Source organism: Leptodactylus fuscus, chromosome 3, assembly GCF_031893055.1.
Source record: "Leptodactylus fuscus isolate aLepFus1 chromosome 3, aLepFus1.hap2, whole genome shotgun sequence".
Taxonomy (NCBI): Eukaryota; Metazoa; Chordata; class Amphibia; order Anura; family Leptodactylidae; genus Leptodactylus; species Leptodactylus fuscus.
In genome coordinates, this window is record NC_134267.1 from 22067807 (window position 1) to 22139895 (window position 72089).

The following is a 72089-nucleotide window of genomic DNA, read 5'->3' on the forward strand; positions in this document are numbered from 1 at the left end:
GGAATTAGGAAGCAATTTACTGAGAGACACAAGGAAATAGCTGTAGAGAGCGGAGCGAGCGGCGACACCACAGGTCTGTGCTCAACATACAGAGCCGGGATTATTATTATTATCATTATTATGTCCGATCTATTATAGAATTTGTTCTAACATTTATTATTATTATTATTATTATTATTATTATTATTATTATTTCTGGTCTTTTATATAATTTGTTCTATCATTTATTTACTATTATTTTTACAACTTTTTAATTATTATTATTTTTTTAATTATATTATTATTTTTTACTATTATTATGATTATTATTTTATTTATATTTAAATAATATTTTATTTTTTATTTTATTTTTTCACTATTACTTTTATTATTTTATTTTATTTATTTTTCCGTTTTTATTTCTACCTCTCCTTTTATACTTAATGACCTTTTTGATTATTAATTTTTTTTTACGTTTTATATTTTTTTTTTCTTTTTTAATGACATCGGTGTCATGATTTACTTTATGTGACTTTTTTGTGGATTTTTTTTTTTAAATTTGTGCTGTTATACTTTGTGTAACCTAAGAAAAAGAAATAAGTGCTGCTATTTAGAAACCGTCAACAAGCAGGCAGGCAGATTTCCCTACTCTAGTTGTCACGTTTGGTTCATGGATCACATGACTGACATGTGATAGTGAACACTTGTATTTGGTATTGGTGGTTTGGTCTTGGGTCGCATGGTTGATAGAGGTGCAATATTATTTTCGTGAATTTTTTAAAGGGAGTGTATCACTAGCACCAGCATGCTAATCCAGCCCTGCAGATAGATAGGTTAGGCATTTGGTATTGTTGATTTGGTTTTGGCTGATTATTGTCACTTATGGGAGTTAACGTTAGCAGAGAACGCAGAATATGTCAGGACCACCATGTTCTGTAGTCAGAAGCTGCTTAGCGTCCTCACACCATATACTAGGGAGTACTATAAAAGCTATACATAATATAATCAGATCTATCAACAGCAACTTGCTGATGGTTTCCACACACAAATTGGAAATATTTTTATACTGTCCCTCAACCTGCAGCTTTCCAGTGGTTGCAAAACTACAATATAAAACTATTTACTAATGAGAAAAGAAGTTACACGTATCATGAATTTGAGTCAGAAGTTACAAGACGGCGTCCGAATAACGAGACCGCCAACCGCTAATCCATCTATTATTCTGGTTTACGGTTTTCTGTCATTGTTGTGGCTTTCAGGAGATTTAGTCATGTGAGGTCTGGCGGATCCCAGCAAAACAGGATCACAAATGACACAAAAAGTGTGCCCTTCCCCATCTGCTGGCAGTTTTGTGGTACTGCATGAACTCACTCTATTGTATGTAGTCTTTGTGATATAACCTGTAGAACTACAAGTCTCAGAATTGCCTATGGACCTGAAGCAATCCATTGTAGGTTATTGGCGCAGGCCAGGCATCATTGCTAAGATTACTGGGACTTGTAGTTCTTTGGGCAGTATTTACTATCATACGCTCCTGAGTCACCACAATTATCGGATACATTTTCATAATTGAGCCTCACCTGATGTCCTGACACCTATCCACAGGGCAACGGGCCAAGTAGTTCACACACACACACAGAGCGGTACAGGAGGCGGCGTCATTAGGCGTTATCTATTTTTTTAAATGAGCCCCTTTTTCACTTTGGTTCATGGGAATTTTGGTGGCACGGAATTTATTTTTGTTACAATTGGTTTAATTCAGTTTTCTGTGAAGTATCAGATGTGAGACGTATAATACCGCATGACTCAGGAATGTGCATGGTGAAAGGGCACGAAAGTTACTTGGCACGTGCAGGTCATGTGAGTTTGTACAAGATCAGACAAATGTCGCAGTTATGAAATATAGTTATGAATAGATGAGACTTTCTGTATACAGAGTCATGTAAGACCAGATTACTAACACCGCACGTTTTATGCCAAATATGTCTCGTACCAATGAGGAAGAGATCACAGGATGGGCGATGTATCACCTGAATGTTCTGTAAACCATAATATTGCCCCTTACATACAAAAATATTACTACTATAATACTGCTCCTATGTACAAGAATATAACTACTATAATACTGCTCCTATGTACAAGAATATAACTACTATAATACTGCGCCCTATGTACAAGAATATAACTACTATAATACTGCTCCTATGTACAAGAATATAACTACTATAATACTGCTCCTATGTACAAGAATATAACTACTATAATACTGCCACCTATGTACAAGAATATAACTACTATAATACTGCTCCTATGTACAAGAATATAACTACTATAATACTACCTCCTATGTACAAGAATATAACTACTATAATACTACTCCTATGTACAAGAATATAACTACTATAATACTACCTCCTATGTACAAGAATATAACTACTATAATACTGCTCCTATGTACAAGAATATAACTACTATAATACTACCTCCTATGTACAAGAATATAACTACTATAATACTGCTCCTATGTACAAGAATATAACTACTATAATACTGCCCCCTATGTACAAGAATATAACTACTATAATACTACCTCCTATGTACAAGAATATAACTACTATAATACTGCTCCCATGTACAAGAATATAACTACTATAATACTGCTCCCATGTACAAGAATATAACTACTATAATACTGCTCCCATGTACAAGAATATAACTACTATAATACTGCTCCTATGTACAAGAATATAACTACTATAATACTGCCCCCTATGTACAAGAATATAACTACTATAATACTGCCACCTATGTACAAGAATATAACTACTATAATACTGCTCCTATGTACAAGAATATAACTACTATAATACTGCCACCTATGTACAAGAATATAACTACTATAATACTGCTCCTATGTACAAGAATATAACTACTATAATACTGCTCCCATGTACAAGAATATAACTACTATAATACTGCTCCTATGTACAAGAATATAACTACTATAATACTGCTCCTATGTACAAGAATATAACTACTATAATACTACTCCTATGTACAAGAATATAACTACTATAATACTGCTCCCATGTACAAGAATCAAGAATATAACTATTATAATAATACCTCCAATGTACAATGAAATAACTACTATAATGCAGTATATAGGAGGTAGTATTATAGTAGTTATATTCTTGTACATAGGAGTAGTATTATAGTAGTTATATTCTTGTACATAGGAGCAGTATTATAGTAGTTATATTCTTGTACATAGGAGCAGTATTATAGTAGTTATATTCTTGTACATAGGGGCAGTATTATAGTAGTTATATTCCTGTACATAGGAGTAGTATTATAGTAGTTATATTCTTGTACATGGGAGTAGTATTATAGTAGTTATATTCTTGTACATAGGAGCAGTATTATAGTAGTTATATTCTTGTACATAGGAGCCATATTATAGTAGTTATATTCTTGTACATAGGGGCAGTATTATAATAGATATATTTTTTAAGGCACTTGATAGGACATGTTGAGAGTTGTAGATTTGCAGCAGCTCAGGAGTTACTGGTTGCAGATCAATGATATACAGTATCGATGTGATGTAACATCAGTAGGACACGTGAACCTTATACTGTACGGTATTATGTGCACTATATAGGACATTGTGTACAGTATACATTGTATTCCCTCTCAGTCACTGAGCTTAGTAAATACATTGTACAGGTCATACAGTTCCGTACCCAGTATGACATATATAAGTGCCCCCTGTGACCTCAGGTGACATATGGTTACTCATGTATTTTGATACACTTGCTTTCTGCTGGATTATTTGTTGACATCACACAGAGGGGTTTGGTAATCCAGGTAAGACTGTTCTGCCTCCTCATGTGACTCTCTTGGCACTGCTGCTGGTGCCAGGTACACGTGAGAGAACTTTCTGAATTTGTTAAAATTGTGTGTAAGCGGAGTGGAATCCTCTGCTGTGTCGCTGCGTCCTGACTCATCCCACGTTACTCCTGTCCTCAGCAGTCCTGCCTGCACTTCAGTAAAAGCTTCAGATACATGTTTATTCAGTCTTTCCCTCCCACTTTCCCTCGTATTTGGGGGTTCATGTTTTGGCAGTATTCTACTCTGTCATGTATATGGTCTTTCTCCCAGTGGTCTCTCATTGTGTATCCAGACTCTGAAGGAGCTGGTCTCTCTGCCTCTCTCTGAGCAGGAAATCACAGCACAAAGAAAATTCCCACAATCCTTTACTGTTTACAGTCTCATTTTACAAGTCTATTTGTGTAATAGGGAGTAATGACTGAGTGTTATAGGATTTACTAGACTGACTATTCCCGACGTTGACATTCATGGATTTATTTGTGACATACTTTACAATAACCTATAGATTTTATTAATTTTTCGTAGGTATAAATTTTACGGGCCTTGTGTATGTTCATCTCTAGGCTCATGATGATAGAACTGTCCAGTAATGAGTTAAATATTAATAACGAGCACATTGTGTTATGGCTAGTGCTGGATCGGAGTGTCATGCTCCGCCTCCTTGTTATCCCTTTAATTAATGATAGTAATGGCGGCCATCTTTTTTTATTATATTGACGTGTTGTATATGTCTTGCAGAACAAGTCCAGGAATCTACTGACAGCGAAGTCTGAGGATCTGTTGTTATTGATAGACCCTATTCCCATTTGGGTCAGTGAGGCGCAAGACCTCGACCAACCTCAGCACAATGCCTCTGTCCTTTATGAAGGGGGCGAAGAAGGCGAAGAAGGCCAAGCGGCTACTCCGTTCAGGGACCTTAAAGAAGCCTCGAACGCTGCAGAGCCAGGACTACCACACCTTACTGGAGAAGTGTCTGAGGAGCAAGCAGCTGTTTGTGGATGAGGCCTTCCCGGCCGACATCAGCTCCATCGGCTGCAAGGAGCTGTTACGAAAACTACCGCCATGCGTGGAATGGAGGAGGCCGCAGGTGGGTGAAAGTTTCTATCACTTCAGTCTAGACCGTGCTCAGTGAGCTGAACAGCCTGGACTCCAGACTCATGGCTTCTAGCTACAGACATTGATACATTGTAGCCAACAGGATGGAAGGCAAGAAGGCAGCTCACAGAGCATTGTCTAGGCCAGATACAATTGTAACAAACCCTCAGCTGTAAGGCCTGGTTCACATCTGCGTTCGGTATTCCGTTTGGGGAGTCTGCTTGGGGACGAATTAAAAAAGCGGTTACTTTCAGGAAACCCGCACACCCCATAGACTATAATGGGGTCCGTGTGGTTTCCGCTCGGTATCCGCACAAAACATGCAGAGAGAAAAGTGCTGCTTGCAGGACTTTTCTCTCCGCATGTTTCGTGCGGTAACCACATGGACCCCCATTATAGTTTATAGGGTCCATGGGTTTCCTTAGGTAACCTATTTTTAATGTGTATAGGATTCCATTCAGGGGGGTCCCTGCAACAGGAAACCCGAACGGAAACCCGAATGCAGATGTGAATCGGGCCTAAGAAATATTTCGCTGTGCAAAGATTTTCAGCCTCTAAACAGCAAGCAGAGATTTTGCAAATGGCAATGAAATGAAATTCATAATATATTAGGAAAATTGCAAAATTTTGTCAGACTGAAACCTCTCACTTTGTTCTCATCTGCTTTAATTTCTAATTGTAGATTTTTTGTTCCATTTCCTGTCCATGATTATGGGGGCGGCCATCTTGCCTGAGCTTCTTGTCTGCTCTGTTAACAGCATTTAGTGATCTGCTTTACAGCACAGCCATGGCCATCATCAGTAATAGTCTGGAGCCCACTCATTGAGATCTGTGGGAGAGTTTTCTAGACATGGGGAGAGTGAGGAGATAAGACGTGACATCTATTGTCAGTAGTGATGTAATGATGGTGGAGTGGTCTTATCTATAGAGGTGTTATCTTCTACTATAATCCTGTTTGTGATGCAAATGAGGTGACTGCTGCAAGCAAACCCCTATAGAATTGCAAAGTCTCAGTCTATTATTAGGCTTTTTGACCAGAGTGAAAATTGCAGGATAAGATAGATAGTGACATAGAAAATTTTAAAAAGTCATTAGAAAAACATGTTTAACATGTTATATATATATATATATATATATATATATATATATATATATATATATATGTTAAACATGTTTTTCTAATGACTTTTTAAAATTTTCTATGTCACTATCTATCTTATCCTGCAATTTTCACTCTGGTCACTAAGCCTAATAATAGTCTGAGACTTTGCAATTCTCTCTCTCTCTCTCTATATATATATATTAATGAAATCAGTCACTAGCGTAGTTGCAGCCTAAACTGCAGAGACGGATACCTTCTGCTCCACATGCAGAGTGCAGGTTGCCCTATATATATGTATATAATCCCCCTATGAGATATATATTAGGGGATTGTCCCTTCAGCCGTTGACTTTTCTCTTGTACATTGTAAAGTTGCAGCTTTTCCTTGCTCTTATAATTAAATATTCCATATAAATGTTCCGGCTTCTCAGGCCTGCAGGGAATAAGTCAGCGCTGGCGGCGGCCGCGGCATCGCCGCCTGGTATAATATTTACGGCTTTCATATTTTTTTGCTCCCTACACCTCTACACTTAATTAAAGGAAGGGATCGGCTGTAATTATTGCTGCAAGGAGCGTGATCACATTTATTATGTCAGACTGTAAAAGCGCGCGGTATCTACATGAGGCGAAAAGATAATGAGAAAAATGAAAGACTGAGCTGTAATATCCTCATATTCACAGGAGCTGGTGAAGAATCCGCAGTTCTTCGCTGAGAACGCCAGCCGCTTTGATTTGCACCAGGGACTTACAGGTATTGTAATGGTAAACCTATGCGTTATCCATATTTCATGTGTGGTGCTCCAGTTACATCCAAAGCTGCATTCGGAATCCTGCTGTTACTTCATCACCAATGGCTATAACATACGTCACCCTGGTGCATTGACATCTCTGAGTCTGAGAGTAAACAGAGAAGCAGAATTAAAAATGCAGCTTTTGATGTGATTGGAGTATAAGGTATAAAGTAAAACCAAGATATTTACCATAATATTGCTCTGCATGGGCGGGGCTGTGACATCATTTTGTATATGGATAGTTATGTTAATATTTATCAGATCAGAAATTGCTTTGTACTCCAGTTACATCTAGAGCTGCATTCACAGTCCTGCTACCACTTCCACACCAATGGCTATAACATACGTCACCCTGGTGCATTGAAATCTCTGAGTTTCAGAGTAAGCAATGCAGCATACTTGTAAATGCAGCTTTTGATGTGACTGGTGTATAAGAAATAAAGTAAAAACAAGATTTTGACTATAATAGGGTTCCTCGGGGGCGGGGCTCTGCCATCATTCTGCATATGTTTAGTTATTTTATTATTTATTAAATTGGACACTGCTTTATATTGGGATCCGGTTTTATTTTTACTCATAGTTCTTACTCCAAAATTGCCCCATCTCCTCCGGATGAGTATGAGAATATAATTGGGTTTGGTCATGAACGTCCAATCAAAATGTACTATAGCTTCCTAGGGGGCTGGGTTAACTGGTCATTTTCACTCTTTTCTAGAAAATTGTTGGTTCTTGGCCGCTCTTGCCTCCGTCACTTTCCACAAAAACCTACTGACCATCGTGGTCCCCCGTAACCAGAGCTTTGACAAGAACTACGCGGGAATCTTCCACTTCCGAGTGAGTATCACACTTAGGATTGAATAAGTGTAGGGCCGCAGAGGGCAGGCCCAAACTCAGCAATGGGAAGTCCTGTCCCTCCTCTCAGCCCCTGCACTGGCATAACACAGTTATTTCAGTTTCGCCTTGTATGTTCCTTTAACCCCTTTGCTGCCATCCAGGCCTGTCATAGTAATATAACTATTAAGGCTTGTCTATGGCCTCTTCCAGCCTCCTGAATGACGTCAGTGGCCCCCGGAGGCCTGTGATTGGGTCTCAGCTGTCACATGGGGTGCTGACATCATGAAGCTTGCGTTGAAACATCATGACATCAGTGATCCCCAATCACAGGATCCTGGGGGACTCTGACGTCATTCATGAGGCCAGAAGAAGTTTCCAAGAGGATGCCGAGAGACTGCCGGAGCCCAGGAGAGGGGAGTAAGACTATTATGTTTATTCACCTCCCCTTGGCCTCTGGTGAGACCCCAGTGTCTAATGGTGGTATGTTGCTAGAGAACACCCAAAATTTTGGGTTTGGCGACACCAACATTTTTTGGAAATTAAATAACCAAATTGGTACATTACAATTTGGTTCGCTCACCCCTAGTAAGAAGGATCTAGACCAATCTCAGGAGTCTATCATATAGCACAGGGGTAGGGACCCTTCGGCTCTCCAGCTGCTGTGAAACTACAACTCCCATCATGCTCCATTCACTTCCCTGGGAGTTGCAAGAACAGCAGAGCAAGTATGCATGCTGGGAGTTGTAGTTTTACAACAACTGGAGAGCCGTACGTTCCCTACCCCTGATATAGCACATAGTAGATCCAAAGCAGTAGTTACCCTTTACTCTTGTCTTATATGGTTTTTTTTTGCCCGATTTCCAGTCATTGCCCTAAAGGGAGGGGCCTAACACTAGGGGGCAGTCTGCTATAGAGCTGCCTATATCCTGCAGGGATCCCCTCTGTCTATAGGTGGTATATGATGTGTATTGTGTGTTTTATGAGGACTCTGCAGCTTGTCCAGATCCGTCTCATCCCTTGTAAAGCTCATCTTTATGGTCCTGTCCGCTCCCTCTGCTCTGTGCGCCATCCCGTTGCAATCTCTTGGCGTGCAGTAATGTTAATATTTATTTACTGCTCATCATTACTCGCTGTATTACTCAGCACCAGCCGCTACCTGTTAATAGCCACGAGCAGAAGAACTATAAAGCATAATAAGCCTTCATTATCAGGGCTGTGCACGGCACTAATGGCGCTCTGCGGAGGTGCGAGGCTCTCGGCGGCTCCATTGACTCCCAGATCTACTTATACAAGAATCTAATCAAATAAATAACACAATGGAGGATGCTGAGATCAGCAGAAGATATGGCCATTACACTACTGGTGGGAAAGGGGCGCACAGGGATATTGCAGACCCTCTGGGGATAGTCATGGCTAAGTGCGGAATCATACAAATCCATATGTCTATAGGAGACGGAGGTTTCTTGAGTGAGGCACTGCGGGCCTCATACCTCATATCATACCTCCCAACTTTTGAAGAATCGAAAGAGGGACAAAATGTGCGGTACGCGTAGTGCGCCGCGGCAAATTTAGCCCTGCCCACTTTTATGTTGACTCCACCCATTCTCATTAATTTTTCATGTGCCCTCACACAGTATAATCCTCCTACAGTCACCCGTAAATTATATGTCCCCCCTCTATCTCTCCCCCAGATTCATGTCCCTCCATCTCTTTCCACAGATTCATGTCCCCCCATCTTTTCCCACAGATTCATGTCCTCTCCATCTCTGCCACCAGATTCATGTCCCCTTCATCTCTGCCACCAGATTCATGTCCCCCCATCTCTGCCCCCAGATTCATGTCCCCCCCATCTCTGCCCCCAGATTCATGTCCCCACATCTCTGCCCCCAGATTCATGTCCCCCCATCTCTGCCACCAGATTCATGTCCCCTTCATCTCTGCCACCATATTCATGTCCCCCCATCTCTGCCACCAGATTCATGTCCCCTTCATCTCTGCCACCATATTCATGTCCCCCCATCTCTGCCCCCAGATTCATGTCCCCCCCATCTCTGCCCCCAGATTCATGTCCCCCCCATCTCTGCCCCCAGATTCATGTCCTCCCCCATCTCTGCCCCCTGTTCCCCCATCTCTGCCCCCAGATTCATTTCCCCCATCTGTGCCCCCAGTGTCATGCCGTCCTCTCCTTCATCTGCCCCCAGTTTCACGTTCCACCTCAGTGTACACATTACACTTACCTTCTCCTCGCTCCCTCGCCGCTCTGTCCGCGCTTCTCTCTCACATACAGTTGTAGACGCGATGTGACGTCATCACATCGCGCCTACACAGCCAGTAGGCAGCGTGCAGTGGCGAAGCGAGGAGCTGACCTGTGACAGCTCCTTGCTTTAGCCGCGTATGTGTTCAACTCAGATCTGCGTCCTCTGGACGCAGATCTGAGTTGAAATCGGGACATACCTCCCACCAATCGGGACCACGGGACACGTCACCGAAATCGTGAATGTCCCGTGGAAATCGGGACGGTTGGGAGGTATGTGACTCATATACATACTTATGTACCTGGTCTGTCTATAACACACACATATACTGTATATATATAATGTAACCTTATAATAGTTCTGACATTGTACCCGGTTGTCTCTCCAGTTCTGGCGCTTCGGAGAATGGGTGGACGTGGTCGTAGACGATCGCCTGCCTGTGGATAAAAATGGAAACCTCCTGTTTGTCTCATCTGCGAGGAAGAATCTGTTTTGGGGGGCTCTTCTGGAGAAAGCCTATGCCAAGTAAGTATTGTATTACGGTATATAGATGTAGCAGAGATGACTTTGTGATTGCAAACATTCTAATATTCTTTGATCCGAGTGTATTGGTATAGCTAAATTCAGATAGAGGGTGAAGGGAGAGATGGAAAGATGAGCCGTTTTCTCCTATCCGGAGGGTCCCTTTAAATGACATACTCAGCTCTGCTACATTTGTATGTCAACATTAGGCTTATTATAGATTTTCCATTAAATTCTCATTACAGTATGGAATGGAGAAGCCGTCAGGCTAAGTGAGATTTGATAACCCGTCTGACATCATTAGTAATAACATGTAGGTGTACATGAATTCCTGTCGTGCCTCTGAGGCATCATAAAGCCGAGAACAAGTTCTACAAGATGCAATTTTTGATAAAGTGTTTTAAGAAGATGCCTTGTCACCAGATCCTCATCTGCCAGAGCCGAGCGTAGGGAATGGGGACACCTTATTAGTTTATTGCTGTGTCTTCCCACCAATCCTTGCGCTGAATTCTGTTCATCCAAATCCTTCTGGCTCATGAATAGGATTCCAAAATGACAGTGAAGACTGACACATGACCCTTTTTGGGTATTTATAATGGTGACCCTCTAGTGGTTTTGCATTGTAGGGTTAAATAACTGGTTGCAGATATTATGGCATGTAATACAATACAAGGATAAATTTCAAGTCATCTTAAAGAGACAGTGATGTGTTAAGTGCTACTAAGCCGTAAAAGGGGAAATTAAAAAAGTTGATACCAAATTAACAGCAGTGCTAACTCTTGGCCACCAGAGGGCAGTCATGTAATGCTGATCCTATGTCTATTAGTATATCAAGAAAAGCTAAAAATTGAGAGTCTGTGAAGGGTTAATTATATAAATATTTTTTGCACCTCCGAAAGATTTCTGAGTAACTTTAGTTCTGCTGCTCAGTACGGGCCTCTAGACCAATCCTTACCCCTGGCATCAGCAGGCAGATATTGGCATGTTACTATACTGCCCCTTGCACTCTGCTGCCCCTAGTGGTCATATTTACTTTTCTTCTTCTTCTCTGTTAGGCTTTGTGGTTCCTATGAGGATTTACAGATCGGACAAGTGTCTGAAGCTTTGGTAGATTTCACCGGCGGCGTCAACATGACCATCAAATTACAACAGGCGCCTCCTGACCTATGGCAGATCATGGTACGCGCGGCGTACAGCGGATGTCTGATGGGGTGTCAGACCCGCTCTGGGGTAAGTCCGCTCTGTTATATCATATACATTTATAGGAGGTCCATATGTAATGTGCAAAATATCCAAATATGACAAATGGAGTCAGGCCTGAAAAATATTCACCGGGCTGAGAAATATTCATGAAGGCGACTGATATTCATAGGACCGGACTAAGACTAATACTTGTGGGGCTGAGCGTGATATTCATGGCGCCTGGTTAGTATTTGTGTGGCCCGACTGATATTCGTAAGGACAGACTAATATTAATGAAGCCTGACTAAAACTTGGGAGTCCTGACTAATGTTTCATTAGGACTGACTACTATTTATGGGCCCTGGCTAATATATTGGGACATCACTAATATTCATGAGGCCTAACAAATATATGGGGGCCTGACTAAGGGCTCGATCACGCAGGCACAGAGGGGGCAGATTATGGCGCGTAATCCACGTCATAATCCGCCCCCTCACAATGGTGGTCTATAGCATGCTGCCGCTCATGGAAAGGAGAAGCGGGCTGCCCCTTCTTCAGGCAGTTTCCACGGTTCGGCGCCCGCCTGGCGGCAGCACCCTCCGTAATTGGCCCATTCATTTGAGCCGACTCCGGGGGGGGGGGGGAAGCCATGACCGCAACCGCGACAGCCTTGGCAGGCAGGTTTTGTACCTAAGTGTGACGCGGCTCCCCGCGTCATTCTCGGTGCCAAAATTCGCCCCACCGCGCTCTGTATGAACTTAGCTTAATATTAATGAGGCCTGACTAATATTAATGGAGTCAAATATTTATGAGGCCTAACTAATATTTCTGAAGCCTGGCTAATATTTATGGATCCTGACTAATACATATTAGGCCTGACTAATATGTTTAGGCCCTGACTAATATATATTAGGCCTGACTAATACGTTTAGGCCCTGACCAATATACATGAAGCCTGACTAATATGTTTAGGCCCTGACTAATATATATTAAGCCTGACTAATATTTTTTGGGCCTGACTAATATCCCCAAGGTCTGTCTAATATGTCTTACCAATATTCGTGACGCCTTATTAATATTCATAAGCTTGTACGACCCCCCCCCACCACCATTATTTTGGTTGTAGAATTATTTTTCTGTATTTTATAGACATATATTTCTTTTCTGTGATGATCGTCACCTCTGATTTATTTTACCTTTCAGCCTGAACGGGTCCTGGACAACGGACTAGTGGCCGGGCACGCGTACACGGTGACCGGCATCAGATCGGTAAGATTCGCAATTCGCTGCGGCTCCCCTCCCTTCTCCTCTTATAAAGTGACTTTCCCTGTTTGTGTTGCATAGATGAGTAAATTCTTCCATCGCTTCTCTCCAGGTGACCTGTAAATCTGGAACAGAAAATTTAGTCAGGCTGAGAAACCCGTGGGGAAAGATTGAATGGAAAGGAAATTGGAGTGACAGGTAAGACCAAAAAAGGGCCATCTTTATTAAAATAATAAAATCCGTCGTTCATGACTGCCCCCTACTGGACTCAGGGAAAATTACAATTCCAAATTATTATTTTTTTGTATATAATGTGCCACATAATGAGATTTTTTTTAAAGATCATCTTCTGCAGCCAAAAATCCCAAAATTATTTTCTTTTCCATATATTTTTGTGACTCTAAATCGCAGCATGAACCTAATTTGTGTCAAGCGAACTCAGAATCTATTTTTCATGCTTATCTTTCTGCTGTAATCCATTTGACAGATCTGTGTGTCTCTCTTTTTTTTTGTTTATACATTTTATTGACTTTTTTTATTTGTTTTTAACCAGTTCCTCAAAATGGGAGCAACTCAACTTCAAGGAAAGACTGTTACTGCGCAAGACCCGAGAAGACGGAGAATTCTGGTATGGAAAGAGTTAAAAAAGGCATCAGTCAGAGATCAGAATTCCTGATACAGAGCTCCAAATCCCCTGCTTAGGCAGAGAATTACATAGTAAAATTCTGTCTGTCTGTGGTCACCACTAAGGGGTGCTGATGGCTAGAAATAAGTCAACCGCTTCGGATCGAACTGGATTTGACACGTTTAGTAAAAGTTTTGAGCTTAACTGAAACCCCAAAATTTTGAGATTCGTCACCCACGAATCATCATTATACTCTGGGGTCTCATCTGCCCCCATAATATAATATTTGAAGGCCATGGGTAAGTGCACATACCCTCCTTTCCTCACCTCTTCTGAGGTCCTCTTTGGGGCTCTTACAGCTTCTTCCGGCATATTGGGTGTTGTCAAGGGTCAAACTGTGATTGGGCCTCAGAAGTCGCATGGGGTGTGCAACTTGATGCTTGCATTAAAGTGTCATGACGTTGGTGCACCCCATGTACCCCAATCTTGGGCCTCAGGAGGTCCACATGGTGCATGACATCAGCCAGATGGCAGGAAGAGGCCAGAAGGTAACTGCAGAATACACTGCGAGACTCCCCAGTATAACTAAAGCACTTCCAGTTCAGTCTGGAGCGAAAAATTTGATTATTTGCACATATTTAATTAAAAGTATTAATTAAAAAAGATGGCTGCCACTGGGGCTAATTTTATTTTTTTTGGCTCAGGATGTCTATTGAAGACTTTGAGGCTCAATTTGTTGAGTTGGTCATCTGCAAGCTGACCCCTGACCTAATGAGTCATGAGAACGGCAAGGAATGGACTCTATCAATGCAAATAGGGAAATGGGAGGATGGCACCACGGCGGGCGGCAGAATGACCTACACAGGTACGGTGCAGCGCCACCTCCAGGCAGCACTGAGCAGTCACTAGCAATGTCCAGCTGTCACCAGTCACTGATCTATTATATCCATCTATATGTGCAGACACCTACTGGAAGAATCCCCAGTACCGGCTCAAGATCCTGGTGGGAGATGAGATGGAGAAGTACACCAACTCCTGCAACGTCCTGGTGTCACTGCTGCAAAAACAGAACCACAGGCATCGCAACCAGTCACCTCCGCTATACATTGGGATCTCCGTCTTCAAGGTGAGGACGGGATGGGATTATTAAGTCTTTAAGACAGAAAGATATGAGAGATGTGTCTCCAGTCACAACCAGAGCTGCAATCAAAATATTTTTAGCTGCCCCTCAGTATTCCCTTGCAGCAAGGATGAATGGATGGATAGATAGATAGATAGATAGATAGATAGATAGATAGATAGATAGATAGATAGATAGGAGATAGATAGAAAGAAAGATTCATAAATAGATGGATATTTTTCTGTCTTATACTCCAATCACATCCAGAGCTGCATTCTAAATTCTTCTAGCCACCCCTATGTATCCATCCAAGCTCATTTATATCAGCTCATATAACAATATTCACTCTGCTGCATTGCATTCCTGGAGATGTAGTTTGCTACAGCAATTCCTGGTGTAAATATTACACCCTTAGATAAAATATCACCCTAATTTCTTGCTGTTAACATGAGCTGCTATGCATTCATACAGCCTGAGGGGGCAGCGTTGCTATCCATGTGCATCATTGCTGCTCTCATGTGTCACTTGCTGTATTGCATTCTGGGAGATGTAGCTTTCCTGTGTCTCACGACGTTCTTTCTTTCTTTGTCTTCTAGGTGCCACTTGAGGTGAGTTGCAACAATGTTTCCATGGGCAATGATCCTTGATACTAAGTATGACAACTAGACAGTGCCGTATGTTAACAATATGTGGATACACCGCCCCTTTAAGACTACTGTCAGATTTAATATATCAGTAAATTGAAGGCCTTGAGCCGCCGATATAACCTGATCCGCGCTCCGCGGTGGGCGGGAAGGTGCTTAATAGACGGTGATTTTAGCGCCTTGTCATAATTTAATAATAATAATAATTATTATCTGTAATTGTACGCCTGGCTAAAAGAGGAATGATGGGGGAGGGGAGGGGGTGACGAACGGAACAATATAAATAACTAGAAGCCAGGAGGTCAAATGCAGGTTTTATTGAAGGGGAAGATTAATGCTGCAGGTTGTGGAACCGCCGCCGCCGCTTCCAGGGCTGTGAAGGATAATAAATCCTGATATTGACTGAAACCTGCAGCCATGTATTCATTTATTCTACAAGCTGGTGGCAGGGAAATTTCCAGGGAAAACAGAAGAAAGATCAAGAAATTCTGCCATACAGTTAGAATATTGTGAACTGCTGAAAGGATAGATAGATAGATAGATAGATAGATAGATAGATAGATAGATAGATAGATAGATAGAAGATAGATAGATAGATAGATAGATAGATATTAGATAGATAGATAGATATGGAGATAGATAGATAGATAGATAGATAGATGATAGATAGATAGATAGATAGATAGATAGGAGATAGATAGATAGATAGATAGATAGATAGATAGATAGATAGATAGATATGAGATAGATAGATATGAGATAGATAGATAGGAGATAGATAGATAGATAGATAGATAGATAGATAGATAGATAGGAGATAGATAGATAGATAGATAGATAGATAGGAGATAGATAGATAGATAGATAGATAGGAGATAGATAGATAGGAGATAGATAGATAGATAGATAGATAGATAGATAGATAGATAGATAGATAGAAGGAGATAGATAGATAGATAGATAGATAGATATAGATAGATTTAGATAGATAGATAGATAGATATAGAGATAGATAGATAGATAGATAGAAGGAGATAGATAGATAGATAGATAGATAGATAGGAGATAGATAGATAGGAGATAGATAGATAGATAGATAGATAGATAGAGATAGATAGATAGATAGATATAGATAGATAGATTTGTATGCATAGATGTGTTACCTTACCTATATCTCTCCCCTATACAGTATCAGGGTATAAGGAGTCGGCTGCCTCGGGATTTCTTCATGGTCAACCGTCCAGTCAACAATAAGTGTATATTTATCAATGAGCGGGAAGTGACCCAAGACTTCCACCTGTACCCCGGCTCTTATGTCATTGTCCCCTCCACCGCAGAACCCGGACAAGAATGTGAATTCATCCTTCGTGTCTTCTCCAGAAAACATCTCCTAGAGTGAGTGACCTCATCATCTTAATACTGACTACAACTCCCAACGTATCTAATCTAACGCTAATCACCTGATATTTCGCATGTATTCCTGAGAGAACCGACAGCATAATGTATTCATATTATTTATATATTCTCATTGCAGGGTACAGGGAGAGAGTCCAAACATGGTCCTGTGCTGTAAGGTAAGGAAACCAGGAGATATGCTTATTCTAGAACATAGGAGCAGTATTATAGTAGTTATATTCTTGTACATAGGAGCAGTATTATTGTAGTTATATTCTTGTACATAGGAGCAGTATTATAGTAGTTATATTCTTGTACATAGGAGTAGTATTATAGTAGTTATATTCTTGTACATAGGAGCAGTATTATAGTAGTTATATTCTTGTACATAGGAGCAGTATTATAGTAGTTATATTCTTGTACATAGGAGGTAGTATTATAGTAGTTATATTCTTGTACATAGGAGCAGTATTATATTAGTTATATTCTTGTACATAGGAGTAGTATTATAGTAGTTATATTCTTGTACATAGGAGCAGTATTATAGTAGTTATATTCTTGTACATAGGAGTAGTATTATAGTAGTTATATTCTTGTACATAGGAGCAGTATTATAGTAGTTATATTCTTGTACATAGGAGCAGTATTATAGTAGTTATATTCTTGTACATAGGGGGCAGTATTATAGTAGTTATATTCTTGGACATAGGAACAGTATTATAGTAGTTATATTCTTGTACATAGGAGGTAGTATTATAGTAGTTATATTCTTGTACATAGAAGCTGTATTATAGTAGTTATATTCTTGTACATAGGAGCAGTATTATAGTAGTTATATTCTTGTACATAGGAGCAGTATTATAGTAGTTATATTCTTGTACATAGGAGTAGTATTATAGTAGTTATATTCTTGTACATAGGAGCAGTATTATAGTAGTTATATTCTAGTACATAGGAGGTAGTATTATAGTAGTTATAGTCTTGTACATAGGAGTAGTATTATAGTAGTTATATTCTTGTACATAGGAGCAGTATTATAGTAGTTATATTCTTGTACATAGGAGCAGTATTATAGTAGTTATATTCTTGTACATAGGAGCAGTATTATAGTAGTTATATTCTTGTACATAGGAGGTAGTATTATAGTAGTTATATTCTTGTACATAGGAGCAGTATTATAGTAGTTATATTCATTTATATAGGGGGCAATGTTATATGTATATTAATATTACAACATTTATATACTTTATTTCCTCAGAAAGTTGCAGATAAACAGGATGATCTGGAAAATGTTATTGTCAGATATTTCGAGAAGGTAAGCATGCTATCATTACTAGTCCAATATAAATCTTTTATTCTTGTGCACTCGCTGCAGGTTTCATCTCTATTAAGCAGGGTTCACACTAGTGTTGGTGTCCGACACCTAGTGTCCGATGCTAACGTCCGCGGAAGATTTTAGCATCGGACACTATCTGTGTTCACAATTTGCATTGTTTTAAATGGGGCATCATGCAGTGTCCTTCAGTGTCCGTGGGTGTCCTTAAGTGTCCATTTACAAAGATGTTCGATTTTTCAAGCGGACAGCTAAATCCTACATGTAGAATTTAGCTGTCCGCTTGAAAAATCGGACATCTTTTCAAACGGACACTTAAGGACACTGCATGGTAGGGATGAAGGTTTGAGGGTGTACGGCGCAAAATACGGGCTGAAAAGTTTTCAGGGCACGAGAGCTCCCTCTGTTGCTATAAAAATGGAACGCTTGCCTTTTTGGTAGACTCTGTTTTTGCTCTATTTATTCTAATTTCGGTGGATTTCTGATAGCAGGGCATGCACTGACTTTTTGTATTATTTTGCAGCACCCGGAAATTACTGTCTCCCAGCTGCAGATGTTGCTGAATAAAGGATCATGGTCAAGTAAGTCTCATGACCTGACTATGCTCATAGACATAACATGACTTAAAGGGGGGTTCCACATTTACAAAATATACACTTAATTTTCGTAATGAAAAGTTCTGCAACTTTCTAATATTTATGTGTCAATTCTTCACCATTGACAATATTTCTGATTACTTTCAATGAATAATGAGGTTTGTGTGTATCTGGAGAGGTCCAAAACCTGTTGGGATTAATACAGCTGAGGGTTTGTTACAGTTGTATGTAGTCAAGACAATCCTCTGTGAGTAACGCAAATTTATCTTCTGTCCTGATACTTTGTTACAATGTATCAGTGCAGTTCAGGGTCTTTAGATCTCAAAGGATTGTTTAGAATGGATACAATTGTAGCAAAACTTCAGCTTTTCTTAAAGGGAGTGGTAAGAGGTTACCAAGGCCTTAAGACTGGGAACTGAGTCATACTGGAGGTGATGGTGGTCAGGGAAGAACTTATGTTTCCATTTTCTATTGCCCCCCCTTTGAGATGAGCGAACCGGTTTGTAATAAGTTGGGTTTGTTACAAATTTTTTTCAAAGTTTGAGTTTGTAACTCAAAGTTTTTGGAATTCACCAACCTCAACTCATTATAAGGGCTAGTTCACACGTGAACTGCCCGCGCGGGTTTTGACACAGAGAGAGACGCGGCGAGCCGCGTCTCTCTCTTGTCAAAACCCGCCCGCCGCAACCATCGCTGTCGCGGCTTAACCCTCTGCTGTCAGCTCAAATGAATGAGCCGACATAGGAGGGAGCTGCGGGGGGGCGGAAGCCGCGCGACTGAGACAGCGCGGCTTCCGCCTGAAGAAAGGACATGTCCTTTCTTTTCTCCGCTAGCAGCAGCTCGCTGCTAGCGGAGAACAGAAGCCCGGCGGTCTCCATAGACCACCATTATAAGGGGAGGTTTTGGACGCGAAATCCGCTGTCAAAAACCTCCCCTTATACTCACGTGTGAACTAGCCCTTATACTCTGGGATATCAAACCCTCAAATATAATAATTAGGCCTCAGTGGTCATGTGAGGCTTGCAACAAAGTATCATGACATTGCCGCAACCCCAGGAGGGAGGAAGACAAACCAAAGGGGCCCTGATGGGGCATCGGACATTATAATATAACCCCCCTACTTATTAAAGGGGTTGTCCAGAATTAAAACAAACATGGCTGTCTTCTTCCAGAAACAGCGCCACCCTTGTCCACAGGTTGTGTCCAGTATTACAGCTCAGCTTCTTTCTCTCCAATAGAGTGAATACTAAACATAGCCATGTGTTTCTAACCCCTTTAAGTTGAGGTTTTCTGACTTGATCCCAGTCAGTGGCGAATGGCGCCGTCTTTGTACTATCTACGCCCAAACTGCCAATTGTAGAAGCCGCATCCCATAAAACGCATACGGTTTTGCTTTGCAGTAGTTGACACAAAGTCAGCGCCATTCCTAGTCAGTGGTTACAATGTATCGAGAAGTATCGACCCTCAGGAGGAGAGATTGTGATTATCTGTGGACTGGATGGTAACGCCGCTCGTCTCTCCTTCTCTCTCGCAGGTGTCAGACACGCTCCAGTCAAGTTCAGCCTAGAAGACTGTAAAGTCATTATGGCTCAGTTGGACGTATCCTTCCCGTGCTGCAAAAATACTTTGATTTGTGAACTTCTTGTAATTCCCTGGCGGCCCCAGCAGCCATTACCCTGAATCACCGACGCTTTTACTTCCAGCAAATTGCGCGCCGCTTTTCATTAGGGCCGAGTATTTGCAGGTTCTCGTCTCAAGTGCATTAGTGTGAGCTGCAACCTATAAAACCTTCCATGCTTTAACCCATTAGCGGCTGCAGCAGCGTCAAATATTGATTATCTCTTGTTCTATGGCACTGATGTATACCTTGGTGATGTGCATAGAAGTGGGCACAACAGTCACATTACTGGGCCGCCCATCAATGTCCCATAGAACTAGATACTGATATCTCCTATCTATACTGGTACATTGTAAGAAGCCTTCAGCTGTGAGAGCAGGACTAGGTAAAGATTTTCATATCCAAAGCTGTTTTTAAATTAATAATATCTGGAATACAATTTTGAATGCAGCTCTGGGTGTGACTAAAGTATATGGTAAGATATCATTGGAGTGATGTTGCCCTTTGCTATAGAATGTTCTAAGCCTTAACTCAGACTATAGGTAAGTGCGTCAGGAACCCTGAACATGATCGAGTTCTACAATCTGTGGCAGCGACTTATCTCCTACCAGGTAAGGAGATCTATCTATCTATCTATCTATCTATCTATCTATCTATCTATCTATCTATCTATCTATCTATCTATCTAGTGGCGTAACTAGGAATGGTGGGGCCTATGGCGAACTTTTGACATGGGCCCGCTCCCCCTGCACACAGTATAATGTCCTATAGCGGCCCCTGTGCAAACTATTATGCCCCATAGTGGCCCCTAAACACAGTATTATGCCCCATAGTGGCCCCTGCACACAGTATTATGCCCCATAGTGGCCCCTGCACACAGTATTATGCCCCATAGTGGCCCCTGCACACAGTATTATACCCCATAGTGGCCCCTGCACACAGTATTATGCCCCATAGTGGCCCCTGAACACAGTATTATGCCCTATAGTGGCCCCTGCACACAGTATTGTACCCCATAGTGGCCTCTGCACACAGTATTATACCCCATAGTGGCCCCTGCACACAGTATTGTACCCCATAGTGGCCCCTGCACACAGTATTATGCCCCATAGTGTCCCCTGCACACAGTATTATATCCCATAGTGGCCCCTGCACACAGTATTATTCTCCATAGTGGCCCCTGCACACAGTATTATGTCCCATAGTGTCCCCTGCACACAGTATTATGTCCCATAGTGGCCCCTGCACACAGTATTATGTCCCATAGTGGCCCCTGCACACAGTATTATGCCCCATAGTGGCCCCTGCACACAGTATTATGCCCCATAGTGGCCCCTGCACACAGTATTATGCCCCATAGTGGCCCCTGCACACAGTATTATGCCCCATAGTGGCCCCTGCACACAGTATTATGTTCCATAGTGGCCCCTGCACACAGTATTATCCCCCATAGTGGCCCCTGCACACAGTATTATGCCCCATAGTGGCCCCTGCACACAGTATTATACCCCATAGTGGCCCCTGTACACAGTATTATCCCCCATACTGGCCCCTGCACACAGTATTATGCCCCATAGTGGCCCCTGCACACAGTATTATGTCCCATAGTGGCCCCTGCACACAGTATTATGCCCCATAGTGGCCCCTGCACACAGTATTATGCCCCATAGTGGCCCCTGCACACAGTATTATGCCCCATAGTGGCCCCTGCACACAGTATTATGCCCCATAGTGGCCCCTGCACACAGTATTATGTTCCATAGTGGCCCCTGCACACAGTATTATCCCCCATAGTGGCCCCTGCACACAGTATTATGCCCCATAGTGGCCCCTGCACACAGTATTATGCCCCATAGTGGCCCCTGCACACAGTATTATGTTCCATAGTGGCCCCTGCACACAGTATTATGTCCCATAGTGGCCCCTGCACACAGTATTATGCCCCATAGTGGCCCCTGTACACAGTATTATCCCCCATAGTGGCCCCTGCACACAGTATTATGTCCCTCTGTGAACACCCATGAACAATTATTATACTCGGGAGTCTTTTCAGACCAAGTGGGGATGCCAACATAAAAAACCACTGTTACTTACCTATCCCTGGCTCCGCTGCACTCCTCAGTGGTTTCGGCCATCTTCAATGATGTACGGGATGTCACATGACCCAGGTCGCAGGCCCCGGTCATGTGACGTCAGGGACGGAGAGGTAAGTGACACTGTTTATTATGTTCCTTTACCTTTCTGGGGCCTCCAATCATTATACTCAGGGTCTGAAAAGACCCCCCAAGTATAATAGTAGTGTTTGTGGGGCACGCAGTGTCACTTACCGATCACGGCCCCTGCCAGGATCGGTAAGTAAATAGGGCCCGTTACCGGCTGGAGTAACTGAACTAATATAATATTATTACGGTACAGACCGGCCCTGACACATTATAGGGACGAGCGGCGCCCCCTGTGGTCTGTGTATAATAACTCTAGTCCACGCTGCTCTCCACAGGCAGGATTTACCCTTGTACTACACAGAACTGTAGAAAGGTCAATTCCCGCTAATCTTCCCAGACGCATTATATAATGTTCCGTTTGCTCGGACTGAAATTGAGATTTATGCGAGCGCCGCGCCGACGAAAACATTTGTATTTTTTATACCTCAGCGAGAAATCTGAGCGTATAATCTGATTGTTTCCATAGGAGATTTTCCAGAGGAGAGACATTGACAAATCGGGATATCTGAAACTGAATGACCTGCAGGCCGCAGTGCAGGAGAAAGGTAAAAGATGACAAATCTCACCTTCACCAGTCACAAAGTCAGCTCTGCTATATCTGTACCATGTAGTAGTGCTGAGATTGTCATGGACCTCAATGCAATCTATGATGTAGTAGGATGCTACTATGGGCAGGGTTAGGGATTTGCTAGTATTGGGGTCTCTGCTGAACAAAACTTTCATATTTGTTCTACATCTGTAGTGGCGTAGCAGAGCGGAGTTTGTTATGTCACTCTTTAGTAGGCCATTTACTGATAACGTGGGAAATGAAGAGTTAGGAAACTGCTTGTATAGGGGCTCTAGATATCGACATAGAGACAGCGTTATAGATATAGAGACAGTGTTATAGACATAGAGACAGCGTTATAGACATAGAGACAGCGTTATAGACATAGAGACAGCGTTATAGACATAGAGACAGCGTTATAGACATAGAGACAGCGTTATAGACGTAGAGACAGCGTTATAGACATAGAGACAGCGTTATAGACATAGAGACAGCGTTATAGATATAGAGACAGCGTTATAGATATAGAGACAGCGTTATAGATCTAGAGACAGCGTTATACTGTAGACATAGAGACAGCGTTATAGATATAGAGACAGCGTTATAGATATAGAGACAGAGTTATAGACGTAGAGACAGTGTTATAGACGTAGAGACAGTGTTATAGACATAGAGACAGCGTTATAGATATAGAGACAGCGTTATAGAGACAGCGTTATAGACATAGAGACAGCGTTATAGAGACAGCGCTATAGACATAGAGACAGCGTTATAGAGACAGCGTTATAGACATAGAGACAGCGTTATAGACATAGAGACAGTGTTATAGATATAGAGACAGCGTTATAGATATAGACACAGCGTTATAGACATAGAGACAGCGTTATAGACATAGAGACAGAATTATAGACGTAGAGACAGTGTTATAGATATAGAGACACCCTTGATACTCTGTAATATATTTGCTCACTGTGTGATCTCTCTCTCTCTCTCCTCTATCTCTCCTTTCTCTTCTCTCTCTCTTCCCCTCTCTCTCCCTATCTCTCTCTTCTCTCTCTCTCCCTCTCTTCTCTCTCTCTCTTCCTCTCTCTCTATCTCTCCATCTCTCCTTTCTCCTCTCTCTCTCCCCCTCTCTTCTCTCCCTCTCTCTCTCTTCTCTCTCTCTCTTCCCCTCTCTCTCTTCTTCTCTACCTTTTCTCCCGCTATTTGTCCCGCCAGGAATCACATTAAATCGTCACTTCTACAACCTCATGGCGCTGCGATACGGCGACTCATCTCTGAAAATCAATTTTGCGAATTTCGTCTGCCTCATGCTGAGGATGGAGATCAATGGAGGTACGTCACCGCACCAGACATCAATGGCGCAACCGCAGGACTGATGTTGTGTGGGGCCTCTCCCCTGGGATGTCAGTAACTTATATACTGTATATACAGTGCTTAAACCAATCAGCTCCTACATGGTTGTCACCCAGCTTTCCTTGGTTCCTTGGTTGGTATTACCAGAGAACCCTGAAAAGCTGAGTGTCGATAACTGCTGTGTGACCAATAATGGCGACCATACTGATTGTCACCCAGCTTTCCTTGGCTCCTCCATGCCGTATCTATCTGGTTATACAAAGTATTACCAGAGAACCCTGAAAAGCTGAGTGTCCATAACTGCTGTGTGATCAGTAATGGCAGATATACTGATTGCCACCCAGCTTTCTCAGAGAGAGATAAGGCAAAATGAAGAATTTTTTTGTGTTTTTTTTTAAATTATTTTAGTTAAACATGATTTATTAACTCTTTGTGGTTATTATTTTGGCACAGGTACCATTCACGTATCTCATTGACCCTCTTAACCCTTTACATTTTCCTCTTAAAGAGACTTTGGCCTAATAATCTCTCTCCTCAGTGTTCAGCTCTAGGTCTGTGCACTCAGTGTGACTGTATAAATCTGGACTGACAGTCAGGTCATCGCTGAAACAAAGGGTCACCTAATAAAGACGAGTGATGACCTAGTGGGAATTTGGTCCAAGGTCTGCAGCTTTCTGCAGGCCGGCATTGAAGGTCTCATAGAGGGTGGCAAGGAGTCAATTGGGAGTTGAAGTACTTCCTCTTGTTTGCAGTCCTGCATTTTCCACTAATGCACGCTGTGCTCCTCCTCCCTCTAACAGCGCCTCCTAGGCTCCGACGTACATTGTCACTGCCACCGACTCCAGCAACATCATCTGGTCCTCGTTCAACCCGTCCCTTCCCCATATTATACCAACATCACCGCCAGTCAGCGGTACAGGTAGGAAGTGGGGAAGGGACGTCCATGTTACATACGGTATGGGCACTGGGGGGGAGGACTGGCATTTCCAACCTGCTGATGCAGCAGAGCTGAATATGTTGTTTAACTTCGTATATACAGGTGGCATGAATGATAAGTTGGTTAAATGACTATCTCAGCTCTGCTACATCCGACATCTAAACTATTGAAAGCTAGAGATGGACCAAGGCTTGCCAGTCCTCTTCTGTTCATGAGCCACATACAGACACTTGTATATATATATATATATATATATATTATATATATATATATATATATATTATATATATATATATATATATATATATGTATATGATTATATATATATATATATATATATATATATATATATATATATAAATAAATAAATTTTAAATATATATATATATATATATATATATATATAAATTAGTAATATAAGTTGCCTTAAAATATTCACAAATATAGAAGTAAAAGCTCGATCACCATATAACCCATTGAACATGGCTGATAACATAGAACAATAGCTTTCTTATGGCTCTGTAGGAAATTTTATGGTATTGAGGTCTAGCAACTTTTACAAATATATCTGTGAATGTATCAATCGCTTTGCTTCATTCTGCTTCAGTGCCCCTTTAAAGAGGATCTTTCACCACTTCCAGCTCTTTACATCCTTTCATAGCCGCCCCATCCTTTAGAAGGCACCAAAACTAACTGCACCGATTGCTCAGGAAAAGTGTGTGTTTGTTGGGGGGGGGGGGGAGGGGGGCGAGAGGGAAAATTCCAACTGTGCTGGAATCAGTGGAGAGGTGGCTGTAAATGGATGGAAAACGCACAAGTTGGTGGAGGTGGTAAGAGTTCCTCTTTAAATCCTGCAAATTAAATGTCGATGATAGAATCATGGGGGTTTCGTGTTTCCATGTATATTGGTTCTTGTCCCCCATTGTTAATACTCAGTTGCCCCGGGTGCTCTTCAATCTGCATGGTCCATCGATCGTATGGATCATGAATGAATCATTTGCTTTGCAGCTCTGATACCTAATGATACAAATGGAAACATTTGTAGTGTTTGCATTAATCTCCCAGCACACGATATGTCTCAGCTACAATAGTAGGGATAGCTCAGTGTTATAGAGATTTCATAGGCTGTCACAGTGTGGCACTAAGGTTGTCAGACAGCTTTACCTCTAGAACTTTGTAAGTTTCCGCATTGTCTTCAACACGTTCCTCTGTATGTGCGGCTGAGAGAATAATGCAAACCTGAATGCTAACATAGAGGCAGCCGCTACCGGCTATCTTATTCTCATATGGACTCTCTCTCTCAATTCCAGAAGTCTTTCAGAACTTGAGTAAAGATGGAAAAGGAATATATTTAAATGAGGCCGAGGTAAGTCCAGAATCACTATAGGTCCTGTCTTAGGCTAAGTTCACAGATCTTCTGCACACAAGAGTTTTCTCTGTACTGGTTTCAGTATAAAACCAGTGGAAATCTAGCGGACACCCGACAGACCACATTTAGTTCATGGGGTCCACGGGTGTCTTCGGGTATCTGCTATTTTAGCTGACAGACTCTCCCTCATTTGTGTCCCCTGGCAGACTCCAAGAATGGAAACACCAACACTGGTGTGAACCTAGCTTTATAGGGAAGGACCCATTACATACAGTACATAGTTGTCACTTGTCAATTCCTGATAACCCGAAATGAACAAGTTTAATACAACTTCACCAATTACTATAATACTGCCTCATGTACAAGAGTATAACTACTGTAATACTGTCCCCTATGTACAAGAATATAACTACTATAATACTGCTCCTATGTACAAGAATATAACTACTATAATACTGCTCCTATGTACAAGAATATAACTACTATAGTACTGCTCCTATGTACAAGAATATAACTATTATAATACTGATCCTATGTACAAGAATATAACTACTATAATACTATCTTCTATGTACAAGAATATAACTACTATAATACTACTCCTATGTCCAAGAATATAACTACTATAATACTGCTCCTATGTACAAGAATATAACTACTATAATACTGCTCTTATGTACAAGAATATAACTACTATAATACTACCTCCTATGTACAAGAATATAACTACTATAATACTGTTCCTATATACAAGAATATAACTACTATAATACTACTCCTATGTACAAGAATATAACTACTATAATACTGCTCTTATGTACAAGAATATAACTACTATAATACTACTCCTATGTACAAGAATATAACTACTATAATACTACTCCTATGTACAAGAATATAACTACCATAATACTACTCCTATGTACAAGAATATAACTACTATAATACTGCTCCAATGTACAAGAATATAACTACTATAATACTACCTCCTATGTACAAGAATATAACTACTATAATACTACTCCTATGTACAAGAATATAACTACTATAATACTGCCACCTATGTACAAGAATATAACTACTATAATACTACCTCCTATGTACAAGAATATAACTACTATAATACTGCTCCTATGTACAAGAATATAACTACTATAATACTACCTCCTATGTACAAGAATATAACTACTATAATACTACTCCTATGTACAAGAATATAACTACTATAATACTGCTCTTATGTACAAGAATATAACTACTATAATACTACCTCCTATGTACAAGAATATAACTACTATAATACTACTCCTATGTACAAGAATATAACTACTATAATACTACTCCTATGTACAAGAATATAACTACCATAATACTACTCCTATGTACAAGAATATAACTACTATAATACTACCTCCTATGTACAAGAATATAACTACTATAATACTGCTCCAATGTACAAGAATATAACTACTATAATATGGCTCCTATGTACAAGAATATAACTACTATAATACTACCTCCTATGTACAAGTCTATAACTACTATAATACTACTTCTATATACAAGAGTATAACTACTATAATACTGCCCCTATATACACTCACCGGCCACTTTATTAGGTACACCATGCTAGTAACGGGTTGGACCCCCTTTTGCCTTCAGAACTGCCTCAATTCTTCGTGGCATAGATTCAACAAGGTGCTGGAAGCATTCCTCAGAGATTTTGGTCCATATTGACATGATGGCATCACACAGTTGCCGCAGATTTGTCGGCTGCACATCCATGATGCGAATCTCCCGTTCCACCACATCCCAAAGATGCTCCTCTATTGGATTGAGATCTGGTGACTGTGGAGGCCATTGGAGTACAGTGAACTCATTGTCATGTTCAAGAAACCAGTCTGAAATGATTCCAGCTTTATGACATGGCATTGCATTATCCTGCTGAAAGTAGCCATCAGATGTTGGGTACATTGTGGTCATAAAGGGATGGACATGGTCAGCAACAATACTCAGGTAGGCTTTGGCGTTGCAACGATGCTCAATTGGTACCAAGGGGCCCAAAGAGTGCCAAGAAAATATTCCCCACACCATGACACCACCACCACCAGCCTGAACCGTTACCGATACAAGGCAGGATGGATCCATGCTTTCATGTTGTTGACGCCAAATTCTGACCCTACCATCCGAATGTCGCAGCAGAAATCGAGACTCATCAGACCAGGCAACGTTCTTCCAATCTTCAATTGTCCAATTTCGATGAGCTTGTGCAAATTGTAGCCTCAGTTTCCTGTTCTTAGCTGAAAGGAGTGGCACCCGGTGTGGTCTTCTGCTGCTGTAGCCCATCTGCCTCAAAGTTCGACGTACTGTGCGTTCAGAGATGCTCTTCTGGCTACCTTGGTTGTAACGGGTGGCTATTTGAGTCACTGTTGCCTTTCTATCAGCTCGAACCAGTCTGGCCATTCTCCTCTGACCTCTGGCATCAACAACGCATTTCTGCCCACAGAACTGCCGCTCACTGGATGTTTTTTCTTTTTCGGACCATTCTCTGTAAACCCTAGAGATGGTTGTGCGTGAAAATCCCAGTAGATCAGCAGTTTCTGAAATACTCAGACCAGCCCTTCTGGCACCAACAACCATGCCACGTTCAAAGGCACTCAAATCACCTTTCTTCCCCATACTGATGCTCGGTTTGAACTGCAGGAGATTGTCTTGACCATGTCTACATGCCTAAATGCACTGAGTTGCCGCCATGTGATTGGCTGATTAGAAATTAAGTGTTAACGAGCAGTTGGACAGGTGTACCTAATAAAGTGGCCGGTGAGTGTACATGTATATAACTACTATAATACTGCCTCCTATGTACAAGTGCTTACTGCCTGTGTGATTCTTACACCCTGATCTGACTGTTCTTCTCTACAGTGGATGATGCTGACTCTTTACGCCTGAGAACAAATCAATCAAACATTTTCCAGATTTTTGTGATGATTTTTGTATTGCTGGTCAACAATCAAAATGAATTTCTCTTCTAGTCCAGAGACATTTCTGAAACGCGACTTCTATTTTTGAATTTTTTAAAAATATTTTTATTAAAGCATATTTAATGTTACCAATATTTATTATTTTTTATAAATCTGCGACCAAGCGATGCCATCGAATATTAAGGTAAGGATCTTCTTACACCTGCGAATGTTGTTTTTTCTGCTTCTTTTAGCCACCAGGGGTCAGTGTTGTTATTGCACCCCCACCCACTTTTCCAGGCGACTCTTCCCCTTTAAGGCGATCTTATACCTTAATTTAACCAGGAAATGTCCAGACATAACCTTGGATTACAGCGGCCACTCTTTACTTAAGTAGTTAGACTTGAAGTGCCCAGAAAAAGAAATTGACTCGTAATAGACTGAGGAGCTTTCAGTACATTGAGCGTGCGTGGGCGGTCTGCTGCCGTTTAGCGAGCCGTGCGGCGTGCTTTCCATTATATCCTACAATTAGCCTGACAACGGTTCTGCTAATAACATCTGACTTGTTTATTGTTAATCAGCGCGGCGACGGCGTCGTGTTTTGTATCAACAATCCTTTCAGCCTGTACCTGGGTAGAATTAACGTATTAGCCGTGGACCTGGCTGACGCCGCCATGGCGATTACTTCTCGGTTATTATAGTCTTGTATCTGGGTTATTTTAAGGCACCGGTGGAGATGAGCGCGGGTCATCACTCTGGTAATGTCAGGGCGCCGCTCAGTGTAGAGGGAATTGGGGGACGCAATTTACTCTGAAGCTTCATTAACTTGTGTCTTTAATGAACGGCGTCCGGGGGAGAGCGGCCACAGCGCCGAGGAGACGACAGACCGCCCGTTACAGGGTCATAGTGTCCTACTGTGTTACTTAGTAAGGAGGGCGATAAATGTGGTCATTTGTCTAGAGGTGCCAAACTTGGAAATATCCACAGAGTACAGGCCAATGACACTTGGGGTACAGGATAATGACAGGCTGATACTTGGGGTACAGGATAAGGACAGGCTGATACTTGGGGTACAGGATAATGACAGGCTGATACTTGGGGTACAGGATAATGACAGGCTGATACTTGGGGTACAGGATAATGACAGGCTGACACTTGGGGTACAGGATAATGACAGGCTGATACTTGGGGTACAGGATAAGGACAGGCTGATACTTGGGGTACAGGATAATGACAGGCTGATACTTGGGGTACAGGATAATGACAGGCTGATACTTGGGGTACAGGATAATGACAGGCTGATACTTGGGGTACAGGATAATGACAGGCTGACACTTGGGGTACAGGATAATGACAGGCTGACACTTGGGGTACAGGATAATGACAGGCTGATACTTGGGGTACAGGATAATCACAGGCTGACACTTGGGGTACAGGATAATGACAGGCTGATACTTGGGGTACAGGATAATGACACTTGGGGTACATTACAGTGACACTAACACTTGATTCACATAGAATAAGTCGTTTGGCCACATGGACTCAATTAGAGATTCAATATTTTGTCTTGTTCTGTAGTCTGGGGGCTCCTTCATATTCTTGGGGTGACAGTGACAGCTGTACCCTAATATTTGTCTGTTTTTCTTTTACAGAATCTGTGCACCCCATACTGATGTAGAGAGCGGCGCCCGGACACAGGAGATTCTCCTCCGATTACCCAGAGAGACATGAAATATTCCTCATCTACCTCCAATAGTCTGCTCTAACCTGTAATAACCAGACGTATACTGTATACTATATGTACTGTATATATACTGTATCCTGCCATGGGGCCTGTATTACACTTACTGTATACTATATGTACTGTATATATACTGTATCCTGCCATGGGGCCTGTATTACACTTACTGTATACTATATGTACTGTATATATACTGTATCCTGCCATGGGGCCTGTATTACACTCACTGTATACTATATGTACTGTATATATACTGTATCCTGCCATGGGGCCTGTATTACACTCACTGTATACTATATGTACTGTATATATACTGTATCCTGCCATGGGGCCTGTATTACACTCACTGTTACAATGTAGCCGATGTTAACCCTTCCTGTGCTGCTTACCTCTGTCCATATGTTACAAATGTTTACATTGTCTCTTTCATGTTATTTATTTAAGTTATATATTTATTCTTGTATTTTCTATATTATATTTCATCTTTTATACATTATTGTATTTGATGATTTTTCGATGATTCAGAATTTTTTAAAATAAATATATTTTTTAAAAAAATTTAAATTTTTGTCTGCAGAATGACTGATCGGGCTAACCTATACACACCTATATGTATAGTACCGACCTCTATACACCCCTATATGTATAATACCGACCTCTATATACCCCTATATGTATAATACCGACCTCTATACACCCCTATATGTATAATACCGACCTCTATACACCCCTATATGTATAATACTGACCTCTATACACCCCTATATGTATAATACCGATGATGTCATGATGGAAAGTATTATCTATAGAGGTGTTATCTATTGTAATCCTGTCTGTGATGGATGTGAGGGGACGCTGCAAAGAAACTGCCAAGCGTCAGTGTATAATTGGGTTTACTGGCCAGAGTAAAAATTGCAGGGCATATATTTTTTTTTAAATATAGATAGTAACCTAAAAAATTCCCAAAATATTTTAACATAAAACAGCGTGGCCATATTTGGTGACACATTCCCTTTTAAAGGACCAGGACGTATTTTTTTTTTGCGTAGAGTTGACTTGCAGGGGACTGGCAGGGATGGAGTTAAGGAAGCCGCTATACGAGATGTAATGAAGCTTGAAGGATCCTGCGGAGCCTCTGAGAGCGTCTTGGTCTGATGTGCACCTCCGACTCCGTGCTTTGGTTTCCATTGTACGGTGGTGAATGAGCAGCGTCTGAGGCGCCTCTTATCAGCGGGGGGATCGCCGCTTCTCATGCAGAATAACACTTTAACAATTCAATGGCTGAATATTACAAATTGCTCATATTGCAGGAGGGCGCCGACGCTCTCCTTATAATTCCACAGGTCTTTATGACGCCATTTACCTTCCCCCTTCTTTGTGGTCTGCACAGAGGAAGTGCCGGCTCATTAACGGAGAGATAGAAATCTATTGTGAAGGAGATACGGCCTCGTCTTATAGGATCAATGATCCCAGAAATGGATGGAAATATAGAAAGCGGAGATCCCCTTTAATGAGCTGATGCCATTGTTCTATTGTATGGTGGAAATCTTCATAGAGGGGCTGCTATAGACTGCAGAGGTGTCTAATGGACCCCAGTATAGGCCCCATTGGTGACACTGGGTAGCTCAGTAACATGGCCCTAATGGGGTAATCCTATAATCCTCCGCCCTAGAGGAAACCTACCATAGACTCAGCCATCCTGTTTTATGCTCCATTCACACCTAGAGCTGCATAATCCCTGTATACATCACTGGGCTGTACAGAGGGAATTGCCATAAAGATTGGGGTTTTATACCCCAGGTTATATAGTGCTCGCCCACAGTTTTTAGGAGGTTCAGACTATATTCCCAGTGAAGGGTAACCCCCATACCCTGCAGCCCTCCTGACGTCTGTACTGAAGGATTGTCATAGGGAGTAATAACAGCGCGGCGCCATCTACAACTCCATTATCTTCTATGGGACCATCAGTCTCAGTAACTGCGAGCTGTCAACATCAACTACAAGTCAAGGTGGCAGCGACCTCGGAATCATCCGGGAAGGTCTCCCCCCCCCCCCCCCTCTATAGGGGATAATGCAGATAACTCAGCTACTGACATCCAGTGCAAATACCGTACACGCACCCTCAGCCCAAAGTGATCGATCACTAAACCACACAAGTATAAGATGGACATTATTAGCCCTGGGTTCAAGAACCTGTATTAGCACTGCCGGCCACGTGGTGTTAAGTACAGCCCACTACTCTAATACTAGTATTATATATACTGGGGCTCCCCCAACTAATCTGGGGGAGATGGTGCTGGTGCCTGCTATTTGCAGATATCAGGTAGATATAGACACTGTAAGCCGATGGCTGGTCAGGTAATGGAGGAGGTGTACATCTCACCGAGACTACTAAGGTGGGTGAGATGAGAAAACTCCAGAAGGAATGTTTGTTCTCAGCAGACAACTTTCGTCTGCTGAGCATTTTGGTAAGTGCTCAGTACTGGGCTGGATTTTTAGGAATGGCAGGTAGGTTGGTAGTGGGACCTGTCATTCCACCCCCCTCCAGTCCACACTTTGGGGATGTTCCGGCAGCGATTCAGCTGTAGAGAGTCTCCTCGTCAAGGAGGCTTAAGAAGCCAGCTCCAGCAGCAGACTCTGGGCAGAGTTTGGCTGGAGAGCTGATGGAGAGGTCATATTTTTGGAGCTGTGTCCTGAATGACTCTACTGGATTTTGGATTTCTGTAATTCTAGGTGAGGTAACCTATTCTATGTTTAGTTAGAGCCGGGCAGGGAGTTATTTTTGTATTCTTTCCTTTTGTTGCTGCACTGCCTTTTTTGAGTGAAAATAAACTCTACCTTTGTTTTGGACTAAAAGAATCTGGACTTGTGTGTCTATGCCCCCCCACCTAGCAACCCCAGACCCTGACAGTACATAGAATATGAGATAGATAGATAAATATTACATAGATGTAAGGAAATTGCTAGAACAGCAATTTCCCAGTAGTTGCTGGTGAACCCTGGGGGGAGGGTACAATACACAGTGAGCCCTAAGCTGAATTCCCCCCACTGTCCCTTCCTGCTTGCCAGTTGCTAAGTAATAGGTGGCAACTGGTCGGTGGGCCCTTCCTATATAAGTGACAACATAGAACAAAGACAAACAAACAAAGGGAGGGTCAGCTAACCAAGGATCCGGTAAGAGTCAAACAATGCAGTACAGAATTGAAATCCAAAAGAATAGTCAAAGGGTAAGCCAGAGGTCAGAGGTCAGCATTACAATAGTAGCACAAGAGGAGCTTAGCAGGGACAATGTCACAGGACAGAATCTCAACAGCCAGCAAGTCAGTGAGGGCCGATCTCCTATATGTAGAAAGCCCAAGACCTGCCCTAGGCTTGATTGGAAGACAGGCTGTCAGTCACACAGGGAAGGCTAGAATTAACCATTTGATGAACAGAGCGAAAGAAGGTGCAAGGGATGGGTGTGGTAGAAATTCATTTACAGAGATAGAGCAGTGTTCACACCGTGCAACGAAAAACACTAAGCAAAGAACCAAACTGGATACGTCTCTTGTGCCGCAGAGTGTGAGCGGAGGGAGGAGCAGAGACCCAAACAGGAAGAGACGTTACAATAGATAGATATAAAATAGATATGAGATAGATAGATATAAAATAGATAGATAGGAGATAGATAGATAGATAGATAGATAGATGATAGATAGATAGATAGATAGATAGATAGATAGATAGATAGATAGATAGGAGATAGATAATAGATAGATAGATAGATAGATAGATAGATAGATAGATAGATAGGAGATAGATAGATAGATAGATAGATAGATAGATGATAGATAGATAGATAGATAGATAGATAGGAGATAGATAATAGATAGATAGATAGATAGATAGATAGATAGATAGATAGATAGATAGATAGGAGATAGATAGATAGATAGATATGAGAGAGAGAGATAGATAGATAGATAGATAGATAGATAGATAGATAGGAGATAGATAGATAGATAGATAGATAGATAGATAGATAGATAGGAGATAGATAGATAGATAGATATGAGAGAGAGAGAGAGATAGATAGATAGATAGATAGATAGATAGATAGATAGATAGGAGATAGATAGATAGATAGATAGGAGATAGATAGATAGATAGGAGATAGATAGATAGATAGATAGATAGATAGATAGATAGATAGATAGATAGATAGGAGATAGATATATAGCTGTACAGATAGGTTTCCGGTGTCTGATTCTCCGCTCTCCTCCTGTATACCTCCTCTCACTTTGCGGCGGTCGCTATCCTTCCTACCTCCAGTATATTTGTGTATATATATATATATATATATATATATATATATATATATATATATTGTGTATTCTCTCCTCTTATACCTGCTGAGCCCCCGCTGTGCCCGGGTTACCACAGCAACCATCTTCTCACCTTTGACCTATAAATATTATCCGCACAATACGCCGGTGAGACGCGGGAGCGGCGGTCAGGAGCGCGCACAACAACAACAGTCACTGCGGCAACAAGTCAGGAGGTGGAAATCACAAAATCTGTGATAGGATATAATCTCATGATATAAGGGAATAATCTCAGCCCCGGCCTCCCCTATCTGTACACGTGGCCCTCTGGCCTCCTCATATTCGGGGTTGTTTGATATGAGATGATCAGCTTTAAAGAAAAACATATTTTTGCAATACTGTGTCATGTGACGTCATCCTATATGTGTCTATGTGGGGTGCCACCATGTGGATTTACTGTGAACTGCATGTTGTTAGCCTGCTGTAGCCTTAGGAATATTTGTGGGGTTTTGGATATAGATGGGAGAAACTCATAAGATTCATTTCACAAATATTCACTTGCCAGTTATGGGTGTTCAGGGGTCTGAAGAGATCCCAGAGTATAATAGAGACCCCCCCCAAAAAAAAATTTTTTTTTTTTTAATTCATTCTAAATTGATCTTAAATTTAATCTCTAGTACTGTTGTGCCTGCCTATCATCTGAATGGTAGAGGTGCAAAGCAGCGGGAAGCAATGTGCCCAATTCCTGATTACTGTGCACAGCGCCATCACTATGATAATGGCTGTCCCTGGTACTGCAGTTCAGTCCCATTCACTTGGATGGTAGTAAATTGCTATAACCTGCAGTACCTGGCACAGCCACAACCAAACACATGGTGCTCTATTCCACTGTCAATGTTTCAGCTGTAGAATGCCCTGCTAAGCCTCTGTTCACACTGTTTCTGCCGGGAGTTGGGATAATTTTGATCTAGAATCATTTCACTCATTAACCCCTTGAAGTTCCTGTCAGTGATCTGGATAATATATTGTGATAGATTGTGAGGTTTTATTTCCTGCATTGTTCTCCAGAGCGCTCTCCGCGGTGCTGAATCTACTTGTATCTATTTGTATCTCTAATAGATTTTGTCTTTCTCTTTATAATTATAGGAAAATTATTATTATTATTATTATTATTATTATTATTATTATTATAATTATTATATCCGACCACTGTATAAGCAATGCCACCCCTGCTACCTCTTGTGTCACCCCCTCTACCTCATAGATTGTAAGCTCTTGTGAGCAGGGCCCTCAGTCCCATTGTGTAAAATGACTACTTCTTAGTAATGTATCTTTTTATCTGTACTTGAACCCTACAAATTGTACAGCGCTACAGAATATGTTGGTGCTATATAAATAAAATGTATTATTATTATTTTATTATTCTTTATTGAGAATTTTGCCCTAAATTCATATTAACCCTCAAATCTTTGGAAAAGATGGGTGTGGTTCATAATGGGCATGGGTTATAATGGGCGTGGTTTATAATGGGCATGGGTTATAATGGGCATGGGTTATAATGGGCGTGGGTTATAATGGGTGCGGTTTATAATGGGCATGGTTTATAATGGGTGTGGTTTATAATGGGTGTGGTTTATAATGGGTGTGGTTTATAATGGGCGTGGTTTAGAAGTGTCTCACTTTACGACACATTTAGGAAACAGAATAGAACAAATATGGCGCAGATTTTCTTGGGCGAAGTAGACCAAGTGTAAAATGGGTGAAACGTATGAATTGGCCAATTTACTCTATTATTTATTTACACCAATATATATAACACTCTCAAACCATCATCAAACCAGGCTGATCAGGAGGGCCAGCTCTGTCCTGGGGAGCCCCCTGGACCCAGTACAGGTGGTGGGTGACAGAAGGATACTGTCTGTGGGGACCTCCATGCGGGAGAACAAATCCCACCCCATGTATGGGACCCTGATGGGACTTGGCAGCACTGTAAGTGACCGTCTGCTTCACCCCAAGTGTGAGAAGGAGCTATCGCAAGTCCTTCCTTCCAACCGTGACCAGGCTGTATAATCTACATCAGACAAAGGAAAGATCACTCCGCACAGAGAACTAAATGATTCTGAAGTCTTCCTTCTTTCTTCTTCTGTTCCTAAGCTGCTATGGACTCCTAGTATATCTTCTCTTCTCAGCTTATGTGTGTCTACGTCTGTAATATATTACTGTGTATTATCCTGTATCTGTATTACTATGCTGCTGTAACATGCTGAAATTTCCCCAATTTGGGACTATTAAAGGATTATCTTATCTTATCTTACATCACTACCAAGAACAAACGATGTCATAAATTATCATCTGTTGTCAGCAGTGATGTAACGATGGCTCGGGAGCGTCATGTGACGTCTGTCCCATATGTGTCTGTGTCAGTGGCCAACAAGTGAAGATGAGAACAGATTGTAAGAAAGTGAAAGTTTTCTGGATTAAAAAATGATGAAGCAAATTTATCAATCTTGCCGAGTCGTAAATTCATAGGTTTACACAATTTTAAATTTGATCTACTTCGCACAAGAAAATCTGCGGTAAATTCATCCAAATGTAAAATCCAAATAAACCACGCCCATTCTGGGGCACATTTTTTAAAATTTGTGTACCCGTCGTATTTTTAGTTTTTTTTCTGGTGCACGCTGTTCAAAAATTTGGCCCTAAATGTAGACAGAAAATTGTCGGACTTGTATTGATAAATATTCCCTGTTCTCTTTGATTCTACGCCAGTCATGTAAAGATTCCAGGGATTTAAGGGTTAATTCTTAGTAAAGAATAATAAAAAATTATAATTTTCTTTTTGTCATACAAAGGAAGAAAAAATTCTATTAAACGATAACAATAGATACAATATGAGCCGGGATATAATTTGGGTTATGACCTGGAGAAGAGGATTCAGCACCACGGACAGCGCTCCGGAGAACAATGAGGGAAATAAAACGTCACAATCCATCCCAATTATTATCCAGATCACTGATGGGAACTTTGAAGGGTTAATGGCTGAAATGATTCTTGATCATTGACACTCTGTCTGATCTCCTTCAGTGAGATAGAGCACCATGTGTTTGGTTGTGGCCGTGCCAGGTACTGCAGCTTATTGCAATTTACTACTATTCAAGTGAATTGGACTGAACTGCAGTACCAGGGACAGCCACTATCAAAGCGATGGCGCCACTATCAAAGGAATGGGGACATTGCTTGCAGGTGACTTACAGCTGTACTATTCAGGGGACTAGTAGAGGTGACTCAGGTTCTTTACAAATTTGACATAAAAATTTTGGGTCCCATGATTCCCTCTTATACTCCGGGATCTCTTTAGACCCCTGAACTTGATTGGTCTGAAACAAAACTAGCAGGTGAAACTTGTGAATATTTGTGAGAGGAATCTCGTGAGTTCTTCCCATTTATATCCAATACCCTACAAATATTCTTAAAGGGGTATTCCCATAACTCTTGTTCACCAACCTGCAGGCTCTGTGCTCTCTTCACTTCCTGGATTTCTCGGCACATTGGTGGACGGGGTTTCACTTGCTTGCAGTTAGTAATGAGGGATTGGTTGTAAATGCATTACCACAGTATGACGCTGATGTAGAGGCTGACGTAGCAGAGCTGGATTTGAGTCAGTTTGCATTACATACAGAGGTAACACTCCTTATCTCAGCCCTTATCAGCCAAATTCAATTAAACCGACTGATAAGTGGAAGAGCTGAAGATAGACAGCACAGTAATCCCGGAGCTCACACCTCCCCCCTCCCCTATCTGAGGAGCTCCGTTACTTGTCAGACATACACAGCTCAGAGCTGCTCCCAGCACTCAGCCCCTCCCTCCCCCTGAGAGCAGGCAGCTACGTCACTGAGGGACTGAGCAGATAAGCCCGTGGTCATAGAAACACATGTAAACAATTAAGTGAATAAATTAAGATAGCGGCCAAACAAAGCAGTTTTGATAAAGCAATGTATTTAGAAAACATCTTAAATCCACATAATCTAGCAGTATAGAGAGAATCCTTATTATGGGACAACCCCTTTAAGGATAGAACATCAATACAATGTTACATCAGACTAACAAAACATCCATGACACCATGACAAGCTGCAGTTCACAACAAAACCACTTTGTGACACCAAACATACACACATATAGGAAAGACATCACATGACAATACCGAGACATGATTACATCACTACTGACAATGGATGATAAGCTGGGAGTGTTATCTATAGAGGTGTTATCTTCTATTGTACGATTGCCTGTGATGTAACTAAGGTGACAGCTCCAAGGAAAACCTCTATGGAACTGACAAGTGTCAGTCTATTATTAGGCTTAGTGGGCAGAGTGCAAATTACATCATATAGTATATATTTTTTTAAAAATAGAGATTGTGGCATAGAAAATTAAGAGCAAATACATACAAGAGCTATGATTAAGGGACCAAGTCGGTTCCGAAACGCGTCAGCTACAGTTATGCGTTACGGACAGCGGTTTTTATATTGTCCTGTCCAACTATCCGTTGTGTGTTTTTTCCTATCTTTATGGAGTGTTTATTGTGGATTTTTTAAAGAAAAAGACATGAATAAAATCATTGGATTTTAAAATTTACCGGACAAGTGTTGCAGATCCTTCTATTATATATTACAAGTCGGAATAGAAAATTAAACATTAAATAATCAAAAATATTTCTCCTGCCCGGTGAACTCCATAGCGGAATATTAAATGACACCATTACAAAATATAAGTTGTCCAACAAAATCTAAGCCCCCTTACAGATGTGTCGACAGAAAAAGTTATGGCTCTTGGAAATACAGAGAGTAAAAAATGGAAATAAAAAATGGCTGTGACGGGAAGGGGTTAAAGGGGTTTTCTGGATTAGCCCATACATAGTCATACACCCTGTATACTAAAGGGGGGGGGGGGTCCTCTGTTTAGGATCCTCATCTCTTGGCCAGAGGGGAGAGTGGGTATAAAGAGTGTCCATCCCTCTGGAGAATCCAACCTGTGTGACAGCGTGTAATGCTTCATTTCTCCAGTGGTGGCGCTGCAGGGAAATTAAGTTTTCCCAAAGCCGATCATTGGGGGTCCAAGGCAATCAGACAATTTATGGTTAGCTTACTGTCCAGGGATTGTCCGAGGCGGAGCACCCCTTTAACCTTAACCTTTTATTAACTATGAACTAAGAACAGGTGGCGAATTAATTTCTTCATATAGTATGCATGTAAATTTATGTAAATGTATGTAAATAAGCCGAGCATGGCTCATTGCGGCGCTCTATAGACCGCCTCTAGTGCGGGGAGAGTCTTCTAAACACTATGAGAGTCAATCCCTAGTTAATAAAAAGCTTAAAGGGAAAGTTCTGTCCTATACTGAGGTATAGGTGGGGGGGGGGAGGGTCACCTACACAAAAATCTCCATAATGGACAGGGAAAGCTATTTTGACCCTTTCCTGTCACAACTATATATATATATATATATTTTTTTTATTACTTCCAAAAGCCATAACTTTTTGTGTTTTCTGTTCACAGAGCTGTATGGGGGCTTGTTTTTTGCGAGATGGGTTGTAATCCATTAAGGTTACATTTAATATTCTGGAGCTTAATCACTAGTATAATATACTACAAGGCTAATGCATTGCAGTATATTGTTAAATCCATCAAGTTCCATTACAGGCTATTTGGAGCTCTGTGGTTTGTTACATTGTATATTGTACCTCTATGGGGTGCTGTGATGGCAGACGGCTGGGACAGAGGGTGGAGGTGCTAGGATTGTGTGTTGTACAGCACCCAGAGTAGGAGGTAGATTAGGAATATGGGGCCTTTTTGTGCCAAGGTAGAGGAGTGGGATGAAGTCCTGTAGTGTTCATACCCCTTGTGGGGGAGGTGGAAGAGTCTCTGGTACTGAGCCAAAATAGTCTTTTTGCAGACATTTGCTCCAGAGACAGTAGGATGTGGTTGGAGTTGTGATGGGTTGACTACTGGATTGAGGGAAGTGAAAGGAAAGGAAAAGCTGTGGGTAATGTCGATTGTAGTTGTGTCAGAGTGGAGGAGGAGAGCTGGGCAGTGTGAAAGCCGCCAAGTGGGGCAATAACTGCCGGGCAGGGTGAAAGCTGTCAATGTGGGGAAGTGAGTGCTGCCAGATACTGACCATACAACGCATCACTGCCAGATACTGACCATACAGTGCATCACTGCCAGATACTGACCATACAGTGAATCACTGCCAGATACTGACCATACAGTGCATCACTGCCAGATACTGACCATACAGTGCATCACTGCCAGATACTGACCATACAGTGCATCACTGCCATATACTGACCATACAGTGCATCACTGCCAGATACTGACCATACAGTGCATCACTGCCAGATACTGACCATACAGTGCATCACTGCCAGATACTGACCATATAGTGCATCACTGCCAGATACTGACCATACAGTGCATCACTGCCAGATACTGACCATACAGTGCAATGACTGGTGCACCTCAAATACTGACCGGCTGCAGGATCGGTGAAGCATATCCCTACCATAAGCAGAGACTTCTGACAAGTGTTGTGTTGATGTCTCATCTACCACTGTAACCAGTTTCATAGTATTAACTATAATAGCTGTAACCTCCAATAACTGTGTCTTTAAGACTACCTCTATTAAAGGGGTTTCCCACAAATAAATGTATTCCCTATCCACTGGATAGGAGGTAACTTGCAGATTAGTGGGGTCAGAATGCTGTTATGCCCCCTGTTCTCAATGTGTTGGAGTGTTAGTTGGGCAGTGTGTGCACCACTACATTAAAATGTCCTCTGGCACTCCTATGGAAATGAAATGAATAGCGTGGAGTGCACCGACCACTGTTCCATTCAGTTCCTCGTCCTCAAGATAAGTGGGGTGTGAACTATCAGACCCCACTAATCTGCAGGTTATCCCCTAACTTATGGACACAGAATGGCTTTGTTCATGGGAAACCCCTTTGCGTTCCAACTGTAGCCCCCGATAACTGTGCCTTTAAGAGGGTAACCATGATGTTTGTGCCTCTTTTTGTCTCCTCCGGGCTGTGTCTAGGGGTTGCAGCTCCTTTCCTCCATTCTTCTGGGGCTGGCACCAATACTTCACCTGCCGTCTATCCTTAACATTACAAGAGCACAGAAGATCAGGCCACATAGTGTTAATAGTAGCAGTTTTGTAGGTGTCACAATGTATCACTGCTTGGATACACATCCTGTATCCCCAGTCACTTTGGTTTTCTCATTGCCAGCCCTCCCCTTCATCCCCTCTCTATTTGTGCCTGTGCGATAGAAGAGGAATGTAAATTACCATAATGTTCTCCTAAGCGCAGATTGATGCCGCTTCATTTCCGGGGACTCGCCATCTATTTTAATACATATTTTAGCAGAGCTTTTTATTTCCCACTGATCGTGTTAATTGAATTTTATGTAAATTCATTGGGAATGCTTATTTATACTAATGAGGAGTTTTCTTCTGCCTGGCACCATTAGATGGGATCAGATGTATGGCCTGCTCCGTCATGTTACAAAGATGCAACCAGGGTCTTATACCTTGTGCCCGTGTATCTAAGATTGGGGCATTGCCCGACCACCTGACCCACCGTCCTGGGGTCCCAGTTATCGTGGTGATAATCTTTTTCTTTATATTACATGTTCCATATTTTGGGATTGATCTGTGACCTTTCCCCCCTCCTTCTATTTACAGTGCCTTGCAAAAGTCTTCACCCCCCTGTACCCTGATACCCCCTAAATAAAATCCAGGGCGCACAAATCAGAGGTCACTGAATGAGTTATTAGAGTCCGGGTATATGTAATGTAATCTCAGTATAAATACATCTGTTCTGTGAAAGCCTCAGTGGTTTGTTAGAGAATAGTAGTGAACAAGCTGCATCATGAAGACCAAGGAACTCACCAGACAGGGCAGAGATAAAGTTGTGGAGAAGTTTAAAGCAGGATTCGGTTATAAAAGCATATCCCAAGCTTTGAGCATCCCAAGGAGCCCAAAATGGATGATAAGATAAAATTCATTTACACTTGTGGTGAAAAAGGTGAAAAAAATTAAAGGGGTTTGCAGATTTTAGCAAGCCAGTCTACATTTGGAATTCGATTCTTGTACTATCTATACTATGTCTATGTGAATTGTTACAGTAATGGATCAGCTGGAGGTTTGTCCTATACATGAATTTTTTTAAAAAATCTTAAACTTAATAAATCCCGCCCCATATTAAGCCACGCCCAGACAAACCATATTCCGGTGATCACATAGCCCGATCCACCTGCAAAAACAAAATGTCCCTGGAAAATTGGCAAGTCTTGTTAGAATGTGGGACGTGGGTCCCCTGGTGAGCGTCTTATGTCTTATTTCCTTCTTGTCATTGGGATGATTTTCTAACGACGCAATTGTCGAGGAGATGCGGTAAATGAGACGTCCGGCGATCACAGACGAGAGTATTTACCAGGGTAGACGTCTCCTCATGTGACAGAATAATTGACGCTGCACAAGAAAAAAAAAATCATCACAAGGAAAATGGAAACGAGATTTTTTTTTCTAGTGTTGTCGCTGTCAAGAAAATGATGAATGTCAACCGAGCGGAAATGTCTGCAAACGGAGGATTGTTTATTGTCAGACGGGGATAATTATAGACGGAACGGGAAGCGCATCTAACCCTGCAGACAAGTGCTGGACAAACAATTCCCTAATATAATGCAAGCACTGCTTAAAGGGGTATTCCGGGGTCCGCACATGAAGGTTATTCTCTGCACAGATCATCTACTGTTTACTATATGAGCAGCAGGGATCAGGAACGGCCACTGCACAGTATACAGAGCATCTGTCCCAAGCTCTGTCCACTGTATAGATCAGTCCCCTGGGTGCTGAGAACAGCTGAATGGTGGATGTGCCACATGTCACCAGATCTGTAGGTCATAAATGTCAAAAACTGAAAAAACTACATTAGGCCGGGGGCCCTGCATGGTGTAATGCCGCAGCGTTTTACAGTCCTTGCAAAGTGGATGGGATTCTAGTAAATCTCATCCACACACTGCAGAATACTCAGTGCAGCGAAAATGTTGTTGGAAATTACAGCATATCAATTACATACCTCCCAACCGTCCCGATTTCCGCAGGACATTCATGATTCCGGTGACGTGTCCCGCGGTCCTGGTTGGAGGGAGGTATGTCCCGAATTCAACTCAGAGCTGCGTCCAGAGGACGCAGCTCTGAGTTGAACACATAGGCGGCTAAAGCAAGGAGCTGTCACAGTTCAGCTCCTTACTTCGCCACTGCTGCCGCCTACTGGCTGTGTAGACGCTATGTGATGACGTCACATCGCGTCTACAACTGTGTGCGAGAGAGAGGCGCGCAGAGAGCGGCGGGGGAACGAGAAGAAGGTAAGTGTAATGTGTACACTGAGGTGGAACGTGAAACTGGGGGCAGATGAAGGAGAGGACGGCATGACACTGGGGGCAGAGATGTGGGGACATGAATCTGGGGGCAGAGATGTGGAGACATGAATCTGGGGGCAGAGAAGGAGGGGAAATGAATCTGGGGGCAGAGATGTGGGGACATGAATCTGGGGGCAGAGATGGGGGACATGAATCTGGGGGCAGAGATGGAGGGGGGACATGAATCTGGGGGCAGAGATGGAGGGGACATGAATCTGGGGGCAGAGATGGAGGGGACATGAATCTGGGGGCAGAGACGGAGGGGACATGAATCTGGGGGCAGAGATGCAGGGGACATGAATCTGGGGGCAGAGATGGAGGGGGGACATGAATCTGGGGGCAGAGATGGAGGGACAAGAAACTGGGGGCAGAGATGGGGGACATGAATCTGGGGGCAGAGATGGAGGGGGGGACATGAATCTGGGGGCAGAGATGGAGGGACATGAATCTGAGGGCAGAGATGGAGGGGGACATGAATCTGGGGGCAGAGATGGGAGACCTGAATCTGGGGGCAGATGAAGGGTGTATATGAAACTGGGGGAGAGATAGAGGGGGGGCATATAATTTACGGGTGACTGTAGGAGGATTATACTGTGTGAAAAATTAATCAGAATGGGCTGAGTCAACACCAAAGTGGTCGGGGCTAAATTTTGACCCTCTTTCGGTTCTTCAAAAGTTGGGAGGTATGCAATTATACCTACAGAAATACTGGAGTTTCCCCTATAAGTATAATGGAAACAGAAAGTCCTCAGAGGTAGACTAATATTACATTACTTATCCTGTACTGATCCTGAGTTACATCCTGTATTATACTCCAGAGCTGCGCTCACTATTCTGCTGGTACAGTCACTGTGTACATACATTACATTACTTATCCTGTATTATACTCCAGAGCTGCGCTCACTATTCTGCTGGTACAGTCACTGTGTACATACATTACATTACTTATCCTGTACTGATCCTGAGTTACATCCTGTATTATACTCCAGAGCTGCGCTCACTATTCTGCTGGTGCAGTCACTGTGTACATACATTACATTACTTATCCAGTACTGATCCTGAGTTACATCCTGTATTATACTCCAGAGCTGCGCTCACTATTCTGCTGGTGCAGTCACTGTGTACATACATTACATTACTTATCCTGTACTGATCCTGAGTTACATCCTGTATTATACTCCAGAGCTGCGCTCACTATTCTGCTGGTGCAGTCACTGTGTACATACATTACATTACTTATCCAGTACTGATCCTGAGTTACATCCTGTATTATACTCCAGAGCTGCGCTCACTATTCTGCTGGTACAGTCACTGTGTACATACATTACATTACTTATCCTGTACTGATCCTGAGTTACATCCTGTATTATACTCCAGAGCTGCGCTCACTATTCTGCTGGTGCAGTCACTGTGTACATACATTACATTACTTATCCTGTATTATACTCCAGAGCTGCGCTCACTATTCTGCTGGTGCAGTCACTGTGTACATACATTACATTACTTATCCTGTATTATACTCCTGAGCTGCGCTCACACTGGAGGACTTGGAACACTTATGTATTAGCCACAGCCATTTGATTACAATGAGAGCCATGTAATACTTCACTTCCCCTGTGGTGGCGCTGCAGTATAATTGGACACATTACCAGTTAGATCACAGATCACCGCTGATCACTGAGGAAACTTGTGATTAGTGATCCTTTTAGCATACATAGCTTGCCCACTGTGGAGTGCCCCTTTATGTTTCCATCTTCTGCCGTTCTTGCGGCTCCTCTTCCTATAAGGTGACGACTGTCGTAGTTCTTTGGTTCTCTGTGTAATTAATGAACACAATTTCCATTTTTGGATAATCCGATGGCTTTGTGACCGCCAGAGGCGATGCGCTCCATCATTAGTCGGCTGATATCTGGTCTCAGCGGATGGAGATTAAATCGATGCGTCCTGGCTAAGTGAATGAGACACCGGGAAGAACAATGGATCTATCAGAGAACCCGGAGAGATCCCTCCTGGCGGCTGACGCGGCCCATGCATTAAAGACGACTCCCTCCTGCTAGGAAAATAATGCAGACATTTTATACTTCACAGAAACTTTCCCGAGTAATTCACCTTGATGGAGCGCTTTAATATCGGCGGAGCCATTTGTTTCCGAGAAATATAAGAACAGTTTTATAGCAATTTTTTACATATGTAAATCCCGTGATTTTTGCCTTTTTGTGCTATGTTTACTCGACTTAAAGGAGAACTTCGCTTTTGAATGTCACCTTTACAGTTCTGTTATGTAGCAAAGTCTGTGGGCAAATCTATAGGTCCCCGGGGCTTCTTGGTAGCTGCAACCTTTAAACCTCCTTGAAGGGATTGTGTCACCAAAACTGAGAATATAATCTAGCCTCGCAGATAGATAGGTGAGTGTAATCTGAATCATACAGTGTTTTCTTCTTGGGAATTGCCTCATCCATTGCAGAGATATACCTATTTTATCAGTATGCAAATGAGCTCTTTAGAGGAACAAGGGAACCGCCATTACTCCAAAGAGCTCATTCCCTTATTGACAAAAACATCAATTTCTCAGCATTGGAGGCAGAAATTCTGGTTATTGTTGTATGATTCAGGTGACACTAACCTATCCATCTGCAGGGCTGGGTGATATACTGGGTCTGGTGACACTAACCTATCTATCTGCAGGGCTGGGGCGATATGCTGGTTCTGGTAATACTAACCTATCTATCTGTAGGACTGGGGTGATATGCTGGTTCTGGTGACACTAACCTATCTATCTGCAGGGCTGGGGTGATATGCTGGTTCTGGTGACAGTAACCTATCTATCTGCAGGGCTGGGGTGATATGCTGGTTCTGGTGACACTAACCTATCTATCTGCAGGGCTGGGGTGATATACTGGGTCTGGTGACACTAACCTATCTATCTGCAGGGCTGGGGCGATATGCTGGTTCTGGTAATACTAACCTATCTATCTGTAGGACTGGGGTGATATGCTGGTACTGGTGACACTAACCTATCTATCTGCAGGGCTGGGGTGATATGCTGGTTCTGGTGACACTAACCTATCTATCTGCAGGGCTGGGGTGATATGCTGGGTCTGGTGACAGTAACCTATCTATCTGCAGGACTGGGGTGATATGCTGAGGTCTGGTGACAGTAACCTATCTATCTGCAGGGCTGGGGTGATATGCTGGTTCTGGTGACACTAACCTATCTATCTGCAGGGCTGGGGTGATATGCTGGGTCTGGTGACAGTAACCTATCTATCTGCAGGACTGGGGTGATATGCTGGGTCTGGTGACAGTAACCTATCTATCTGCAGGGCTGGGGTGATATGTTGGGTCTGGTGACACTAACCTATCTATCTGCAGGGCTGGGGTGATATGCTGGTTCTTGTGACACTAACCTATCTATCTGCAGTTGAATAAAATGTCCGTAACAAGGGGGAAAAAAAGAGGGAAGGGAAACACAGCCCACAATGCAGCACTAAGTAGTGTATATAGTAGGACTCACTCACGGTTCCTTGGATGGGAAAGTTGCCCAGAACTCCAAATTTCCTCCGACCCAGGAAATGACTTCAGAAGAATATCCAAAACAAGAGAAGGATGATCCAGCAAATCATTTCCCAAATAAAAGAGTTTTTTTCTTCTTTGTCTTTATTTTATTGAAAAATATCCATTAAAACACAAGTGTGTACCAAGGAAAAAAAGAGTTCAGACGTGAAACAGAACAGACTGACGCGTTTCGAACTAAGCGTTCTTAGTCATAGTCTGTTATAAAGACTATTATAAAGCAGCGGGTAATTTAATGACAGATCTATTAGGGGTTATCTATAGGGGGTGCACAGGTAGTACTCACATCTGGCCCTCTTATCCACATATAAAGATTTTGGTATTATAAATATCGCATAATAAGGGAGGGCTATCGATTTTACATTGTGGCTCGGTAGCTACATGTTAGTGTTGTTGGACTACTGGAGGTATAGATATGGCAGGATAATAGCTCTATATACACAGAGGTCAAAGCTCTGTATGCAGCTCCATAAGTCGCTGGGGGAAAGGCTATACTTCATTCCTTCCTGGAGATTGTCCATAGACTTCAATACATTGCAGCTGCCATAAAGCGTATGCACTCTGCTGCAATGTCTAAGGCAATACATGTATGATGTGTGTGTATCCATCATGGCCGCTGCCAGGGAACGCTTTATAAATAAATATCTATATACACAACTTAATTCTATATAGTATGTAACTGTCTTCTGAGCTGTAACAATGTATTTCAGCTTTAGATGTGACTAGAGAAGAGAAATAATAGAATATGAAACCATAGACTAGAGCCACCGAGGTAACGCAGGGATTTAGTAACAGATTTGACCATTTTAGGGTGGAATTACCCTTTAGGAATTGTTCCTAATTCAATACAAGCTGCAAATGTGATTCCTACTTATTGAAGCCTTTGCCGTGCTTGGAAATGTTCTCTTTTCAGCTCTTGTCATCCCCTTGAAGCTTTGTACAGTAGATTACAGCTTTGTTGCATCTTCCATCCTGTAACATATAATCTACCGCAGTGACACACTGTGACAGGACATCATTTTGGTTTTATCCCAGTCGATTCGTCCATGCTTGGGGGAAAATCCACCACATCAATCTTCCTGGCGGTGTCCTGTGTCACTCTTCACAAAGGCCTGGAAGTGACAGCGTATCATTTACTGCAAAGCAACGGAAACAGTTTACAAATATGAGTTTACTCCTAATGCCCCCTGTGTGCCCCCTTATATCAATAATGCCCCCTCTGTGCCCCTTATATTAATAATGCCCCCTGTGTGCCCCTTATATTAATAATGCCCTCTATGTGCCCCCTTATATTAATAATGCCCTCTATGTGCCCCCTTATATTAATACTACCCCCGGTGTGCCCATTATATTAATAATGCCCCCTGTGTGCCGCTTTATATTAATACTGCCCCCTGTGTGCCCCTTATATTAATAATGCCCCCTGTGTGCCCCTTATATTAATAATGCCCCCGGTGTGCTAATTATATTAATAATGCCCCCTTATATTAATACTGCCCCCTGTGTGCCCCCTTATATTAATAATGCCCCCTGTGTGCCCCTTTAAATTAATACTGACCCCTGTGTGCCCCCTTATATTAATAATGCCCCCTGTGTGCCCCCTTATGTTAATACTGCCCCCTGTGTGCCCCTTATATTAATACTGCCCTCTGTGTGCCCCTTATATTAATATTGCCCCCTGTGTGCCCCCATATATTAATACTGCCCCATGTGAGCTCTCTTTAGGTAATATTGCCCCCATGGACAGACATCCTGTGCCTGTAACACTCTGTAAGATTTTGTCTCATATATGTATTATTGTATGTCACAAGATAACATTCTATTGTACAAACCACCTCCAGTGACCGGTGCGATATCTGCGGAGGAATGTACGAGGACGATTCTGTGGCCTGAATTAATATTTTACGACACAAGACGCCATTTTGCGACTGGACTGAATATTATTGTGTGACACAGAATGAAATGTGGGTTTAATCTCATTCTGTGTTTATTCCGTGTTTCCGGATACATTTTGCTCTATATAATGTACAACATCGTCCCAAAGTATAATAGCAAGTTAGGTATCATCTGCGAGAAACTGCGGGGGGAGAAAAAAGTCGGCAACGCAACGTAGAAATAATCAATGAGATGTAAAAATCAGCAACGCTTGGTTCGCCCGGTCCCATTCTCTCCCGAAGTACTGGAGGAGGTGTGGCAGCATCATACCCAAATTCTTCTTCGGGAATATTTATTTTACGCCAGGTTATCTCAATGGTGGAAGCCGGTCAATTCAACCAAATTATATATAAAGGGAGGGGCTGTCCCCAGAAATCTCACAAGGTATGGGGAGCGTGGTGTGATTCCCCCGCAACCCAACACTCAGCCCCCTCAATACGTTCAGCATTGGATGCCTTTATGCCCTGAGTAGAGACGTCTGCCGGATAGGTCCATGGCCCCCTGTATCAGTATGACGTGTGACTACTGACCATGTGATATCTTGTTCATTATTGCGCTATTGATGTGGAGGGCGGCTGTGGGCTGAGATGGAATGGCGATGTGGCATATCTCTGTTTGTTTGCAATTTTTCTTGTACTTTACTTCATGCTCTTTCATGGACGTATTTTTTCCTGATTGTTTTGTTTGCTCTGTTATTTAATCTTCAATAAAACGAGTTTAAAAAATATAATAAATCAGCAACGCTACGTAAAAATCAGCAACGTGATGTAAAAATCAGCAACATGATGCAAAAATCAGCAACGTGATGTAAAAATCAGCAATGTGATGCAAAAATCAGCAACGTGATGTAAAAATCAGCAACGTGATGCAAAAATCAGCAACGTAATGTAAAAATCAGCAACGTGATGCAAAAATCAGCAACGTGATGTAAAAATCAGCAACGTGATGTAAAAATCAGCAATGTGATGCAAAAATCAGCAACATGATGCAGAAATCAGCAACATGGTGCAAAAATCCGCAATGTGATGCAAAAATCAGCAACGTTATGTAAAAATTAGTAATATGATGTGAAAATCAGCAACATGACATAAAAATCAGCAGCATAATGTAAAAATCAGCAAAGTGACGTAAAAATCAGCAACATGATGTAAAAGCTTGCAACGCGACATAGAAATCAACAGCGCAGCATAGAAATTAGCAACACAATGTAAAAATCAGAAACGCGACACCTGGAATTTTTTGTAACGTTTAGAGAGAGATTCCAGGTCTATATAATCCAGGTCAGTCCTGGGATACTGAAAAGTTCTGCAACTTTCCAAGTCTCTTTTTCCAGTTTGCAGACTCTCCGCTTGCTGTCAGTGGATGGAAACATTCTAGTTACAGTCAGTCCAGGGCGAATATTTCTGACAAGTCACAAGTAAATTTTTTAATTCTATTTTCTGTATATGACTATGGGGCGGCCATCTTGTCTGAGCGTCTCCTTTGCTCTGTTAACAGCACTTAGTGATCTGCTTTACAGCATAGTCAAGGCCATAGGCAGCAATAGCCTGGAGCCGCCTCATTGAGGTCTATGGGAGAGTTTTCTAGACATGCTCTGTGTGTGGAGTGGGAGCGATAAACTGTGACATCATCTACTGTCAGTAGTACATAAAATAATGGTTGAGTGGTCTTATCTATAGAGATGTTATCTGCAAAGAAAACCCCGATAGGATTAACAAGTGTGAGTCTATTCTTAGGCTTAGTGGCCAGAGTGAAAGTTGTGGGATATAGTATTTTTGTTTTTTAAATAAAGATGGTGGCATAGAAAAAGAAAATGATCAAAAATTAACTGTTTGACATAATCTGGTTAAACGATTGCCTATCTTTGATGACTCCGTCCCTATAACATGCCCGTTCTGCTCTTCGTATGGTTATTTTTGCTCCGCTGAGTATTCCGGACCCTTTATACAGGTTAGGGGCAGACAAAATTTATAACGTGTCCCCTGAAGTTTTACAGTTCATGGCCTGTACAGCAGTGTTAAAATATTCAGGGGCACCTGGGAGCGTCGCCCTCGTAGATGGGGGGGTCTTACAGAACGTCAGGGCTTAGGACACTTGTTTCCGTTATAATGAGGACATTTATTTTTGCTGCCCCGAGCTATGAAATAATTGTGTCCAAGGAAACGGCTGTGTGCCAATGCAAGGAGCGCGGGAGACGCCAGACCGAGGGCAAGACAGATACAAAATTAATATATTTTATTATTATAGAGTTGGGGGGGGGGGGGGGTATGTAAAAAAATAAATTCTAAAAATTTACATCACTAAGAACCTTCTCTGAACATGACAGCCGGATGAACCGCCCGAAATCTCCTAGAAACTCCTTATATTAGGAGAATCCACAACCACTGACCTCTATAGGAGAAATGTAGTACTGCGTGGTGACCATAGAAATGGTCATGTAAGATAAGAGTGGTGGGTCAGGTCCGCTATAGCTGTGAGGTCTCTGCTTTGGCTCATAGAGGGGACAAAATCTGGAAGGACCCCTACTCACGGGTGTAGCTATAGGGGGTGCAGAGGAGGAGGAAGGGTCCCAGAGAATAATACACTATTATTATACAGAACACATGGTAAGTGGGAGCTGAAGAGTTTGCATTGAGGCCAGGAACTTTAAGTTACACCCCTGCCCCTGCTTACCATGTTCCATATACAATACTCTTTCATATGGGGCAAAATGGCACCAGGACCCATGTGTGACTGCAGCCGCGAGACCCTCCATATCTGGGGTGGACTGGTGATGTCACAAAGCCAAGGGGCGGAGCTATCTAGAGAGGGCTGATAAGATTACCAAGGGAAGAGGTAGAATGATATTGGAAGGAAAGGGGAAAGGTTATCTGAGGCAGACTGATGATGTCATAGAGTGAGGGGGCAGGGTTATTCAGAGAGAAGTGATGATGTCACAGAGTGATGGGGCAGGGTTATTCGGAGAGAAGTGGTGATGTCACAGAGTGATGAGTCAGGGTTATTCGGAGCGATATGGTGATGCCAGAGAGTGATGAGTCAGGGTTATTTGGAGAGAAGTGATGATGTCACAGAATGATGGGGCAGGGTTATTCGGAGAGAAGTGATGATGTCACAGAGTCATGGGGCAGGGTTATTTGGAGAGAAGTGATGATGTCACAGAGTGAAGGGGCAGGGTTATTCGGAGAGAAGTGATGATGTCACAGAGTCATGGGGCAGGGTTATTTGGAGAGAAGTGATGATGTCAGAGTGAAGGGGCAGGGTTATTCGGAGAGATATGGTGATGTCATAGAGTGAAGGGGCAGGGTTATTCGGAGAGATATGGTGATGTCACAGAGTGAAGGGACAGGGTTATTCGGAGAGAAGTGGTGATGTCACAGAGTGATGAGTCAGGGTTATTCGGAGAGATATGGTGATGTCACAGAGTGAAGGGGCAGGGTTATTCGGAGAGAAGTGATGATGTCAAAGAGTGATGAGTCAGGGTTATTCGGAGAGATATGGTGATGTCACAGAGTGATGGGGCAGGGTTATTCGGAGAGATATAGTGATGTCATAGAGTGAAGGGGCAGGGTTATTCGGAGAGAAGTGGTGATGTCACAGAGTGATGAGTCAGGGTTATTCGGAGAGATATGGTGATGTCACAGAGTGATGGGGCAGGGTTATTTGTAGAGAACTGATGATGTCACAGAGTGATGGGGCAGGATTATTTGGAGAGAACTGATGATGTCACAGAGTGATGGGGCAGGGTTATTCGGAGAGAAGTGATGATGTCACAGAGTGATGGGGCAGGGTTATTCGGAGAGAAGTGATGATGTCACAGAGTGATGGGGCAGGGTTATTCGGAGAGAAGTGGTGATGTCACAGAGTGATGAGTGAGGGTTATTCAGAGAGAACCGATGATGTCACACATTCATTATTTGGAGGTACTTGTGATAGTCGGGTTTATTTGGAGAAGACTGAACAAAGGGACAGATCTAGGTAATACTAGTGATGTCACTGCCTACGTTGAGTTACAGACGCTACACGATGCTTTGAAATAGGGGAAGGGAAGAATTCCATTATGGAAAAAAAAAATTCAAAACAAATGCAATAAAATCCAAAGAAATAAATCCTTTAAACCGTTCATCCTATATGTATAATCAAAGAAAGACAATAAGCACCCGCCAAGATTCGCCACCGCCGCTCGCTCACATTTTTTAGTGCATTCAGCATTTTGCAACAAAATCTATAATCACGGCAGGGAAAAAGTTTGCGAGATGGATTAAAAGCTTCTTTGGCATCTTAGAAATGAGACATTTTTCTCTCCTTTTTTTTTTCTCCTAAGCAGAAAACAACATTGAAATCGCGTTTTTGTGCCAACATTTTATAGCCGTACGGCTTGTTTTCTGGATGCAGATAGCTCATGAATATTCATTAGATTGCATAATTATAATCTCTAAGACCCGGAAGATTTTTTTTTTTTTTTTTAATTTTTTGAGCTCTGCTGTAATTAACAGGCAGAAAATCCTTCCTCAGGGTGTAGAAGTGTGTCAGGTCTGAGGCGACGGTAAATAAGAGCGAGAAGATGGTCGCATGTAATGCCAAGGTTTCCGCCGTGTCACCCGATGAGTCTACGGATCTGACGACTTTTCACATATCATCTTCCCCGCTGATTTACAAGGCTGTAAATATATACTGTAAAAAGGATGTAATTAAGGAATATTATTGTCTGCGGGGCGACAGACGAAGAGGCTCATTTGCATATGAATTGCGGATTAGCATTTGGAATGATCCAGAATTTGTGCTTTTTCTTGTCTTAAAATTGGAGTAATGCTTTTATAATTCTGTAAAATATTCATTATTCCATTGCTTTAATTTGTAAGTGTTTGCGCAGAGTAAATGTCCAGCTTGTTGGGCCAAAATCAAATTTTTTTTGTCTCTATTTTGCTTGGAACTCTGATTTCTTTGATTTGTTGCATAAAAGATAAAGTTATGGCTGCTTGCTGCTACCACTAGGGGGAGATCCAGAGCCAACTGCCTACTGTATTATTGTTCAGTTCAGTGTACTTACAATAGGCACTTAAACTCCCCCTAGTGGTGGCAGACAGAATTTTAAAGGGTACATTTCACCACCTCTACCAACTCCAACTCTTTGCATCCTTCCATAGGCACCACGCCACTGATTCTGACACAGTTGGAATTTTTTCTCTAGCCCCCACCGTTCCCAAATAATCACTTCTGTTACTTTTGGCACACTCATGTTCTCTACTAGCGGGTGGGCGGTCCTTGGCTGAAACAGAGAGACAGGCACCGCCCACCTTACATTAGAGAGCACAATTGTGATGAAAAGATCAGAAACGATTGCTCAGGAATGGTGGGGGCTAGAGAAAAAATTCCAACTGTGCTGGAATCAGTGGAGCAGTGACTATTGTAAGATGTAAATAGTTGGATTTGTGGAGGTGGTGAAAAATCCTCTTTAAAGGAAGTCTATCATGTCCAGATGCCTCTAAAAACTATTCATATACCATGTATCTGTGCTAGAAAACGGATAATGAAGATAACACTGAGCCAATAGGTGAAGAAGAGTTGCAGTAGACGCTTACTTTTTTCTAAGAGGGACCAGGGAAGTGATAAATTCAGTGAAAAATAAAATATTTATGCTTTTTTTTTTAGATTTTTTAAACATATTTGTTTACTTATTTCTAATTTTTTAATATGATTTTTGTCGGCCATCTTTCCTGAGGAACAACAATATCAGTTCTAGAAATTTACAACAGGATATAAATAAACCCTCAGATTACAATCTAGTGGAAGACATTAGTGAACGTGATCCTCGACAGTGCAGATGTTACAGCCGGCCCTGTAGTCTGGATACAAGATGAGATACGGCAGGACATGGAGGTATATACAGGCTCTGTATGGTATATAGCAGTACATTTACCACAGATGTTACACCTGTAGTCTGGATACAAGATGAGATACGGCAGGACATGGAGGTATATACAGGCTCTGTATGGTATATAGCGGTACCATAGATGTTACAGATGGGCCTGTAGTCTGGATACAAGATGAGAAACGGCAGGACATGGAGGTATATACAGGATCTGTATGGTATATAGCAGTACATTTATCACAGATGTTACACCTGTAGTCTGGATACAAGATGAGATACAGCAGGACATGGAGGTATATACAGGATCTGTATGGTATATAGCAGTACATTTATCACAGATGTTACACCTGTAGTCTGGATATAAGATGGGATACGGCAGGACATGGAGGTATATATAGGCTCTGTATGGTATATAGCAGTACCATAGATGTTACAGATGGGCCTGTAGTCTGGATACAAGATGAGAAACGGCAGGACATGGAGGTATATACAGGCTCTGTATGGTATATAGCAGTACATTTATCACAGATGTTACACCTGTAGTCTGGATACAAGATGAGATAAATCAGGACATGGAGGTATATACAGGATCTGTATGGTATATAGCAGTACATTTACCACAGATGTTACACCTGTAGTCTGGATACAAGATGAGATACGGCAGGACAAGGAGGTATATACAGGCTGTGTATGGTATATAGCAGTACATTTACCACAGATGTTACACCTGTAGTCTGGATACAAGATGAGATACGGCAGGACATGGAGGTATATACAGGCTCTGTATGGTATATAGCAGTACATTTACCACAGATGTTACAGCCGGGCCTGTAATCTGGATACAAGATGAGATACGGCAGGACATGGAGGTATATACAGGCTCTGTATGGTATATAGCAGTACATTTATCACAGATGTTACACCTGTAGTCTGGATACAAGATGAGATACAGCAGGACATGGAGGTATATACAGGCTCTGTATGGTATATAGCAGTACCATAGATGTTACAGATGGGCCTGTAGTCTGGATACAAGATGAGAAACGGCAGGACATGGAGGTATATACAGGCACTGTATGGTATATAGCAGTACATTTACCACAGATGTTACACCTGTAGTCTGGATACAAGATGAGATACAGCAGGACATGAAGGTATATACAGGATCTGTATGGTATATAGCAGTACATTTACCACAGATGTTACACCTGTAGTCTAGATACAAGATGAGATACGGCAGGACATGGCGGTATATACAAGTCTGTATGGTATATAGCAGTACATTTACCACAGATGTTACACCTGTAGCCTGGATACAAGATGAGATACAGCAGGACATGAAGGTATATACAGGATCTGTATGGTATATAGCAGTACATTTACCACAGATGTTACAGCTGGCCCTGTAGTCTGGATACAAGATGAGATATGGCAGGACATGGCGGTATATACAGGCTCTGTATGGTATATAGCAGTACATTTACCACAGATGTTACACCTGTAGTCTGGATACAAGATAAGATACGGCAGGACATGGAGGTATATACAGGCTCTGTATGGTATATAGCAGTACATTTACCACAGATGTTACACCTGTAGTCTGGATACAAGATGAGATATGGCAGGACATGGAGGTATATACAAGCTCCGTATGGTATATAGCAGTACATTTACCACAGATGTTACACCTGTAGTTTGGATACAAGATGAGATACGGCAGGACATGGAGGTATATACAGGCTCTGTATGGTATATAGCAGTACATTTACCACAGATGTTACAGCCGGGCCTGTAATCTGGATACAAGATGAGATACGGCAGGACATGGAGGTATATACAGGCTCTGTATGGTATATAGCAGTACATTTATCACAGATGTTACACCTGTAGTCTGGATACAAGATGAGATACAGCAGGACATGGAGGTATATACAGGATCTGTATGGTATATAGCAGTACATTTACCACAGATGTTACAGCTGTAATCTGGATACAAGATGAGATACGGCAGGACATGGAGGTATATACAGGCTCTGTATGGTATATAGCAGTACCATAGATGTTACAGATGGGCCTGTAGTCTGGATACAAGATGAGAAACGGCAGGACATGGAGGTATATACAGGCACTGTATGGTATATAGCAGTACATTTACCACAGATGTTACACCTGTAGTCTGGATACAAGATGAGATACAGCAGGACATGAAGGTATATACAGGATCTGTATGGTATATAGCAGTACATTTACCACAGATGTTACACCTGTAGTCTAGATACAAGATGAGATACGGCAGGACATGGCGGTATATACAAGTCTGTATGGTATATAGCAGTACATTTACCACAGATGTTACACCTGTAGCCTGGATACAAGATGAGATACAGCAGGACATGAAGGTATATACAGGATCTGTATGGTATATAGCAGTACATTTACCACAGATGTTACAGCTGGCCCTGTAGTCTGGATACAAGATGAGATATGGCAGGACATGGCGGTATATACAGGCTCTGTATGGTATATAGCAGTACATTTACCACAGATGTTACACCTGTAGTCTGGATACAAGATAAGATACGGCAGGACATGGAGGTATATACAGGCTCTGTATGGTATATAGCAGTACATTTACCACAGATGTTACACCTGTAGTCTGGATACAAGATGAGATATGGCAGGACATGGAGGTATATACAAGCTCCGTATGGTATATAGCAGTACATTTACCACAGATGTTACACCTGTAGTTTGGATACAAGATGAGATACGGCAGGACATGGAGGTATATACAGGATCTGTATGGTATACAGCAGTACATTTATCACAGATGTTACACCTGTAGTTTGGATACAAGATGAGATACGGCAGGACATGGAGGTATATACAGGATCTGTATGGTATATAGCAGTACATTTACCACAGATGTTGCACCTGTAGTCTGGATACAAGATGAGATACGGCAGGACATGGAGGTATATACAGGCTCTGTATGGTATATAGCAGTACATTTATCACAGATGTTACACCTGTAGTTTGGATACAAGATGAGATACGGCAGGACATGGAGGTATATACAGGCTCTGTATGGTATATAGCAGTACATTTACCACAGATGTTACCTGTAGATCTGTAGATAAATATGTGCGCGCATAAATATGTGCGCGCATAAATAGGTTCGTGCATATAGAGGGTAGGGCGCATAAATATGTGCGCGCATATACAGGGTAGGGCGCATAAATATGTGCGCACATAAATATGTGCGCGCATATACAGGGTAGGGCGCATAAATATGTGCGCGCATAAATATGTGCGCGCATATACAGGATAGGGCGCATAAATATGTGCGCGCATATACAGGGTAGGGCGTATAAATATGTGCGCGCATATATATGTAAGCATAATAAATATGTGCGCGCATATACAGGGTAGGGCGCATAAATATGTGCGCGCATAAATATGTGCGCGCATAAATATGTGCCCGCATAAATATGTGCGCGCATAAATATGTGCGCGCATACACAGGGTAGGGTGCATAAATATGTGCGCACATAAATATGTGTGCGCATATACAGGGTAGGGCGCATAAATATGTGCGCGCATAAATAGGTTCGTGCATATAGAGGGTAGGGCGCATAAATATGTGCGCGCATATAGAGGGTAGGGCGTATAAATATGTGCGTGCATATTTATGTGCGCGCATATATATGTGCGCGCATAAATATGTGCGCGCATAAATATGTGCATGCATATACAGGGTAGGGCGCATAAATATGTGCTCGCATAAATATGTGCGCGCATATACAGGGTAGGGCGCATAAATATGTGCTCGCATAAATATGTGTGCGCATATACAGGGTAGGGCGCATAAATAGGTGCGCGCATAAATAGGTGCGCGCATAAATAGGTGCGCGCATAAATAGGTGCGCGCATAAATATGTGTGCGCATATACAGGGTAGGGCGGATAAATATGTGCGTGCATAAATATGTGCGCGCATATACAGGGTAGGTTCGTGCATATAGAGGGTAGGGCGCATAAATATGTGCGCGCATATAAAGGATAGGGCGCATAAATATGTGCGTGCATATTTATGTGCGCGCATATATATGTGCGCGCATATATATGTGCGCGCATAAATATGTGCGCGCATAAATATGTGCGCGCATAAATATGTGCACGCATATACAGGGTAGGGCGCATAAATATGTGCTCGCATAAATATGTGCGCGCATATACAGGGTAGGGCGCATAAATATGTGCGCGCATAAATATGTGTGCGCATATACAGGGTAGGGCGCATAAATATGTGCGCACATAAATAGGTGCGCGCATAAATAGGTTCGTGCATATAGAGGGTAGGGCGCATAAATAAGTGCGCGCATATAGAGGGTAGGGCGCATAAATATGTGTGTGCATATTTATGTGCGCACATATATATGTGCGCGCATAAATATGTGCGCGCATATACAGGGTAGGGCGCATAAATATGTGCGCGTATAAATATGTGCGTGCATATACAGGGTAGGGCGCCTAAATATGTGCTCGCATAAATATGTGTGCGCATATACAGGGTAGGGCGCATAAATATGTGCGCGCATATACAGGGTAGGGCGCATAAATTTGTGCGCGCATAAATATGTGCTCGCCTAAATATGTGCGCGCATAAATATGTGCGCGCATATACAGGGTAGGGCGCATAAATATGTGCGCGCATAAATATGTGCGCGCATATACAGGGTAGGGCGCATAAATATGTGCGTGCATAAATATGTGCGCGCATATACAGGGTAGGGCGTATAAATATGTGCGCGCATAAATATGTGCATGCATATACAGGGTAGGGCGCATAAATATGTGCTCGCATAAATATGTGCGCGCATATACAGGGTAGGGCGCATAAATATGTGCTCGCATAAATATGTGTGCGCATATACAGGGTAGGGCGCATAAATAGGTGCGCGCATAAATAGGTGCGCGCATAAATAGGTGCGCGCATAAATATGTGTGCGCATATACAGGGTAGGGCGGATAAATATGTGCGTGCATAAATATGTGCGCGCATATACAGGGTAGGTTCGTGCATATAGAGGGTAGGGCGCATAAATATGTGCGCGCATATAGAGGATAGGGCGCATAAATATGTGCGTGCATATTTATGTGCGCGCATATATATGTGCGCGCATAAATATGTGCGCGCATAAATATGTGCACGCATAAATATGTGCACGCATATACAGGGTAGGGCGCATAAATATGTGCTCGCATAAATATGTGCGCGCATATACAGGGTAGGGCGCATAAATATGTGCGCGCATAAATATGTGTGCGCATATACAGGGTAGGGCGCATAAATATGTGCGCGCATAAATATGTGTGCGCATATACAGGGTAGGGCGGATAAATATGTGCGTGCATAAATATGTGCATGCATATACAGGGTAGGGCGCATAAATATGTGCTCGCATAAATATGTGTGCGCATATACAGGGTAGGGCGCATAAATATGTGCGCGCATATACAGGGTAGGGCGCATAAATATGTGCGCGCATAAATATGTGCGCGCATATACAGGGTAGGGCGTATAAATATGTGCGCGCATAAATATGTGCATGCATATACAGGGTAGGGCGCATAAATATGTGCTCGCATAAATATGTGCGCGCATATACAGGGTAGGGCGCATAAATATGTGCTCGCATAAATATGTGTGCGCATATACAGGGTAGGGCGCATAAATAGGTGCGCGCATAAATAGGTGCGCGCATAAATAGGTGCGCGCATAAATAGGTGCGCGCATAAATATGTGTGCGCATATACAGGGTAGGGCGGATAAATATGTGCGTGCATAAATATGTGCGCGCATATACAGGGTAGGTTCGTGCATATAGAGGGTAGGGCGCATAAATATGTGCGCGCATATAGAGGATAGGGCGCATAAATATGTGCGTGCATATTTATGTGCGCGCATATATATGTGCGCGCATATATATGTGCGCGCATAAATATGTGCGCGCATAAATATGTGCGCGCATAAATATGTGCACGCATATACAGGGTAGGGCGCATAAATATGTGCTCGCATAAATATGTGCGCGCATATACAGGGTAGGGCGCATAAATATGTGCGCGCATAAATATGTGTGCGCATATACAGGGTAGGGCGCATAAATATGTGCGCACATAAATAGGTGCACGCATAAATAGGTTCGTGCATATAGAGGGTAGGGCGCATAAATAAGTGCGCGCATATAGAGGGTAGGGCGCATAAATATGTGTGTGCATATTTATGTGCGCACATATATATGTGCGCGCATAAATATGTGCGCGCATATACAGGGTAGGGCGCATAAATATGTGCGCGTATAAATATGTGCGTGCATATACAGGGTAGGGCGCATAAATATGTGCTCGCATAAATATGTGTGCGCATATACAGGGTAGGGCGCATAAATATGTGCGCGCATATACAGGGTAGGGCGCATAAATTTGTGCGCGCATAAATATGTGCTCGCCTAAATATGTGCGCGCATAAATATGTGCGCGCATATACAGGGTAGGGCGCATAAATATGTGCGCGCATAAATATGTGCGCGCATATACAGGGTAGGGCGCATAAATATGTGCGCGCATAAATATGTGCATGCATATACAGGGTAGGGCGCATAAATATGTGTTCGCATAAATATGTGCGCGCATATACAGGGTAGGGCGCATAAATATGTGCTCGCATAAATATGTGCGCGTATAAATATGTGCGTGCATATACAGGGTAGGGCGCATAAATATGTGCTCGCATAAATATGTGTGCGCATATACAGGGTAGGGCGCATAAATATGTGCGCGCATATACAGGGTAGGGCGCATAAATTTGTGCGCGCATAAATATGTGCTCGCCTAAATATGTGCGCGCATAAATATGTGCGCGCATATACAGGGTAGGGCGCATAAATATGTGCGCGCATAAATATGTGCGCGCATATACAGGGTAGGGCGCATAAATATGTGCGCGCATAAATATGTGCGCGCATATACAGGGTAGGGCGTATAAATATGTGCGCGCATAAATATGTGCATGCATATACAGGGTAGGGTGCATAAATATGTGCTCGCATAAATATGTGCGCGCATATACAGGGTAGGGCGCATAAATATGTGCTCGCATAAATATGTGTGCGCATATACAGGGTAGGGCGCATAAATAGGTGCGCGCATAAATAGGTGCGCGCATAAATAGGTGCGCGCATAAATATGTGTGCGCATATACAGGGTAGGGCGGATAAATATGTGCGTGCATAAATATGTGCGCGCATATACAGGGTAGGTTCGTGCATATAGAGGGTAGGGCGCATAAATATGTGCGCGCATATAGAGGATAGGGCGCATAAATATGTGCGTGCATATTTATGTGCGCGCATATATATGTGCGCGCATATATATGTGCGCGCATAAATATGTGCGCGCATAAATATGTGCACGCATAAATATGTGCACGCATATACAGGGTAGGGCGCATAAATATGTGCTCGCATAAATATGTGCGCGCATATACAGGGTAGGGCGCATAAATATGTGCGCGCATATACAGGGTAGGGCGCATAAATATGTGCGCGCATAAATATGTGTGCGCATATACAGGGTAGGGCGCATAAATATGTGCGCACATAAATAGGTGCGCGCATAAATAGGTTCGTGCATATAGAGGGTAGGGCGCATAAATAAGTGCGCGCATATAGAGGGTAGGGCGCATAAATATGTGTTTGCATATTTATGTGCGCACATATATATGTGCGCGCATAAATATGTGCGCGCATATACAGGGTAGGGCGCATAAATATGTGCGCGTATAAATATGTGCGCGCATATACAGGGTAGGGCGCATAAATATGTGCTCGCATAAATATGTGTGCGCATATACAGGGTAGGGCGCATAAATATGTGCGCGCATATACAGGGTAGGGCGCATAAATATGTGCGCGCATAAATATGTGCGCGCATATACAGGGTAGGGCGTATAAATATGTGCGCGCATATATATGTAAGCATTATAAATATGTGCGCGCATACACAGGGTAGGGCGCATAAATATGTGCGCGCATAAATATGTGCCCGCATAAATATGTGCGCGCATAAATATGTGCCCGCATAAATAGGTGCGCACATAAATAGGTTCGTGCATATAGAGGGTAGGGCGCATAAATATGTGCGCGCATATAGAGGGTAGGGCGCATAAATATGTGCGCGCATAAATATGTGCGCACATATACAGGGTAGGGCGCATAAATATGTGCTCGCATAAATATGTGCTCGCATAAATATGTGCGCGCATAAATATGTGCCCGCATTAATATGTGCGCGCATATACAGGGTAGGGTGCATAAATATGTGCGCACATAAATATGTGTGCGCATATACAGGGTAGGGCGCATAAATATGTGCGCGCATAAATAGGTGCACGCATAAATAGGTGCGCGCATAAATAGGTTCGTGCATATAGAGGGTAGGGCGCATAAATATGTGCGCGCATATAGAGGGTAAGGCGCATAAATATGTGCGTGCATATTTATGTGCGCGCATATATATGTGCGCGCATAAATATGTGCGCGCATAAATATGTGCGCGCATATACAAGGTAGGGCGCATAAATATGTGCGCGCATAAATATGTGCACGCATATACAGGGTAGGGCGCATAAATATGTGCTCGCATAAATATGTGTGCGCATATACAGGGTAGGGCGCATAAATATGTGCGCGCATAAATATGTGCGCGCATATACAGGGTAGGGCGCATAAATTTGTGCGTGAATAAATATGTGCGTGCATAAATATGTGCGCGCATATACAGGGGTGAACCTATCCCTTTCGCCGCCTGAGGCGAACTACAGAAAGCCGCCCCCCCCCCCGATGAGGGGGAGGGGGCGGAGCGAAGGGGCGTGGTGGAGTAAAGGGGGCGTGGTGGAGTAAAGGGGGCGGGGCTTAGCGCCGTTAGCAGGCAGAGTGCAGGCACTGAGAGGACTTGCTCTCTGTGTCGTATGTCCGTCTCACAGCGGGGCGAGGTAGGACATAGTGTATATGAGTTCTTGGATATTAGAGAGCTTAGATGAAGGGACAATCCCAGACAGCAGTTGTTGTTAAGGTTTTACTTCTCTTCTCTTCACACAGTCTCCACAGCTATCACATACAGTACATGAGTCTTTCATAACAGATATCACTGTATACTGGCAGTTGTACTTATCACTGGGAAAGATGGATGTCTCAATCAGTTCTGGCCTTCAGCTGCTCAGCTAAACTCCCTTCTGTTATCACTGTTCTGTTCTACAGTCCAGAGTTTCTAGCTTTGCTTCAGGACCAACATGGTGTCTCTTCCCTTTTCCTATTTACTCTCCTGGATCACTGTCTCCCTCCCAGCACACCCTGCTGTGTCAGTGACCACTTCCTGTGTCTCTTGTTAGAGCTTTAACTCCACAGGTGCTGGATGATTTTACATCATGGCTGCAGTCTATCTCTACCTGTCACACTCTCCCCCGCTAATTTCATGTCGTCCCTGACATTGGCCCAAAAATATGGCCTACGTATGGTTAATTTGGACCCAATTGGAACTGTCCTTACTCAAAGGTCAACACCCCTTTTTCCTGATTGTAGGACGTCTCCCACATCCAGGATCCCAGTATCTAACTGGTGGATGTCTCCATTGTCCCTTCTACTGTCCTTAGTGAAGAGATGTGAGACAGTGTCCATAGTACTTCCCTCAACATTAACACATCAATGATAACCATAACCTGACTAAACATAACATTAACAATAACCTTTTTTTCATTCTTCAGCTGGAGCTCTTCCTCCGTCTTCAACCAGCTCTGAACAACTATCCTCAAAGTAGGTTGACTCTAATCACAATAACCAAACCAGTCTATTCATCACAGTTAAAGTCCTCAGTAAAGTAGATTGTTGGTAGATACCACTCTGGTCGGTTTACCTGATCCTTAGGTGTCCACACCTGTCTGAACTGGACAGTTCTTGGTACTTCTCTTGGTTCTCCTAGAGTGTCATACGTCAGGATCACCGGTTTTCTTACTTCTCTACTTGATGCTTTCCTGCTGGGTAGTTCTCTTGATGATTCAGTCCTAGCAGCTCCAATAGTCTCTGCTTCCATGTCGCTTGTTAGTTCATTCTCTGATGTGTTCGGAACTGCATCTGTAGGTCCTTGCTCTTCCATTGGACAACCTATTTCTGCATCCTCTAGGGGTTCCTCTGCTCTTACCTCTTCAACCATTTCTTCAGTAACTGGTGACGGATCATCTGAGACCATACAGTTATTGGGTGCATTTTGAGGTACAAACTCAGGAGCCTCAGGACATAACTCACTTTGTTGAGGAATGTTGGTTCCGCGTCTGTTCGGTATACGGAATACAAGGGTTTGATCTTCCTCATCTGAATTCTCACTGTCATCACTTCCATCAATAACTTCCTTCCTACGTCGTTGTCTGAGAGGTTTTGATCGACGTTTATCAACTTCCTGAATGGCTTGCTGTGGTGGCAGGTAATCACATGGTAGGAGTAGATTTCGGTGCAATATTCTTGTTTTATTATCTCCTATTTCTGTTCTTACTTCATAAACAGGGCTGTCATCAGATTTTCTCCTCACAACCACATAAACCTTCTCTTCCCAATATGATCGAAGTTTTCCTGGACCCCCTTTCTCTCGTAGGTTTCTGACTAACACACGACTTCCCGGTGTCAATTCCGCTCCATGACATCTTCTGTCATAGTATTCTTTGCTCTTTTTCTGTTCTTCCGCATTCACTTTTGATGCTATGTTGTATGCTTCATTCATACGTTCCCTCCATACCCGGACATACTCAGGATACTTCTTGTATGTTTCTGAAACTGGGGTATCAAACATAATATCAATGGGTAGCCTTGGGGATCGACCAAACAAAAGGAAGAATGGCGAGTAACCTGTTGCTTCACTCTTGGTGCAGTTATAGGCATGTACCATTTTTGTTACAGAATTCTTCCAATCTCTTTTCTCAACAGTTGTCAGAGTCCTCAACATTGACAGTAATGTCCTATTGAAGCGTTCTACTTGTCCGTTTCCTTCTGGGTGATAGGGCGTAGTGTGCGATCTTTGGATTCTACAGTATTTCCCTAACTTGGCAAAGAGTTGGTTCTCAAACTCTCTTCCTTGGTCATGATGTAGTTTGGTAGGAAATCCAAACTTCAGAGCAAAATCATTGAAGATCTTTTCTGCTGCTGTCCTGCCTGATTTATTAGTAGTGGCATACGCTTGAGCAAATCGAGTAAAATGGTCCATTACCACTAGGATGTATTCATATCCACCCTTGCACTGCTCCAGGTGTAGGAAGTCTATTGAAACCATTTCAAACGGGTAAGTAGTTTGGATGTGGCCCATGGGCGCTCTGGTCGCCTTGTTAGGATGTTTGTCTTTCAAACACCCACATTTTCTGGTCACAAAACTTTCGATATCTCTTCGCATATAGGGCCAGAAGAACCGTTCACGAATTAGGTTCACTGTTCTTTCTACTCCCAGGTGTCCCATCTCCTCATGGAGTTCTTTGAAAGCCAATCTGTGGTATACTCTGGGTAACACTAACTGTTGGTTCAGTCCTCTCTGACGGTATAAGATACCGTCTGAGCTGAAGTATAGCTTTGACCATTCTTTCAGTAAAGTAGTTACTTCTGGTGATTCTGACTCCCTCTCTCGTCTTCCTGGAACCCTGTTCTGGTCCATATACTGGAGGACTCTTCCAATTGTTTCATCTTCTTGTTGCGCTTTCCTGATAGATTCTTTTGACAGTTGTTGGAGGGACATGGAGGTATAATCTTGTTCCCTCACTTCCATAGCGCTTGCTACTGTCAATGGACACCACAGTGGTGTATATTCCTGCTTCTGAATTTCTATCGCCTGAGTGGTGCTCCTAATGGTTCCCAGGCAGATTTCCTCTGAGCAAGCTTGCATAAACTCTTCAGGCTCTAACGGCATCCTAGACAATCCATCTGCATCAGTATTGCATCTTCCTGGCCTGTACTTAATACTGAAGTTGAAGTCAGCCAGTTCTGCTACCCACCTCTGACCAGTCGCATTCAGTTTTGCTGTCGTGAGGACATAGGTCAAAGGATTATTATCAGTGTAGACCTCAAACTCTTGACTGTAATACAGATAATCCCTAAATCGTTCGCAGATAGCCCACTTCATTGCAAGAAACTCGAGTTTCCCAGAATGTAGATGATAGTTTTTCTCAGCGGATGTCAATGTTCTGGAACCATAGCCGATGACTCTTAGCTTGCCATTCTGTCGTTGATACAGGGCAGCTCCCAGCCCCACCTGAGAAGCATCACAGTGAAGGACAAAAGGGAGGTTAAAATCTGGATATCCCATGATGGGCGGTTTCACAAGAGAATTCACTAGTTCTTCTAGTACTTCCTGGTGTCCTGCAGTCCAATTGATTGGTTGCTGCGCAGAAACAGTGTTTCTTTCCTTTGACTGTGATCCGCCTCTGGTCTTTTTCCTATTTACTAATGTGGGTGAGCTGATTGGCGCGCCCAAGAGGGTATATAGTGGAGCTGCAATCCGGGAAAAGTTCTTGATATATGTTCTGTAGTAGGAGAGGAATCCCAAGATCTTCCTCAACTCCCCCACTGTAGATGGAGGCTTGTCTTTCAATGACATTACTGGAGCGATCTCTGCTGGGTCCATGGTATAACCATCTCCAGACACGATTTTTCCCAGAAATCGAACCTGTCTCTTGAACAGTTCACACTTCTTTGGTGTCAACTTTACTCCATGTTGCTGGTAACGTTGGAGTACTGATCTCACATGTTCGACATGTTCAGCAAAGGTCTTGCTGTGTACCACCGTATCGTCTAAGTAAGGCTGGCAAATGTCATCTCTTAATCCTTCTAAACATGTTTCCATACTTCTCTGGAATTCTGCAGGAGCAGAACTAAGTCCAAACGGTATACGGATCCACTCGTACAGTCCCCATGGTGTGATGAAGGCTGTTAAATGTCGACTGGACTCTTCCACAAAACCTTGGTGATAGGCCTTCCCTTGGTCAAGAACAGAGAACCAGGTACTTCCTGACAAGTTATCCAGCATGTCTTGAATTTTAGGGATTGGGTGCCGGTCAGGGATTGACTTCCTATTCAGTTCCCTGTAGTCACAACAGAGTCTCAATGTACCATCTTTCTTCCTGACACATACGATCGGGGAGGAATAGGATGATTTAGACTTTTGGATCCATCCCCTGTTGATTAGATCCTGCAGGTATTCTTTCACTTCTTGGTGTAATGGTTTAGGTACAGACATATAACTTTTAGTTACTGGGGTAGTGTCTCTCAAATTGATCTTCAGGTTCAATGATGGTATACAGCCTATGTCAGAGTCATCTTTAGAGAATGCATGGCATTCTTCCCTCAGCATCTGTTTCACTACCGGCAGTTCTTCAGCACTCAGCTGTTCCAGAGGTACTGGGGGATCCCACAGTTCTGGTGTAGTTTGTACAGGTCTTTCGACTGGACCACCATTGTTACTGGGTTGTATCACCGAATTCATGGAAGAGAACTGCACTGGTCTCACATTGGCAGGATACACAGTCTTAATGGTTTCTAGATGGCCTAACACAGTCTTAGGGTTCAGCCTCACTTCATGCTTTGTCGTATTTCTCACTAACACAGCCACCCGAGCAAAACCACCAGTAGGTATAGTCAATACGGTCTCACCTTGGATAATGCCCTCAGGAAGATCTGAAGAGTCTTTCGGTACAAACAGTCTCTCTTGTGGTTTTCTTCCTGGTTCCATTCGTACACCACACTTCACTCTCACCGTTCTATTTGCAGGAATGATGGTTGGACGCGAGCCGAGTTTGACTTCCTTCAACCTCACTGTGTTCTGTGCTTCCTTTATCCTGCTGACCACCTTCTCCGCTTCCCTGCTAGATATGGTAAACGAGGTGGCTATAGCATCTATTAACGGTGTCAAGGAATTAGTTCGCTGAATGACCTCATTGATCACATTGTACCCAAGGATCGGTTCTTCAGCCACCTTTGGATCACTTGTGACTAGAAAGGGTACGAGTAACTCAATAGCGTTGTTCTTCTTAGCTTTCAGCTGAAACATCACTTCCACCCAACCTAGAAAAGGGATTTCAGTTTGGTTCACGGCTCGACCACAGAGTTCTACCGGACCCATGAGTTCTGCAACTGGATGAAGACAAGTTTGCGGCAAATGACTCCTTCTCCAATCTTCATTTATAATGCTGGCTTGAGCTCCTGTGTCCCACAAAGCTTTCACTAGGAGTCCATTTAGCTTACATTGAATCAAGCACTTCTCACCAATTAGGCTAATGAGTCTGTCTTCACTACCTGAGAACTGTCCTTGGTTCTGGGGATGCCTGATCAGACTATCACACTGATCGCCGAGTGGTTGATGCCCCTGTCCGCCTTGCTGTAACTGTTGAAGACGATCACATACCTGGGGATAAGACTGATACAACTTCTGTATATCTGAAGCTGTTCTGGTGAGGGGTGGTGTTTGTGTTTGGGACGTCATCTGCTTAGAAGATCGTGACTTTGGACATCCACTGGCATAATGCCCTTCTTCACCACACCCCCAACAATGGACACAGGCGGCACTTCGATTTGACACTCGACATGCTTCACAAGCAGGTCGTCTTCTGTTCTGAAAAACCCCTCCAGATCTGACTGGTCTTGGCTCTGGTTTAGCGCGAATCAACTTTTTCACTTCCGCTAATTCAGCTCGGAGTTCCCCAAATGCTTTCTCCCAATTAGTGTCGGCTGTTCTCTCTATCAAAGATGATTTGGTGTGCACCGCATGTGTAGGAGAATCTTCTCGCCTACCTTTCGGCTGATCACTAGACATATTCATTTTCAGCTGGCCCAGCTTGGTCATTTTAGGTATAGAGCCCTTCTTTAATTTTTGTTCACTCTCAGACTCCAAACTAGCTGCCTCATTCATCTTCTCAATTAGGGTTTCATCTGGAATGTTAGGATCTTCCAGGTACTGCTTCATTTGCAACTTTATGTCCTTACTTATTAACCCGGTTCCTAAAGATCTCAAAAACTTCTTCTGTACTAGTCCTGCATCAAACCTTTCCTCTGCATCTACTTCGCTGGATGCAAACAACAGCTTGTCTTTGAGTTCTATGGCTCTGAACAAGAAGCTTTGAGGAGATTCCTTGGTATCCTGAGAGATGTTGATGAGTCTATGGAACAGCTCTGAGGTGTTTTCTTCTTTGTAGTGCCCTTTTAAGATCATTTTCAGTTGTGGTAAGGTCAAGTGACTTTTCATTTCTAGCATGTTCCGCAAATTCAGTCCTGGGCTGATAGCTTTTACCACTGCCTCGATAATTTCTTCCGGCAGATAGCCTTTCTGCAATCCTGCCTCTATCTGGTGCATCAGGTTTGTGTAAGACAGTTTCTCTTTTTCTTCACGTTCTCCAATCTGTCCCAGGATCTTGAAATCTTTCCTGATGGTGATTTGTGATGCTAGAGAGGTCTGTTGTCTTGACT

The 72089-nt window shown here is 42.6% G+C and overlaps 1 protein-coding gene across 1 annotated transcript; it reads left to right on the plus strand.

The window, feature by feature from the left end:
• The first annotated feature begins 4717 nt into the window (after nucleotides 1-4717).
• On the plus strand, nucleotides 4718-29648 carry CAPN14 (calpain 14). The gene is made up of 21 exons (XM_075266508.1): nucleotides 4718-4957; nucleotides 6748-6817; nucleotides 7573-7691; nucleotides 10335-10471; nucleotides 11524-11698; nucleotides 12854-12919; nucleotides 13026-13111; nucleotides 13467-13541; nucleotides 14243-14403; nucleotides 14501-14664; nucleotides 15255-15266; nucleotides 16492-16697; nucleotides 16837-16876; nucleotides 17956-18012; nucleotides 18554-18611; nucleotides 20161-20225; nucleotides 20787-20855; nucleotides 22933-23011; nucleotides 24232-24348; nucleotides 26617-26672; nucleotides 29598-29648. The coding sequence occupies exons 1-21, from the start codon at nucleotides 4718-4720 to the stop codon at nucleotides 29622-29624; spliced, it is 2079 nt and encodes a 692-aa protein (XP_075122609.1). The 3' UTR covers nucleotides 29625-29648.
• Nucleotides 29649-72089: the final 42441 nt, after the last annotated feature.

Bases quoted from the DNA above. Each gene is read 5' to 3' on its own strand.
- CAPN14 (XM_075266508.1), top strand. From the start codon at position 4,718: ATGCCTCTGTCCTTTATGAAGGGGGCGAAGAAGGCGAAGAAGGCCAAG. The intron at 10,472-11,523 runs GTAAGTATTGTA...CTTCTCTGTTAG, and splicing joins CTGGAGAAAGCCTATGCCAA to GCTTTGTGGTTCCTATGAGG. The intron at 12,920-13,025 runs GTAAGATTCGCA...GCTTCTCTCCAG, and splicing joins CGGTGACCGGCATCAGATCG to GTGACCTGTAAATCTGGAAC.